Source organism: Dunckerocampus dactyliophorus, chromosome 2, assembly GCF_027744805.1.
Source record: "Dunckerocampus dactyliophorus isolate RoL2022-P2 chromosome 2, RoL_Ddac_1.1, whole genome shotgun sequence".
Lineage (NCBI taxonomy): Eukaryota > Metazoa > Chordata > Actinopteri > Syngnathiformes > Syngnathidae > Dunckerocampus > Dunckerocampus dactyliophorus.
Window position 1 is genome coordinate 6634937 of NC_072820.1, and position 72089 is coordinate 6707025.

Sequence of the window (72089 nt, forward strand, 5' to 3'; positions counted from 1 at the left end):
ATAAAGCAGTATCCAAAGTATAAAAATATATACAACCTGTGATAAAACCTCATTTTCGGGGGAATCCCCACTCTCTCATCCTGACACGCGTATACATTGACAGGTTTTCACGATGCAGGGGATTGGAACACCGCTATAAATTAAAACTTCAAGATTAAACACTCATAATACACAACATAATCGTCAAACTTACTTACTTATGCATATAACTCACACAGAGCAAGGAAGAACTTCATGAGTCTAAGTCGACTATCAATCTTGCCGTTAAATCATATAAAAATGTCATGTGATCAAGTTTCTACCATTCTGACCACATGCTCTGGTCGCGACTGCTGCTGAGCATACATTTTTACATAGAATGTCTGTTTTTGTTCGAAATAGCCTTTTTAGTATTCATAAAGTGTTGAAAGTGATGTGATGTGTGTGATTAACAGAAGACCGACACTTAACCACACACACGCTTCAGTGGCACAACCCAAAGGAGCTGAGGTGAGCTCTAGCTTAGAACGCTCGGAAGACGGCCAACATCGATGGACTTACTGGCTCATAATGGCTACTAAAAAACTAATCCAGAGTGTGGAAGTATTTTTGAAAAGGTTAAAGATGACTCCAGAAAGTGAAGTACAACCTGTGCTAGCATCTTCTTACATATTACACAACAACCAACATCATTGAGTACCATTTGAAGCGGGTACGGCTGTGTCCCGACAGTGAATTTTAAGGCAAGAAATTAAGCTGGTAAAAAGGCAAGTTGTTGTTTTTCAAGCCATATTGTTCCTCTTTTATGTGCACGTCTGTGATGTGTGCCGACAGTGACCATCTTCTGGTTTGGTTCATCTTGCTTTCTGTGTCATGAAATAAATGAAGGTACTGTTGTTGCATAGCTACGGTGTTTATTTGTTTACCTGAGTGTTTTAGCCTGGTTCTTTGACATGGAACAAGTCTCCAATGAAATCTGTTTATTTGTCAGGATCGTCATTAGCTCTGCTCTTAAAAACAAAAACAAATAGAACCAATCAGATTTGACTATGAAAATGCTTAGTTAAAGACAGCCCTAATACATGCATCGTATCTATCTTCTGTCACAGACGAACATTTTTTCACAAAAAATAGTCCCAGCTTGTGCTGAATCCGAAGCTCATTTTGTTCTACTTTAGTACAAATGACATATTATCAGTTCTTTTTCTATTGCACACATTAACATTTAACACACAATTAAATGTTAATTTGTACAAACACTGGCTGGAGTTTTATAAACACCTCGATGGTGAGAGGCTTGGAAATGCATGATGCTCTCAGCACAGCGTAGTCAAGTGTAGGGCTTGACATTGCAACCCTGATGGTGTCTTAAGTGGCAATTTACAAGGCTGACTTTGTTGTTCCCGTCTAAACACCGAAAGAGGGAAGTGCACATTTACTGTGACCAGGGGAGACAGACCAGTCCCCTAACTCCAATTCTCAACCTGAGTATATGTAGAGTAGTAGAAATATGCTTTTGGATTTTTCAAAAAAGATGGTGTGTGCATGGTATGCAGATGACTGTGCCTTCAGGTGTTTTTCGAGCTTCATATTTTAAAAGAAACATCTTATGTTCTTACTACACCATTGTCTTGTGCTTCACTGCAGATTCTCAGGCTTCATCATTTCATTCTCAAAGACTAGGTAGGACAGCTATAGTTTGACTAGATAGGACTCGACTAGAGCTGAGCTGTCCTACCTAGTCTTTGAGCGTGAACTGCTCTAGTCTGACGAGACAGGACTCGACTAAAGCTGAGCTGTGTTCTGTTCATGCTCGAAGACTAGGTAGGACAGCTATAGTCTGTCCTATAGTTGATTCAAAGCCCTGAGAATACAGTAACCTGGATGAGGGAGTATTCACAGGTGTGTTCACTGCAGATGTGCCTTGGCGCAATCGCCTTTCCCTTCCCAGTTCAGGTGTCTGAGCTTCAGTTAACGTATGCCATCAGTCCACAATACCACACATATGTTAATAAATGGCAGGAGTAACAATGGTATTCATTATTCAACTGATCTAGGGTGGGCTTGCCATGTGTGTGCTTGCACAAGGAAGGGAAACTGATGGCTCCCTGTGGGCTTCCAGGCCCCCGTGTTTTCTTTCCCGGGTCTAAATTCTATCTGTCAAAAAGGAGGCGAATTCGCTAATGATTATTAACTTACATGAAGTAAGCTAAGGTCTGTACACGCCTCAACCAGGAAGAACGGTGACCTTTTAAGGGGCAAAAACATTCAGTGACACGTTCGACTGAAAATCTTGACCCTAATATGAGTTAGTGAGTAATAGGATCAGCATTTCAACCGTCACATGGTCAACAGTCCAAAGCCTCAACACTGTGTATGATCCGTCTGCGGTCTGGGATTTTGCATTCTGTTTTATTAGTTTTACGAGATGTTTTGTACTGGTAGTATGACAGAACATGTGATATCCATGTCTGCGTGTGCCTCGCAGGTAATTCAGGGCTCAAATCTCAGTTCAGAGTTTTGTGCAGTTTCAATGTTCTCTCAGGGAGGAAATTGGTGAACACACAGAAATCCCAGAAAAGCACAGAGAGTCCAAAAACTGATTTTCCTCCTATCCCAACTGATTTCGGGCAAGAAATGATGGGATACAACCTGGTCTGGTCGCCAGTCAATCACAGGGCACATACAGTATATCCAAAAAAGATTTACTCATACTCATATTATTTATTCATACCTATGGACAATTATTCCAATTAACCGAACATGTTTTTGAGAAAAGCCACTCATGGAGAAAACATGCAAACTCCTTGCAGAGATACCCAGACTACACTAGCGCTGTCCTACCTAGTCAGACTAGTGTTTATCATTGAGCATGAACTGATGAAGCCTGCTCGGATGAGAGGCGAAACATCTTCCAAGGCGAGTCGAACAGTCCAGCTGTGATCGATTCAATGCCCTGAGAGTACCCAAATGATTCGAACCCTCGATCTCCTGACGATGCAACCAATCTGCTAACCACTAGGCCACCATGCGGAACAAAAACAATGGTAGGCTAAATGGAAACTCAAAATTGTCCATAGGGGTGTGAATGGTTGTTTGTCTAGCAATGTCAACCGTCAACTGGGATAGGCTCCGGCACACCTGCGACCCTGAAAAGAATATGCGGTACTAAATGAATGGATGAAGATTCAGTATTTTCCATGGAAATGCAGACTTTTGAAAGTGCTTATTAATCCAATAAGGGTTAGCCAGGATTGACTGTGCGGAATATGTTCACAGCCAGGATTCAAATACTTATTTTCTGGCTCTCATTTGGTTTGCAGATGTCTTGCCATTACATTGCTGGATTGGCGTCACATTTTTATGATCTATTGTGATTATTCCACTTCACATGAGATGTCTTTATTACTGCTGGCAGAACCTGTCATGATTATCAGTATGCTAACTGAATGGGGCTTTAATAGCATTTCAAATGAAACTGTCTAATGAGTGTGACCATTGTCCACCCACATCTCCCTTCGAGTTGAAAAATAGCACATTTTAAACGTCCCGTGTCCATGTGTTACTATAAAATAAGACAAACAAACGTCCTCCCTTTGGCCGGCCCTCTTAAAGCGAGCTGTCTGGGTGTCTCTGACATATCATCAGCTATTATTCCTGATGACTCCCATGGGCTCGTCCTCTCCATAAACTCTTTCCCTTCATTGAGCCCCCGCCTACCTTCACCAGCATGCTTGTTAAACAGACACTCACATTAGTCGAGCTCATGTTTCCTCAGAGACCCACACAGCTGCCAACCCAAAGCAGCCGCTTATCACTCACCCTCTGCCCCATGTTTGAGTATACAAGCGAGCGTGTGTGCATAGCTGCTCGCGCACATTTATAACGACTGCCCTCAAATAAACCCCAGAAAAGTATGCGCCAAAATTGCTACATTCTTCCTCCCAAGTGTATTGCATGTTTAAAACTGTAAAGAATTGCAGAATCCATTAGCTCATGTTGACACATGCAAATTGTGCGGGTGGGTATATGGTTTATTGGAGCACAGCATACAGAAAATGTAGACTCCAGCACCAAGGGAGGAAGGAAGTGCAAGGCACAATTCTCTTCATGTCCTATCACTTTGAATTCCGTGTCAGTTCTTGTGCCTGTTCCTCAAAGGAGTCAGGTCAAGCACATCAAGCACCGCATACAGAACCTGCAGGTTGTGCCGAGCTACAACATCAGCACCGGGAATCCCGAGCGGAAACAGGAAGGTGGTGTTTTCTTTCTTGCCGATAAAAAGCCCTTGCCTACAAGATGAGGCCAAAAAATGCGCCCCCCCGGTAATCAGCAGCAGTTGAGCCATTATGTGGCTATTAGTAAAGAAACAAACCTTTTTGTTCCGATTAAAGCTGCGGTGCTTTGCCTAATGATTTCATCTTTATGGTCTCGTTTCTGTCCAGTTGTAACAGCAAGTGTGCTTCCTGGTTGTTATTTAAAAGCAGCACTAATTGCTCTGCTGCTGTTATTGCCCATTTTAAGAGACTGTGTGCGTGTGTGTGCGTGTCTGTGTGAGAGTGTTTTTCCTACATTGTGGTGCCATAGCCATAGAATACGACAAAAGATAAAATGGGGCTCTACAAGGGTATAGTATAATGATAATGAAGTAGAATGTAAAAGTGCTCAAAAGTACAATGCTTGCAGAGACTTGTAAAGTGGTTTATGACCCATTGAGCTCCTTTACTTGAAAATAAAGATCTGTTAACTGGCAGTAATCAGATAATTGTAATAATCGAACCCGATGTGTTGAAATGCACTTCTGAAATACAACGTTGTTTCGAAAACAAAACCTTGTATACATGGTTTCAATCAATTATCACATTCCTTTTGAAGTACAGTACAGACTCACAACATGGCTTAGCTGTCCTAAAATGGACGCTAAAAGGCCTGCGAAGTCATTCTAAGCTGCTGCTGTCCTTCGTTTACGTTCCGCAAGAAGAAAACAAAAGTTGGTCTCCATCTGGCCCTAGTTCTTTTCCTAAAAAAAGGTGCTTGCTGGGTGTTGCTCATGGTGTGAACAATGTCAATTCAGTTTCAAACGAATGCGCTAGCATGATGCTAATTTACGTTGCAAATCCCATAGAGGCGCTAGCGATTAGCATTAGCGATTTCAAACACCTCCAAATATGACAAGTCACTAGATGTTTAAATACACGTTCTACTTAAACAGATGATGCATAATACTTTACATAATACAGAATACTTACAACATACTTTCAGGCAAACATTTCCAGAGACAGGCCTCGCACGTTCCACCTCCCAATGGCGGTCGCTACTTCCCGGAGGACAAACTGAACGTCAATGCATACAGTACTCATATAAGCAATGCGGCACACAAGGACCACATTTACGCCCTTTATTTAATTTATTTTCTTTAATTAACTCTTAATTCTGGATGCATAGATTCATACGCATTTTTCAGTAGCCACCATCCTATTTTAAGCCGCTTGTTTGTGTGAAAAACGTCACTTGTTTGACAGCGCCGATTGTGCCCTGACCTCCATTTTGAAAATGTGCTTTTTCCCATTTACTTGTCTGTTAATTTATTATTTCACGACTAATCGAAAAGTGTTGTTATTGGCTTAAGTTATTTTTTGTGTTACCTGGATTTTGGCTGCATTACTTTCTTGATAATTGTCTCCCTTTTTGTATATTTGTAATGTTCTCTAGACACGGTGGTGGAACATGGACTGTATGCAATGAACGGTACGCAGTCTGATTGATTGAAATGCTGCTGAATCGCCAAACAGAGTTATGAATGAATTATGTGTAATGATCTTTGGTGCCATCCTGAACTGAAATGTGAATTATTGAATAACTTGTTCGCCGGTAAACTTTTTGATAATGTGTATATGAAACATTAACGCATGTGTTCTGCATAAAGTGTTGTTAAAATATTTGATAAATATAAATATTTTTAATCATTTTCTCCATATAAAATATAATTATTGACTATAAAATGTGTTTTGTGTTAAAACATTTTTGGGTGTCTGCAACGGATTAATCGGATTTACATTATTTTCTATGGGAAAACTTGCCTTGGTTAGAGTTCGTTTTGGTTTGAGTCAGACCTTCTGGAATGGATTAATGACGCTAACCAAGGCACCCCTGTAAGCAATATTATGAAAAAAATGTCCCCTATGACAGAAATTCGGCGTCATAAAGTGTATTACAATATCCTTTTTATGTGATACCTTCAATCATTTCTAACTGATCGTCTCACGAGTGCTGATTTGAGTTTCCCCAACCATGACATCTCAATTCTTGAACACCTTAAACAACGCCTGAAGAGTCTGGCCCAGGTTTTCTGCAAAAATATGCCTTAAATGTTGCACAAAATTTGACATCTCACGCTGATAATCTCATAATTAATGTAAAACGGCATTAAAGGATTAACTCTATGTGTCTGTTTTGATTTTTCAGTGGCTTTTTGCAACGCTTTCTCCTGAAAGAAGGACAGTTCTCATAAAGGGGTGTCAACATTATGGCGATGACGGACACTGGACACAATGACTGTACAGACGACAATATTGGAGAACTGTCTCAGACCAACTTTATCAGCTCAATGTCAGATCAAGCAGACAAGCGGTATTGGTTCTTAACAGACATATTATTTTTGTATCATTTAGCCTTTGTCAGCGCTATCAGACTCGTAGCTGTACTACAGCAAGCCACGGCAGCCCAGAATCTTCCACTGGTCCAATTTTACAAATCCAGAATGCCCTGAGTTTGAATTTATAAATATTGCATACGTACAATGAGAATGTGCTGTCAGCCGCTCATTTTGGAGGCAGTGAGACGAAACATTTTTATTCGGTTTGTTCCGTATTGTCAGATTTCATAAGTATTTGGAATGAAACGACTTGTGACAAAACTAATGGACACCATGATGTTGCCTTCTGTTCAATATATTCATCTTCATACGGAGACAAATATCAGTGGCAAGCAGGAATAAAGAACTTTACTTGGAATCGCACTTAGGATTTCGCAGCTTCAGTTTATCACGGTTTTTCAAACATATATTGATTAATAAATGATGCTGTTTTGTGGTTGAATATGGCCTGTTATTAGTAAAAAAATAAAAAAGGATATTTAAGCCAATTGTACATATTTTTTGCATAAACTATGCATTTTCAAGCATAAAAAAATGGCTTGGAGCTAAAATACTAATATAAGGCATTGAAGAGGCATTGAAATTGTGGATGTAGGGATGCTGCGATCGATCGGCCACTAATTAGTATTTACTGTAAAAAAAAACACGGTCGCCATATCCGATCACAAAAAACGATCGCCGGGCATGTCTGCTGTGTCACGTCGGGTTGCCAACACCCGTATTGACCCGACCAGGGACACACTTTGTCCCGTATCGCCACGAGAGCCAACAGTACTCCGTAAAACCTCAATGGTTTGACAGCTGACTGACACAGACCACACCGACCGATGCCAGCGCGTTTGATCACTCCCTTAACAAACTAACTTTTCTCGCGTGTTCGTTGACATGCTTTGCCTAGCTGTCACTGGCGGCAGCTAACTAGCTAGAAAGCTGGAGTTATCCTCCGAGCTTCTCGTCTTCCGACTCCAAATGAGACTTTTTCTTTTTAAAACAAACAAGCAATTTCAGAGCTTGTTTTCGTTCCACGGGGAAGTGGATACCACCTTCATGGGGTATGTTTGAACTTTTTCAAGTGTCAACTGTCATTATGTTAATTATGTCTTGTCTTCAAAAAAACACTATCTTACACTAAAAACAGGAATTTAAATGTTTCCTGTCCTGAATAAAACACAAATATTGACGGCACTAACGGTGATGAAAGTTGAGCACTCCTGCAACCTGGACACTCAGTTTATCCTCTCTTAGGTTACGCAGATTTCTATTGAATAAAAATATTTATTCTATTATTTTCTGTTTGTTATCTTGGACTAAAAAATAAATGATTGAACAATAGATTTCCCATGTATTTATATTACTCCAAAACATGCATCAAATTAAATTCAGGTTTGTGTCAAATAGAACAAAAATTGTTTCACAAAAATAAAGGCAAAAAAACAACACCAAAATATCCACCCAAAAGTTTCTTTTTAAATAATCACACCCATTTGCCAGGGGCCCTTGGAATTTTTGAACGGCGGCCCTGGCCAATAGCACTCATCATAAATGAATTGAAAAATGTAGAGTTAATCCATGTGATCGGTATCGGCTGATCTCACTCATGAATTATTGGTATCTGAATCGGCAGCCCTGATTGGAGCATCCCTCGTGAATGTAGTATTCTACATTGGTCACTAGGTGTCAGTAATTGTTCGGTGACACAAGCAACAGACCATCGCCGGAGCAACAGGCTTTTATTGCAGGTGTGAATTGTCTCCCAACAGGCACGATAATAATTACGATAATGATGATGATAATAACACGGGCTACTTTTAGGGCTGTAACCCACGACAAGCTAAAACTCAACTCTCAACCCCCTACGTCACTTCCTGTCTTCCACACATACAAAACATACAAGCACCTTTTATTTAAGTCTTAAATGGCTTATTTTCTCTGATTCTGTCGACTATATTGGGAAATGTGAATGGAAAGGTGACTATATGGGTGTTATTTCATGTCTAGAAGGCTCCATCCATCCATCCATCCATCCATCCATCCATCCATCCATCCATCCATCCATCTGCACAGCAGTCTCAGAAGGGAAGTCTACGGAGGAAACTCATTTCAGCCGCTTGTATCCGCGATCTCATTCTTTCGGTCACGACCCAAAGCTCATGACCATAGGTGAGGGTGGGAACATAGACCGAGCGGTAAATTGGGAGCTTTGCCTTCCGGCTCAGCTCTCTCTTCACCACGACGGTCCGGTACAGCGACCGCATTACTGCAGACGCTGCGCCGATCCGCCTGTTAACCCAACGCTCCAACCTTCCCTCGCTCGTGAGCAAGACCCCGAGATACTTGAACTGCTCCACCTGGGGCAGGACCTCACTCCCAACATGGAGGGTGTAATCCACCCTTTTCCAACTAAGAACCATGGCCTTGGATTTGGAGGAGCTGAGTCCCAGAAGCTTCACACTCGGCTGCGAAGCGCCTCAGTAAACGCTGAAGGTCGCAGCTCGATGAGGCCATCAGGACCACATCGTCTGCGAATGGCAGAGACAAAATCCTAAGTCCCCCAAATTGGAACACCTCAACGCCTTAGCAACTCCTAGAAATTCAGTCCATAAAAATAATGAAGAGAGTTCTAATAATGTTCAAAAAGATCATAAACAGGTTTTCTATGCCACAACTACGGAATCCTACTTCGGGTCAATTCACTTATCACGGTCGGGTCAGGAAACGATTAATCACGATAAACGAGGGATTAGTGTACACCAGTGGTTCCTCCTACTCATGCACACTTAAAAAGCATAAACATTTTTATCGTAATTAACTTGAAATATTGAACATAGTTAATTGGTTGATTAATTTTATCCTAATTCCGGGTCAAAAATGTGTATTTTGCATGGTCACATTTTCATAAAGTTTGACATGAGCATTGATCAACAGATACGTAATCATCCTACATATCTTTTATTCCAGTCTGATGTTGGCATCCTTGGGTTGGATTTCAGCTTTACTTTTTTTGTCCACTCACGGTGGCTGTGATTGAAGTCTGCATATTCATTTAATACCAAGGAGAAAGTTTAACGATCACGATAAAGCAGTATCCAAAGTACAAAAATACATGCAACCAATGATAAAGCCTCATTTAATACCACCAGATAACAAATCCTGATAAGTGCTCTTCAAATAATGAATTAATCGATGAAGCCGGTGATGGTGAGATGACAAATTCCTAGACACAAACCTGGGGGCTCATCCCTGACGCTGCTACGCTTGTCTCAACAGAAGTAACTTTTTGCTTGGGTGGACACGTGTGCGTATGTGTCATTGATTGTCGGCATCAGGCTTGCACTGACCGGGTTGAGACGGTCTGTCAGTGTAAATTTAGCCTAAAGATGCGCTGCAAGGTGGTGGGCATGCTATTCATGACTGCACTTCCTTACGTACCATTTTGGATATTTCTGAGAAGAATTACAGAAGGTTGCTTTCAAATCATACGACCTCCAATGCCAGTATTTGGACTTGTGTTTATAGCCTGAGGAGAAAAACGTGTTTCTTCAGAGGGGTCAATAACTATCCATATGTCAGGTCAACCACATCTACTCTCTTAGGTGAGTACATTAATTCTTTGTGAAATATTTCCTCACGGTAAGTGCCACTCGCTAATCAGACGAGCACACTCAATATTTCATCCCCCAAAACACATACAAATCTCTTTGCATTCATTGTGAATAATGTCATCAGTGCTGTAATCTAAAGAGAGACTGGAGTCTGCTGAATCTTGATGAAGCTTTGTCTTTGCTCTTTGCTTCAGATGCGAATCAAAGCAGCGCCGTGCTGTATGCCCGCGGCTCCTTTTCTGACATCCCGTGGGGGATTTAAGCTGATTTTCCTTTTGGTTCCAGCCACTCATGTGATGGTCCAACTCCCTCCAGTGCTGAACGAGAGTAGTAACCTCGTCAGTGATACCTAGCTCACTGCTGTTTGATGCCGGTCATGTCTCAGTGCCTACCGAGCTCATCTATCACAGTAACTGTGAATGGCAGACAGGAACGGTATAAAATCAGAGGAGGGCCGCTTCCAACCCCCACCCTCCCGTTATATAGTTAGTAAACTGTGCCAAGGCTACTCCCTAAAAGGAGAATGGAGACCTTGTGTTCTGAGACTCCAGATGGGAGAGAAAAAAACAACACGGCACACATAACCGCAGCTCTCCAGTTATGTGTGCAGATGTCAGCAGTGCAAGACATCTCGTGATATGTTGACGCTCGGCAGAAGGTTGTGTTAAAAGTGGTCATAGCAAATGATTTTGTGTGAGAGATGGTGCCTTGATTGTTGCCAGAGAACAGTAATATGTTGTCATTCCCAACCGTGTTGAACATGAACATTCATTGGTTTTCATCATGGTGAGCTTGCACGAGCAAATGCACGTTGACCACTGCTGACGTGTATATGCCACAGGAAAAATAAATAAATTGTTCGGTGTTTTAAATAGTGTCAAATTACATTGATTTCTCTGGTTTCTCTATGCGAGTTGCCTTTTTGTAAAATCCATTTTTATGTGTTGGGCTTCTTGTGCTTGAGTTAATGTGGGTGGAAAACAACGGTCAGTCACACCCTGAAGTGGACATTGACTGTCTGTCATTGTGTTTGGGCTTGTTTAGCATCAGATGATTGGCTCCCATCGTAGTTGGGAGGGTAAGGTGAGTAGCGGCAAAGAGATGTGAAAATAGACAATGTGAGAGTTGTCAGTCAAATTAACGGGGAATTTACATCTCAAAAACGCCCCTACAAGTGATATGCCTTCTTTTTAAGGAGTTTGCGTACCACCGAAGCAGCAAAAGTTTAGCCTACCACATCAACACAAAATACCCAGTCACGAGTGCAGTGACAGCTAATGCTAGCAGCAAAGACATTAGCAATTTAGAGAGCCATAGCAAAGCACCTCGTGTATGAGCTAGTCCGTGACTGACAGGCTGACGAATGTTCTTGCCAAGTGGACAGCGTTGAACTACAGGCCCATAAACACAGCGGAACACAAGTGGTTAAAAGAGGTGTTCCAAACTGCGTCCAATGGCTCATCATGCAAGCTACCGTGCAGGACTACAGTGACAGCCAAAATCAGCAAGGTGTACGACGGCGATAAGAAAAACAAAGTTAAGATTTTGTTGGGATTTGCCCAACTGTGTTGCTATAATGGGAGATCACTGGACCTCAGCTGGTGTAAGTGTAAATGGATAGGACTGCGTCAGTTCAAGTCTATTGAAAACAATAAATTACTTGATAAAGCCACTTTTTTGTTATATAGCAAGATTTTGATCTGCCACGACGACTCGTTCACTTCAAAGAGCTCTTTCCGACCGACTCATCACTACTTTACAACTGTGGGGTAACCCCGCAGCAATAACTCCACTTAACCCTTGTGAAAAAATGGTCAAGGGTACATATCTAATACAGGAAGTACACAAACGTATCACTAACTGCTGTTAAACTGAGAAGGGGAAGGGTTAAATAAACTCTGCTTCTTACTTCAGACATGTTAAATTGTGAATTGTAAACATGTGATGTACTCCAATGTAATGGTTGGTAAATCGAGTCAAGTCAAATGTGGTCGAATGGCCTGCGTGAAATTGAGTAAGTGTAGTTGTCTGTAGCTGGTAAATGACTTTTAGAGGCACAGAATAGAAGATATTGTTAAACATCTTTAATCCATAAAACTACAGTGACATTAGCATCGATTTTAATTGCATACATTTTATGTACAACAAAGCCTTGAACAATGTATCACTCACTTGACAACAAATGGATCCAGCTAAAAGGATGCAAGCTTGTATGTGGCAAGAGAATACAAAACATCAAAAGGGAGCCATTAACTACATAATTTAGTTGCCTCGTACTCCATGTAGTTTGGTTGTCTGGCACTGAAAACTTGCAGGGCAGTGAGAATCCTGGTCACGTCTGCACTGGAGAGTTTAAGTCTGTGGCGGAGCAGACAGCCAAAAAGATCCACGTGGGGGGCGCCCGGAGGGGAGAGGCGGTTTACCCTGTAGCGCAACTCAACGAGCTGCAACAGAGCCGAGTCCTGTGATCCCTGAGTATACGGGTAGTCTATCTGCAGAATCAGGTCCTGGATTGCCTCTGGGTCAAAATGCACGCTGTATCCAAACAGTTGCATGCTGTTCACTTTCATGTAGCCAATATTGTTGGGTTGCTCTGTTTCCTCCAGAGGCTCATCGTCCACTGAAGTGTTCTTGCTTCCTATTGCCATTCCCTCCTTGATTCGGCTCCTCAGGTAGAAATGAACTGTCTCAAAAAAGCTCTTCCATCTGTTTCCAAGAGACAACGTCCAGTTATAGCAGTCCAAGGGAATGTCCAATTTGGTCCGCTCCCAGTCTGGATATCCATGCTGGCCTATAGGCATGGTCCAGCTCTCTGAATGGCTGCCCCCGAATGGGTTCACGAACAGAGAAAATGCCGGCTCAAGGGTGCTGTTCCTGGTGAGGCAAAACTGCAGGGCGAGTCCAAGGAGCATGTGAACTCGATTCGATTTCACCCGGTTGCTCTTCAAGGTCAGCAGCATTCGCTTCCTCCACGAAGGGTCAAACCAAGTATTAATCCTCACATCATTGCTCACAAACACCGCGTGCAGAGTGATGCGTGGGTCGCGTCGCTGAAGCAGGTAGCGCTGCTCCATGTCGTGCAAGTCTTGATCGCTCTCCAAGCCCAGGTAAGGGTCCGTAGGGTCGGGTACTGCATGTCTGCAGGTTCCCTGGTTGAGGGTGAAGCCCGAGTTGCAGCTGGAACATCGTGTGCGGTTCTCAGTAGAGCAGGATGCACAGCGAGGACCATCACCCAAAGAGCAGGGAATCAGGCCCTGGCAGGGCGGATGACTGTAGGGGCAGGAGCAGCTGCGACTCTCGTCATTGTACACACCAACCTGGTTGTTCTCACCGCAGTACAAGACCGAGAGCGTGTAGCTCAGCCAGAAGTGCAGAGACCTAGAACAAAAACACAGCTTGTATTAACATAATTTCCGGTGTATAAGCCCCTACTTTTTTCACACGTTTTGAAGCCTGTGGCATATACAGTGATTGTGCTAATTAATGGCTAAAAGAACTACAGTTCCCATGATGAGTGCAGCTACGGGATGTAGGGTGTTGGACAAGTGAAGTGGACGCTCACCAATGGGTCTTCGAAAGGCTGGACTACAGTGTGATGAAGAGCAGAGCTAAAGAACTAATTTGCATCAAGACGAAAGTGACACTGACAGCAACAACGAAACAGAGAGAGACTGACAAAGTGTGTGATGAAGGAATTATGAGGCTGTTAAATTCTGACACCAAAGAAGACGACTTTAGTGGTTTTAGTTCCCAGGAGGATGAAGACGATGATGAATGACTTTTATGGTAGGCTACTGTTTAACTGTTGTTTAGTAAAAAGCATTTATTCTATCAAATGTTTAAAAAATCTTTCTGTGTACTAAATATCCCATGTTATGACATGGACACCTGCGGGTTATAGACCGGTGTTGCCTATGTATGTGCAAATCGCTTATTCTCTTTAAATGTAGTGGGTGCGGCTAATATATGCACTCTCTAGTCCGGAAATTACGGTAAGTCTATCCATCCATCCTAGCAACACCTGGAATACCAAACCATTCCCAGGCCAGATGGGGGACAGAGTTCCTCAAGTGTGTCCTACATCTACCCTGGGAGCAGGTATTTATCGTTTAATTCATGGGCTAACCAAAAAGCTTTTTCCCTTTATATAGAATATAATAAAATGAGAACCCCATGATGTTTCTACGGCGATAGCAGGAGACGCGCTAAGTGGTTGCGTACACACAAAGAGAACAACCAGCAGCTCCTTTCTTTATTTGTGAGAAAGGTTTTCACTCACTTTCCAAAAACCTTTAAACCCTTCAAGTGAATTTTTAAAAATATCTATTTTAAAAACCACTTGTGAGTTATTTAAGCAACAGTGATCAGTCAAATATATACAACGGGAGAGAGCCGCTGATCCTTTGGTGCACACATTTGCTTTCTAATTCACAGGTGTGGGAGACAGGTGTGGAGGGCGTGGTCACGAGGTCATTGGTGGGTGCGTGTGGAAGTATTAAAGAGTGCACACCTGTCAGTGTGGAGGAGAAGAAGTAGAAAGGAAAGGCTAGGTAGTATTTTTGTTGACCGCCATATTTTTCCTTCACTTACATTTTCATATCCTCAGTTTGCCATATCCTGGTCTCACTAATGAACCAACTACACGAAACGCATTCTGGAGTTCAAGCGTATCACAAAGGTGAGGACCCATGCCCACACCTATCAAAAGGTAAAAGGAGGCCGCTATGACAGGTGTGTAGACTAACATCACTTTCCTTATTGGCTTTGCACTAAAAACCCCCAAAACGACCTGCACAATGCGGCACGATAGCGAGAAATCACTAATCACTAATATATATTTTCTCCACCAACCGACAGCAGCGACCCTCGGCTCACCTCTTTGTGCAGCGTTCCGCAGCCCAAACAAATTAACGGCGACTTTTGTAGCATACTCGATGAATTAAAATGAGATATTTTACGGTAATGACAATATTTCAGGTGTTTTTCTGCATTGTGCATTTTGCTCATGCTCAGACTGCTGTCCCCACTGTCTGGACGGGATGAGCGGAGGTTAATAGATGGCTGGAGGGAGAACAGTTCTGACATATTAATTTCTACATGTCTTAACCGCAGGGGTGCCCTTTACATTGAAAGGCGCACAACCGCTTGTCTCTGATGTTATATCTTGTAAAGGCACAAAATTACAGGGTGAAGGATGTGCCTTTCATTTCCACTTGAGCAGAATCGTATGTTTAGCGTAATACTTATGTTTTTAAATATTGTATTTGTAAGAAAGACATTATTTTTTCAAAGAAGCAACCTACATAAAAAACAACACAGAGACACAGCCTCACCAGTAATGTAATATAACACACATGCATCACATTAACAGTTCAATTACACATACTATCCAAATACGAAATACACAGGCCGTTAAATAAATAAAACACTCGTTTCACAGGGACACAAACAATAAAAGAAATTCATGTAACTAGTGATCCAAACCCGATAGTGTCTATTTTATTTCATAAGCACAGTAGGTGCGATAAAACACGTATAACTGGATTGCAGACTAAAGAGGCAGTGTCTGCATTTGACTAGAAAGCTGATGGATTGTCCCATTTCGTTCATTTCCCTCCCAGAAATAGCGAACAACACTGACTGAGAAAGACATCCACATGACTGCAGTCATGACTGTGGTGGCCCTTGATAGACTGCTAAAGTCGAGAGTCTCGGTGGGAGTTCTGCTGAAACAGCAGCTGCTACAGTAAAGACATACTGTAATAATAGACCTGAGTAACGGAAAGCAGCAAAATACCAGCGTGTTACTGACCACAGCTGAAATTCTTGATAAAGGGTAAACGGTAAATGCATCGCATTTACAGAGGACCTTTTTACTCTCAAGGTACTCTTAAGTGCTTTTACAATGCTGCCTCATTCACACCATACTGGTGGATGCTTGCCCGGGAGAAAGGAAAGTGTCTAATTTACGCACTTGTGGCACAGTACCAAATAAGTGAATCCTTCAATGTGTATGTGTTTGAAAAAATAAAATGATTGCCTGTCATGTGATTTGCCAATGATTGTTTGTCTACGCCTGTTACGCCTGTTGCCCATTACGTCGATCAAAATTAGTGTTGGGCATCGTTTGAATTTTGAATGATTCTGGTTCCAATTCCGATTCCTAGTGATTCTCGATTCCAATACTTCTAAGAGTAAGGGTCATACAAGTTTGCAGGGTTTAAATGAGGGTGCTAACCAGAATTTTTTGGGGGTGAAATGTCTGAACTTCTTCCTGAACCGTTTCATGATGTGAACATTTTATCAACTTGACTATGAATTTCTCACAGGTACAAACGATGTTTACTTTTGTTAAGCTCATGCAAAACATTTCCACATATGCTGTTGTTTATGTGTTAGTGAGTTGGCGATGCTGCAGCCACCAAACATGCACGAACCTGAGTGCAAAAAAAATCAAACAACTTGTAAAAGATTTGTCTATGAAAAGGACAGGGCTAATGTTACCACTTAGCGCAAGTATACCGTGTTTGCAGCCTCAGTGTTGGTGTAAGCTATTTTTGATGACACCCTGATTTTGTCATGGATGTATGGATGTAGCCCACAGAGCTCTTATTTTCGAGAGACTCGAAAGTAAGTATAAGTCGAGACTCTCGACTTACATCATTGTGTTGCAAATGTTGTACTGAGCCGACTGCTCTTTTTTTTAAGGTAAGCAAAACTTTTTAGCCTCTCCATCTTTCTTGGTGTATTAGTAACGTATAAACGTCACTTTGAAGATGTCACATAACATCAGTCAGCTGGCAACAAGCTCCCCTCCTGATTTGCTGTTGCTCCTCCGCGGCAAAGATTAAGTGGTGAACAGACGACTCAATGGCTACGTTCACACTGCAGGTCAATTCCAATTTTTTTGCTCATATGTGACATGTATCTGATTTTTTTCATGTCGGTGTGAACAGTACAACTCAGATTTTTTCAAATGCGACTTAGGCCTTGTTCGTATAAATCCGGTCTGAACGTTCAGGTTGCATATACAGTATCCGACATACACGTCATCGAAAGGCGTGGTTTACCGTGCAAGACTTGGATAAATGTAGGCCAAAGTTCTTCTTGTCATCTGAAAACAGCTCACGGCAATGTCCCACCACTCCTATTAGCCACACGCTCCTCTGAGTTCTCCACGAACTGCCATAGCCAAAATGTGTGCCCTCTTTCCTCTTAAACTTTATGCTGAGTCATTTTGTTAAGAAAACATCGACTCCCGTTGCACAAAATCCTTGAAAGTGCCATGAACGCGTTAAGGAGGGCACACAATGGCAGCAAAAAACAAGGTACCATTGTATGTGTCCTGTGATTGGCTGCTGATCGGTCTATGAGCAGCCCCTCAAGTCCCAGCCCAAAGTCAGCCGGGATAGGCTCGAGCTCCCCGGGATGTTGACGTGTTAAAAAATGGGTGGATGGGTGGATGATATGAGAATTTAGACATAGGGACTTCTATTCAGGTATGTGGTTAAGATTGCAGCGCAAATCTTTCTGTCCACAGATCTGTATGCTTTTTAAAAGCCACGTACTTGTGTAGCCTTTGTCAAAACACAGAAGAAGCAATTCTCCTCTTCTCATTTCTCAAGTGTGTCACAACAGGAACAATCTTTCTCCCAGGAGCAGCTTAGTTATATAGGATGCTGAGTAAACATTGCACTCACCTCGGCCTCTGCAGGACTATTTTGGGCTTTTTTCTGCACCTTTTGCTGAGGCTGAAGAGCTTGTTGACGGTGCGGTGAGTTTTGGTGAAGAGCTGCTGGCTTCTGGTCTCCAGCTGCCTGTAGCGCTGAAGCAGGCTGGCATCTGTCCTCCATAAGTGTTCCACAACAGATGTGTTTACTGCGTAATATGTTGGCAGCTTCCCAACAAAGCTCTGGAACTCCTCTGAAAGGAAAGAAGAGCATAAAGGTGCAAACGCTGCTGGTGGCTATTATCCAGAGGATAACGATCTAAAAAAGAAAAACTGTACACTCCTCATTGTTTGTCCCAGAAAAGCAAACAGCTCAAGAGGAATAATAACAGAAATATGCCAAGAGAGCATTTTTTTTACATTGCTGATTTTATCTGCACGTCAGAGAATAAAACCCTTTCATATTTTATTTCTGTCTCCGACTTTCAAGAGCGTGAAACAAAGACAAGATGGCGCAATGAGAACAATCATTGCAAAAATACAGTAAATTCTTTCTGAAAAGTTACTAGGCATTTTTTTTACATGTTAGAAAACTTCTCTAACTGTGACTCATCTTTACTGCTGTTAATACTACACGGTAGTTGCAGACAGGGACACATCACTACGCTTTCCAGTACTCGCTCCATACTGTATAGATTTTTAAACTTTGGAAACTACCCTCATCTAAAATAAAAAAAAATAATGGTGCATATCGAACCAGAGCTGCAACAATATTGTACAGCTGTGCGGTTACAATCGAATATTATTGTCACACTGTGTTTAAGAATGTTATTGAGTGTTTCCATTATTTTGAATAGTGCTACAATTGTCCGTAACAAAAGGCAAGATAATATGTTCACAAAGTTCACTGGGGCAGCACTCATGCAGCCCCAGACCATGACGCTCCCACCACCACGCTTGACTGTCGACAAGACACAATTATCTTGGTACCAGTGACATGTGGTGAGGTCTGTATACAAAGTAAATGCACCCTATCCTTCTCTAGGAAAAGCTCTGATACTTTGTTGTAAAAGTCTGATCACCTGCTGGTGAGCTTGGGTATATAATCCTCCATCTTGGTGGTCAAATTCATTCAATTAAGCATAAATATATGTTGCATTGGACTTGCTGCTCTCCAGCTTGCACTGCTGCTGTCAAAAGCAAACCAAAAAAAACATTGGCTTTTTCTCTCTATGGAAAGACGGCAGTTACAAGCACATTCCAGCTCATGCACACCCCCAACCAGATCACGATGGGGCGAGACGAGTGCCTCTTGTATGGCATTTCTGTGTATTTGATTGTCCGACTAGAAAGAATAATGACGTCAAGCTTTCATTACACAGGCTGTAGAAAGTCATGGTGTATAAGAAATGTTTCTGCAACATTATGTTATTGGCGACATGCTGACAAGCAGAAAGTGGCAGGCTCCATGATGCAACTTAGTGTATTCAGGCAGGGCTTGAGGCAGCCTCATCTTAGGTTTCTGCCCTGTATTTGATCAGGAAATGTGCACATTTTTAATTTTTAATTAAGAAAATATAAAAAATGATTTGAATCATACAGATCATACAAGATCAATATTATGATCTTTTTACATATTTCATCATGATAAGTGAGGCCTCACCCGACTTCCCTTACTGCAGTCCTTACAAGTCACAAGCACTGTTAAGTGTTAAGTGTTTGCCAAGTAAAATTCCCTGACCTTGTAGTTTGCGTATGCAAATAAAATGATCCTTGGTAGCACATTGTTGACACATCTGGGTGTTAATCACTGCCACACTCCAGAAGTCTGGAGCTCACAGAAATGCAAGCCACACCCTCGTTGTTTGTTCCTAAACCTGATTGGACGTCAGTAGATGCATTCAGTGAGGCAGATTCTGTGGGAAAATGTTGCGTCTTGCTTGAAATGACGTAATATCGGTCTTGTTGGTTGAATACTTTTAATGTGGACACATTTTACTCAACATATTCACTGAAAAGCTCAAGTATTTTCAAGTAATCAGACTAAAGTCCGAATCAAGTCCAGAATCATTGAGCAGCTCGAGTTCACGTCGAGTCCAAAGTCATCAAAATTGTGACTCGAGTCTGACTCAAGTCCAAGTCGCGTGACTCAACTCCACACCCCTGCTGACTTCTCTAATACAGTGGTTCTCAACTGGGGGTGGGGACCCAAAAGTGGGTTGCTGAGCAGTTTTCAGGGGATCTCGGGTCTTTGCCTGGGAAATGACCCAATGTCTGTGAATGCACCTCACGTTCTTGCCTGCGCTATTTGCTTGTGACGCCGCCGTGAGGTACAAGCCATGTTTCTGGGCGACTATGTCACGCTTGAATGGGAGAAGAGGAAATAAATGAAGTGGAGATTTAACATGCTGTCTGTCGGACACACAGTTGCAGATATTTGCTGGAGAAGAGCGTGCCATAAAGAGACACCGTCTCAGGGCTGCAGCTAACATTGTGTTGAAATCAGGCACTTAAAATGCAACATATCTGAGACGTTTGAGTAAAAAAATTCCTAATGTATAACCGAGTTCATTTCATTTCCAATAGTAGGGACAACCTAAGGGATAACCCGAGAGAAGATGTACTGTAAAAAAACAAACAAACAAAAACAAACACATACTTTTGTGAGATACTGCATGTACCATAGAAGTTGTTCAATAAAACAATACTGTTCCAATAATACGGTCAGCTCAAGTGAAACTGCTGTCTTTTGAATGACATTGCATCTATCAGACAGAAAATATCATAACTTATTCAACTTTGAAGAAAGCTGTCATGTTCCAATTTAGAGCACTGTTACAAACACAACATTTAAATGGAGCCAAATGAAACTGTGACCCATGTTCTGGGGGGCAAACGGACAACAATGAATCCGATAAATCCCCGTTCCCCCTGATGGGATACAATAACAACACCAGTAATCTAAAACTCTGTTTACTACTATTTTTATTGCATCACTTTTTTGTATAAATCCAACCAAATCCTGTTAAATTCTCTTCCATCACACTCAGGGGATGAGATAACCTTGGCTTTCAGGTTATTCCTTAATATTCATGCCTCACAGCAGATTAGATGAGATTTTCTGCAGACCTCTGGGTAAATTGCCCTGTAAACGTCAGTTGAGGCTGCTAATCCAATCAGGGACAGAAAATGTGTTTATGGTAATGATAGTTTTGTTTCAAAATAATGCAATATTACATTATTAGGTCCTTGGACGCAAGCCATGCTTTGTTTGATTGGTGGTCCATGTATTTGTGCACAAGCCAATTTGCGAGATGTAAAAGCTGTGCAGAATTACAAGAGGTGCACAGAATGAGGACAACCAGGCTTCTTAGTCTAAGTCACACAATCAATTAGCGAGCTCGATACTGTTACAGGTACATTAACAACCCCTGGTGATAAGCACAGTCATGCTCTAAGTGCAGGGGTAAGGTCATTGCTTTATTAAAGATTTACTGATTGATAGTTTATTAACTAAATGTCTTGTTTAGTGATTCACTGCAGCACTTTAGTGAGAGGAAATGGACTTTAAATGGTCATATTTTCAACACGGTCCAGACAGGGCCGAGCGAGAAAGCGGCACACTGAGATCTGACACTTTGAGTGACAGTACTTTTGATTAAGCCTGGCAACATTTGACAGCCAAGCAGCGGTTTAGAACAGGAACAAGACGTGTTTTTTCTGTTCATGTTAGTGCTCAAACCCTACAGTATAAGCCTGTGCTTTCCACTGAAAAACAACTGAAAGTTCAGAACCATTTCTTTTCACTGCATGTTTTTGATTGCACTATTCAAGTTGACATTTTCAAATTATTTCTAAGGGCAACAATAAATCATGACCCTTGACTCACCAGACTCCTCGAACTCCTCGTTGATCCGCCTCCAGGCTTCTCTGATGCGCAATAGGTTGTTTTCCAGAGTGTCCAGGTCAGCGTGAGGACAGTTACACCGCGGAAAGTCCGCACTACACTCACACCAGCATTCACTGTTTTGGCACATAAAATGACCCTCGGATTTACAGCCAATGTAGTTGAGAGCCGCCTGAATGAAGCGGCTCTGCAAGTAACCAGGGAGGACGACCTGCAGCCCTGCGGAGCGTGAAAGACAGGACGTAGATGCAGTTATTATACTGTATTGGTCCATGAAATACGAGTGGAAAAGACTGCTTTTTCTTATCATTACAATAAACAAATCCCACCAGAAATGTGAGGAACTAATTGTGTAGTTACAGCCAAGCCTGATGTATTTTATTCCTCTGCACTCTCAATTTTATGTCCAAAATCTGCTGCACTGGGTGACATGTTGCATCATTAGAGGTACCACTGTAGTTTATTTTGAGTCGATCCCACATACACCATCCTGCTGCCAGAAATGCTCACTAAAAGGGACCGAATGTGCTGCTGAAAATGGTCTCCCACAAAAGCCTCCTGTATGTTGAGTAATGTTACAACCTACAGCTGTTTTAGTGAAAGCATTTGGCTTTTTAAAAGGGGAACCATAGATTAAGGGCCCATTTAAAAAAATCAATGGGCTTTCAGCTGAGTTCCAAAGGTTATATACACTTGCATACATTTGACTTTTAAAGCAGCAATATTCCCTCATACAGTGGCTGGGGCGTTTATTTACTCAACTACAGCAGGCCAGACGTCTATTAGGGGTAATTCTAAGCGGGGAGAGGAGGAACCCTAAATTATTCATACATTTACACTTATTTTTGAATGGTTAACTGTTAAATGCTAATGTTTTACTTATTTATTTATTTATTTTTTACAATAATTTATTTCATTTAAAAAACTGGAGTTTTTAATTTTAAGAAAATGCAGAGAGCCTAGGCAGGCAGGATAAAGGCAGAATGTGCAAAACTAGTCTGAAGGCGCTAAGCTCTCTGGAACATCAATGCACATAACACTGCAGAGCATGTACAATGTAAGTATGTGAAAAGACGTGTCTACATTGGTAAAAATCCGATGGTAAGCACTCGATGGGTGCTGCTGTTTTGGTTAGCCACACCGTTTTAATGGGCTCAGCAGCGCTTTAATTTCCCTGTGAGAAAGGTGGTTATGAATTAGGAATAGGAACTGAGGCTATTTGATTAATTTAAATGTCTATTGGACAGGACGCTACTATTTTTGAAAATTAACTGGACCAAAAATTAGCAGCCCCCAAAATAATTTGGATGTACAGTAGTGTGTAAGAGACCAATAATGCCAATGATAATCATGCTCACCGCCAATATGTGTCATATTTGTCTAGTATCTGGGCATTACAGTACTGTGACATGATGTGTTTTAGCTATATTGTTATCCATTCATTTTTCTCTTTGGTATTACAGCTTAGTAAGAGCATCCCTGAAGATCCCTACCAACTCCCTCAATGCTGAAAGGGGCTGAGCAAACCTTTATTTGGTGAACAAAATTTGCAGGGGGCCAGACTCTGTATATATAGTATATATAATTTAATGCCTATAATTGCCACAGTCCACTTGGAATAATTTGTCTTATTTTAGCTGTAAGCCCCTCTTTTCAGGAGCACTTTGCTTTGCATTTCTGTACACTAAAAATGTTATAATGACATACCACCTAACAAAACGGAATTGAACTTTACATGTTTTTACTGAAAAAGACACCCAGAGTGTACATGAATAAAAGATGTGGGGTTTACAACCATGAACTATAAAACACTGAATATCAAGAGTAGGTGAGCGTTCCTCCCTTGATTAATTCCCAGATGACCTCCTCATGTTTTGCTCCACATGTTTTGCACTCAAGCAAAAAACACAGCAAAAAAGCGACACGCGGAAAACAAAAAAACACCCATAAAATATAAAAAAACATTATTCCGCAGAACTGTGTAGTAGAACACTTGCTTCTCTATCCCTCTCTGTCACAGGGGCTCGAGCTGCTCGGTACACAGACCCGCACCCACTCTGCTTTCTATCAAAGCCTCGTCTTCCTGGAGCTACTGTGACGTAGTATCTATGGTTACCGTAATGACCCATATATCACTAGAAGGCGCAGACTCTCTGCCTTCAGAAACCATTGGAATGATATTGACAATTCTAGACTTCATGTAATTGCAAATCCTATTGCCGGCTAGCGTTTCGATGTTACAGGCTTGAAAAAAATAATAATTTGAATATTTTTGGTGGACCGGATTAAAAAGCTTAACGGGTAGTATGGTTCGCCTGTGTCTAGTCTAGCCTAGTCACAGAATATCACAGAAAAATGATCATTTTCTTACCTTGTAGCTGAACCTTGTTCTCTGGGCTGTGAACCAGAACAGAGCTGACTGTGTCCAGATTGTCATAGTTGCTGCAACCAAGTGGCCCAGTTCTGGTTTCAGTTACCTGCAAAGAAAATATGACATTTTTGACCTTTCGTTGTGTCTTTTCTGGGTCATTTTACTGTGCACATTTTGAAGAGGCGTATACAGTAATCTCTCCTTTATCGTGGTTAATTGGTTTCAGGATTCCTTATTTATAAAACAAATATTTTTGTTTGTAGAGCATAGAAAACCTTTTTACAACCTTGTAAATTGAACATTTAAACATTATTAGAGCCCTTTACACAAAAAACAACACCCCTATAGTCACCTTCCCACTCGCAATACCCAATACAGCAGACAAAATAAGAGTAAATAAGCCACTTAAGACATAAATAAAACTCATTCTCATGTGTGTTACTATAAATGTATTCCCTAGGCGAAAAAGTAGCCCGTGTTTTTATTAGGGATTTTTATTAGACATTAGCGTGCCTGTTGTGAGATAATTCAAAGCTTGTTGCTCCGGCGATGAAGTCTGATCCTTGAGTGTCTCACCGAACATTAGGTAACACTACTGACACATACCGACCAGTGTGGAATACCACATTTAATAAGTCTTTGAATGTGTATTTTGAATGCCTTGTATTTGTATTTTAGTTTATTTAGCCATTTTTATGCTTGAAAATGCTTCATTTAGACAAGAAATACATAATATTTGCTTAAAAACAAGGTATGCATATTTGTTTACTACCAATAGGCCGTATTCAACCACGAAACAGCATTTATTAGTTAATATACAGTATATTTGAAACAACATAATAGAGCAAAGCCATGAAATTCGAACCACAATGTGGCGAGGGACGACTGTTTGGTTAGATGCGCTGCACAGTACGATTCCGTTCAGCTCAACTTTATTTGTCGCGGTTTGGGCCCATATTTCCACGTCAAAATAGCGACCCGCTGAACAAGACTAAGTCAACAACAATGGAAGAGAATCAATCAATGGTCTCTGAGGGTACTCTGAGCCTACTTCTCGGCATAATATTGCAGGCACAGCAGTAGGGTAAGCAAACGTCAGTATGTTTATCTTATTTCTGCTGTGCATTTTTAAACGTTACAATGCTAATAATTGTTCAACTAATGAGCAAACTGCCCGGGTTTACATCACCATGATGGTATTGGCTGGCTTGGAAACAAACTAGAAATACGACCTGGTAGTACCCGCCAAAGCAAACGCATCAGCAGCGAGTAGCTAAGTGCAGTGCAAGAGGACACGCACACACCCGTTTAGTCAGGAGATGTTATTAAACACTTTGGCATCCAAATGTTGATTTGCTTTGCTTGTGTGTCAAAATGACCTAAACAGACCCATGAAAGGCATTTTCTACCTCAAATCACCTTTATATGCAGTGAGTCACTGTGAAGCAACCCTTAAAAGGTCTTCAATTTGTAGACTTCTCCTTAGACGGAGCCATTAGAGGGAGGAAATCAACTCTGCTCTGACCACCTAACGTCAGGCTGATTCGCTGCTAACTTCATTCCTCCAGTAATTGATCCCAGTGTTGCATTTTGAAAACGCCAAAACACATTTTGTCATGGGTTTATGTTCCACATCCTTCCCTAACACTGGTTGTGATTCTAATGAAAGGATATCTATAGCATGAGCTGCTTTTACATCCCTCATAAACAGTGATCGTGCCCCTCCTTTCTATTTCCTCCTCTGATCTTCAATCTGCTGCAAAGGAAAGGAAGTCAGCATGGCTGGAAATTAATGGGACGGAATCTCTAATCTATCACGCTGATGCATAATCATAAGAACATGTTTGTGGGTGGGGGCGGGGGCACTTGTCTTCATCAGCAGCAACTCACTTTGGCATGTACGTTATACCCTCGAGCTGATGTATGCATACTTTAATAGCTACTTCAGATGTTAAACGGATGATTAGTGTTTCATTGTGAGGTCGCAAAACTGCTGCTCTTGTCTACTCCTCTCGAGCTTTCCTTCACTGGTGGCATATGTATTCATTTAGAATTCTGCAGTGAAGTCTTGTTTTCACATATATGCATTCAACATTTCCTGTAAGTGATGAAGGGCACACTATTTCTTTTGCCCATCATACTTGTCTAATACAGTGGATCCCAGCGAAACGGATGCCAGCTGGTGCAGCTGTGTGGATGCATGTTGTTAAACCTCACTCCCGCGCCGGACATCGAGTTGACATTCCGGGCTTTTAGCTCGATGGCTCACGCTTTCGACTCTCATTCTGCGGACCCTGGCTCGGAACATGGGGCTGGCTGGACGATTCAGCATTCACGCCCTGCAAGTTAGCTGATTTTTGATCATTTCCCTTTTTTTTTTCTTGCTTTTCTTCTGCAGAAAACACATCGCATTACTATTAGTTGGGAATTAAAAAATACATGTACCACTGTATCAGCAGCCACAATTTTTATTTTTATGTCTTTCACTTCCAATTTTTCTTAGTGAAGTGCTGAGATTTCACAATTTGTTCAGCGCTCCTTGGACACAGGATAGTTATGGGCTGGCTACACCGTGACTCCAGTTCCATCTGTTCAACTGTCTTTCATTATCATTCATTAGGGCATTTTATACTTTAAATGTGTTTAATAAGTGTGTGAGGCATATTTGCAATTTTTGCCCATCATCCACAATCCTTATGTGAGACATAAACACGTCTTTCCCTTTTCTGTGCATTCAAAAGATATAAAAACAACTAAAGAGGCAGCTCATTAGTGCACCTAATGCGACACACCTATTCCTTTCCTAGAAAGCCCGCGATGAAAAGGCCTCCAAAAACAGCATTACCGGAACTTCCTTCCTGGGCGCATTGACTTCACATAGCACCATAGAAATGAACGCTCCAAACTCAAAAACAAAAACAGCAGCAGTGGCGGCAGCTCCAATATGTAGCATTACCTTTCGGTAGTTGCCTGATGTATTGTGAGCACGTCGCTGACGCGCTGTGAGCAAGTGTGTGGCGAAGCTAGTTGCTAGCCGGCTAGTAGCTAGCCGGTGTGGTGTGGCAAGGTATCACTACACCAGTAAAGTAGTTCTTTGGCGTAACAATGTTCATAACAATAATAAAAAATAATGTAGCTTGGTTAATATGCACATCACATTATGTAAATGGGGCATTGTTGGCAGTTTTTGCAGGTTTTTTCACAATAGGCGGAATAGGTGCGTCCCATCACGTGTAGACTTAACTATCTCTTTTTTTTCTGTTTTTGTATCTTTGGAAGCAGAGAAAAGAGAAAAACACGTGTTCATGTCTCACATAAGGATTGTGGATGATGGGCAAAATTCTGAAAAAAAGTGCAGTTTTCCTTTAAACCGAGATTGTGTTGAGGTGCTGGAGCTGAATCTAATCAAATAATTACAACAGTCACTTTTAATGCAAATGTTGATCCAGAATCGGAGGAGAACATCAACGTCAAGCCAGCTGGAGGATTTGGAGGGGGAGGGTAAAAAATTGTCATTTTTTTGGGAGTATCACAGTTTTTTGCCATTAGCTGGTGCGGACAGTGGCAATGTATTGTAGTTTTAATCATACCTAATGTAATATTTAAAGGAGTTCTATCTAACTGGTAAGGTGATTTGTTATTTCTTACCTGAAGCCAACCAAAGTGGCTAAAATTACAGCTTTATGTGTGATTTCACCAAGTGATTTATTTATGTACTCATCAGTTTTATGTAGTTTGCAGTGGTGCGATACCGCACTGCATCATACCAGTCAATTGGATGTGTCTAATACTGCATTAAAAGTAAGTTTGCCAAGCGTCACGTCCAGAAATACCTCTCTGACATTGTCAGTCAAAACCGAGCTTTATTTTAAAAGTATGCAGATGATTTGTATTAAATGTGGTGGACAGGGCCAAGGATGGAACCATTCAATTTAAGAGTAGATGTGGGAGCTAGTTCTAAGGAGTACTAGGACCACACTGACAAAAAAAAGGTAAAAATTGGGAGAAAAAAAGACACAGTTAAGTGAATAAATGTCATGTAGCAATGTTACAAGACTGAAGTTAGAATATTATTAATAAATATTTTTAAAAATCACATTTTATCAAGAAAAAAGGCATCATATCACTGGAATAAAGTGGATGTCATAAATTCTACGGAAACACAAAAGCCTAAGGCCATTGGTTTCTCTCTCTTGAGGGATCTGCCATCTATTAACCAGGTAATATAATTGAATATTTCTTCACAATTTTGAGGAATTTTATGTCATGTTTTTAGAATTATTTTCTGTCAAGCACTTAGAATTACCTTGTGTTTGCATTGTGCTCTATAAATAAACTTTGCCTTGCCTTGCCTTTAAAACTGAACAGGCTATTTTAGTTTGCGTGGTTCTTTCTCAGAAACAAACACCAACATTTACACACTCACATGAAAAAGAAATAAACAGATAAAACTCCTCATACTGATGATGACTTAAGCCTGAATTATGCTTCAGCCTCGTCACAGAATATCCACTGTTTATTCAGACCGCGCATGCACGCATAATAAACGTTGTTGTGATGTTCGGAGTGTCCTTGAATACGTCTCGCTGTCGTCGAGTGACAATGGGGAAGAGACATGTTTGTGAGTTGGAGATACATGTATGGTGTTGGAATTGCACTGCTGTTGATGTGTTCGGTCAGAATAAAGTTATAAAAGAGCATCAGTCTCTGTGGGGAAGCTACGCTCTGCCTCTGTCTGCCGTCATAACAGAGAGGCCTTAATTCCGCTAAAAATATGACCATAATTAATTAAATAAATGATTTACCGCCGTTGATGTGCTATTTTTGACAGCCCTAGTAAAAATCCAACTTTATTCTTGTAATATTACAACTTTTCTCTCATAATTACTAGTTTATTCTCAGAATTCTCTGACTTTATTATCATAGGATTTCTTTGTTCGATGTGGTCAGTGGGTGTAAAGATTTTGTATGTATTTGTGAGTTGGAACAAAGTGGAAGAGTTGGATTCATACATGTACTGTAGCTATTATGCTGGACACTAGCCCAGTTGCCTTCGGGCAGTGCGGATGAGATATCTAACCTCCCACCAGACTTCCTGTCTTTTCCATGTGTCTACACACCCGTATGGCGGTCGAAGCGATCTGGAGGTGGTGGAGCCTGCGTAGGGTGCTCTCTCTGTCGGTGAAGTAGGAGGCCGCCAGCTGGTGGAGCGCCTCCAGTGTAATCGGTTCGGTCGCGTTCTTGCTTTTACCGCCCTCAGCACTCACAGCCGAAGATTCCTGACCGAGCTTCCTTTTGTCCACAAAAATGGTTAAGGACTCCTCCCCTGGGGACGGTCACACACAGCGAGTGGGAGCTTCATTAGCTCTGACAGAGCAACGCTAATCACCTTTCATTAGCATCTCTGCATATTAGATTGAAAAGTAGTAATTAAGTGCTGTGGAGGAACTGATGGTTTGGATGAATGGAGGAAAATTCACAGATTAGGAACAGATAATGCATCCATCATCATTAATCAAGATCATTTCATTATTTATCATTATTATATCACATCTCTTGGTAGCTACCTGTGGTACCCGAAATCAAAAGTGATGCAACCCAGATTTTAACGGTATCTTCTGAGCCAGTGCAACTGACTTGAAACAGCCTATCTAAAAACAATCACAACTTTAATGATAAATAATGGTTATGCGCATACTGCCGGCATCATCTTCTGTTGATGGGACGGGTAGACACACGCACAAGTTCACATAAATTACTCCGTGTGTTATGTATGAACACCCAAACAATCTTAAATTGCTTTTGTTGTGCAAACAACTATTAATCAGTGGCGTGCGGTTAGGTTCATGGCATTTGTGGCACTGAGACCTTTTTTTATGTTAATACAGGTTTGTTCATGAAGAGAAAAATTCATTTTCATTATTTTTTTAAATACTGTATTTCTTAGTCCCATCTGTTTCATTTATTTTTTTTTAGAAACCGAAAAACATTATTTGCATATAAAGTAGATGCACCCTATCCTTCTCCAGGAAAAGCTCTGTTACATTGTGGTGAAAGTCTCATTGCCTTCTGTTTTGTATGAAAGGCCAGTCTGGAGGAGTTTTTCAGCTTGGATGTAGCGTGGTGTTAAAAAGTGTTTGCCCCCTTCCTGATTTCTTTTTTTTTTTTTGCATGTTTGTCACTTAAATGTTTCACATCATCAAATTTAAATATTAGTCAGTGACAACACAACGGAACAATTTTTAAATGAAACTTTTTATTATTAAGGGAGAAAAAAAATCCAAACGTACATGGCCCTGTGTGGAAAAGTGATTGCCTTTTGTTTTTCTTCAGCCATTCAGAGGTGGACTCGCTGGTGTGTTTTGGATCATTGTCCTGCTGCAGAAGCCACGTTGGTTTCAGCTTGAGGTCACCAACAGATGGCCGGTCATTCTGCTTCAGGATTTGAAGAATTCAAGGTTCCATTTATCACAGCAAGTCTTCCAGGCCCTGAAGCAGCAAAACAGCCCCAGACCATCATACTACCACCACCATATTTTACTGTTGGTATGATGTTCTTTTTCTGAAATGTGGCCAGATGAAATGGGACACACACCTTCCAAAATGTTCACCTTTTGTCTTATCAGAGTATTTTCCCAAAAGCCTTGGGGATCATCAAGATGTTTTCTGGCAAAATTGAGACGAGCCTTAATATTAATGTTTTTGTTCAACAGTGGTTTTCGCCTAGGAACTTTTTTGCCCAGCGTCTTTCTTATGATGGAGTCATGAACACTGACCTTAACTGAGGCAAGTGAGGCCTGCAGTTCTTTGGATGTTGTTGTGGGGTCTTTTGTGACCTCTTGGATGAGTCGACGCTGCACTCCTGGGGTAATTTTGGTTGGCCAGTCACTCCTGGGAAGGTTCACCACTGTTGCATGTTTTTGCCATTTGTGGATAATGGCTCTCACTGAGGTTTGCTGGAGTCCCAAAACTTTAGATATGGCTTTATAACCTTGTCCAGACTGACAGAGCTCAATTAATCTCAGTTATGTAGATTTGGATTTGTTTTCTCATTTAATAATAACATTTTTCATTTAAAAACTGCATTTTGTGTTCAGTTGTGTTGTCATTGACTAATACTTAAATTAGTTTGATGATCTGAAACATTTAAGTGTGACAAACATGCAAAAAAATAAGAAATCAGGAAGGGGGCGCACACTTTTTCACACCTCTGTACAGTATAATTCTCCATCTCGGCAGTCAAATTCATTCATTCGTTAATCAGAGCATAAAAATATCTAAATATCAAGCTCCAGCTATTTGTGTATTTGTGTAAGAAAACACTGGTGCTGGCTTTTCCTCTCTATAGAAAGACGGCATTGCCACGTCCCCCGTGTGGGAATATTAAAATTGAGCAAGGTGGGAACACCAAAACGAATGAGCCAGTATGCCGAATGTATTCAAAAGTGGGAGCAATATAAAAGGCAACAAAACTAAGTTGCCCACCTCAAACATATCCACAGAGTCTTCGTCACGACAGTCAGCATTCACTGAGACGTTTGGTCGACTAACGCCGCAAAATGGTGTGCGTTCACAGAAAGCCATCGCAAAAGAAATGCTGCTCTTTAATACAGCTGACAAGCCAGCATTTCAAGAAATGCTGAAAATGTTTGACGAACAGTACGAATTGCCTGTGACAAAATACAAGTGCCAGTTCCACAACTTTACAGCATGAAACATGACATAATAAAGGAAATATTGCATTATTATGATATATCATCATTATTGATTAATATATGTTGTCAAGTGGTGGATTTGGTCCAAAAAATGTGGACAATAATATTGTTCAATGACAATTTGTGGGACAATAAACTTCCAAAACACACCTGCATTGTTTTGTGATGCGGTTAAATAAAAAAGTTTGTTTGTCCAGTCATATTTTGTCATTGTACTGGACCCAATCTTGTCTCGTGACACCCCTACCATTCACCAATAATTTTAACTCACAATTTGGCCAGGGTATAATAACTGAACATGCTTAGGAGATTCAATGTAGTATTTGTATTTCCTCAAATAGATCTACAGTATAGATATTTGAACACAGATATTAGACTTCAGAAAAATGGTCAGGTATTATGTTTACTCAAGATTTTGGGCTAGCTATTACATTTATTGGAATGAGATGAACAAATGAACTTCTATACAGTAAATGCCTGTGCAGTCTTGGATTGCTACTTACAGCACGTTGCCAATAGCAGTTCTACTCAGCTGGCATTTCCATCAATTCTCTATAATTTGTTTGCAGCATAGACATTCAAAAATATACACAATTTATTCAAGTGCACTTTATGAAAAAGCTTCAGTAAGAGAAAATAACAATGATGAATGTCAATCGTTTTCCCCCCCCCATGTGGACAAATTTTTCTATATGTTTAATCAGATTTGATGTTTTTCAGAGCCAAAAAAACAACAGTGATCCTCGGGGATGATTACATTCTTTGTTGCTAGATAAAAAGGACACAGTAAAAAGTGGTGTTCCATATACTGACGAATGGCTGATACTGGTTTTGTGTGTGTTACTGTACCTCCCAGAGTGGCAGCGAGGAGGAGGTGGGTGCCATATTTTTTTATCAGACTTTCAGTAATGGTCTGCAGGGTCGGACGCCTTCCCAGCTGGCGGATGGTGTGCATGAATTCCGGGTCGAGGGGCAAAGCTAGGCCGCCACTGCCACCGAGACTGTCTCGTTTCTCCACCGCCAGGCTGTTGACCTTCCATCGACCGAACTCCCTGAACACACACACACAGACACACATTTCCTGACTTGGATGCAGCCTTTAGCGGCATTTGTCACTTCCCAGTCACTAGATGAGGTCAATATGCAATGTTACAGAGGGTACAGCGAGTTATGGTGTTCTGTTACACTGGTACTTCTATTTTCCACATCCACATATCACGTTTCTAATTCAATTTGAACAAATCATCACCTCTGCCATAGGCAGCTAATTGTTACCTCTGCCATACGCAGCAAATTAAAAGTGAGAGAAATTGTTTAACCCCTGTTTGTTGGTTTGTTCATTAGCAGAAATTGCACTACCATTTTTCATGAAGTTTGTGGATAGTTGGCACACATCTTGTCTTTGAAGTTAGTTAAAAAGTTCACCCTGACGTAAGACAACACTGCATATAAGACGGCCCTTCTTTCAATGACCTGTTTTTGGAATAATATTTTTTTAAGACAAAATCCATCCATCCATCCATCCATCCATTTTCTATGGCACTTGTCCTCACTAGGGTCACGGGTGTATGCTGCAGCATATCCTAGCTGACTTGTGGGCTGCAGGCAGGTTACATCCTGGACTGGTCGAAGATCTTTTTAATCTTTAAAAAAAACAAAAAAAAAACATGTACATACATGGTTGTCTTTGCTAACTAGAGTCTAAAGTGATGAGTAAAGTGTATAAAGTCTATAAAATGATGTTGAATTGATCCATTCATTCATCATTTATATGTATTTTGCATTGTTTTCTGCATGTAAAACTATTGGGGTTTTTTTCTATAAAATGTGTTTTTGGTTTTTTTGGGTGTCTGGAAATGGATTTACATTCATTCTTATGGGAAAAATGTTGCAGTTTTTGTACGATTTCGGTTTTCGATTGACCCTGTAGAACGGCTTAATATTGAAAACCGAGGTATATACAGTATTATCACATGCACATACAGTTTGTCACACTTCAATGTTTCAGATCATCAGACATATTTAAATATTAGTCAATGACAACACAACTGAATACAAAATGCAGTTTTCAAATGAGACTTTTTATAATTGAAGGAAAAAAAAAATCCAAACATGCAGGGCCTTGTGTGGAAAAAGTGATTGTCCCCCTGTTATAACATAACTTAACTGATATTAATTGAGATCTATCAGTCTGGAAAAGCTTATAAAGCCATTTCTAAGGCTTTGGGACTCCAGCAAACCACAGTGAGAGACATTATCCACAAATGGTGAAAACATGGAACAGTGGTGAACCTTTCCAGGAGTGGCAAGCCAACCAAAATTACCGCAAGAGTGCAGCGACGACTCATCCAAGAAGTCACAAAAGACCCCACAACCAGGCCTCACTTGCCTTAGTTAAGGTCAGTGTTCATGACTCCATCATAAGAAAGACACTGGGCAAAAACGACCTGCATGGCAGAGTTCCAAGGTGAAAACCACTGCTGAACAAAAAGAACATTAAGGCCCGTCTCAATTTTGGCAGAAAACATCTTGATGATCCCCAAGACGTTTGGGAAAATACTCTGTTTTCTGATGAGACAAAAGTTGAACTTTTTGGAAGGTGCTAGTCCCATTATATCTGTTGTAAAAGTAACACCGCATTTCAGAAAAAGAACATCATACCAACAGTAAAATATGGTGGTGGTAGTGTGATGGTCTGGGGCTGTTTTGCTGCTTCAGGACCTGGAAGACATGTTGTGATAAATGGAACCACGGATTCTGTTGTCTACCAAATAATCCTGAAGGAGAATGTCCGGCCATCTCTTTGTGACCTCAAGCTGAAACCATCTTGGGTTCTGCAGCAGGACAAATTTCCAAAAAACACCAGCAAGTCCACCTCTGAATGGCTGAAGAAAAAGTCCTGACCTGAATCCTATTGAGATGCTCTGGCATGACCTTAAATGCTGGTTCAAAAGATGAGTGGGCCAAAATTCCTCCACAGCACTGTAAGAGACTCCAACGCTTGATTGCAGTTGTTGCCCAATCATTTATTAGGTTTAGGGGCCAATCACTTTTTCACACAGGGTCATGTAGGTTTGCAATTTTTTCTCCTTTAATACTAAAAAGTTTCATTTAAAAAGTGCATTTTGTGTTCAGTTGTGTTGCCATTGACTTATATTTAAATTTGTTTGACGATCTGAAACATTTAAGTGTGACAATCATGCAAAAAATACTAAATCAGGAAGAGGGCAAACAGTTTTTCCACACTACTGTATGTACATTTACATCATTGTATGTATTTAACAGGATACAGCTACAGTATGTACAACTATTTTAAAAAATTAAATGCATGAAATAAGAAATCACAACTTTCCAAGAAACTATTTTTCACAGGATATGACAACTTTAGAGCCATGGCACGTCTAGATTCAAGCAGTGCTCATAAGAAGTCAAAAATAATGTGTTATTATATCTCATCAAGCTGAACCAAAGGTCCAAATCAGATGAAACAAAAGTAACAATAAGTAAGACTAACATACAAGAACAAAAAGCACATTTCCTGCTGATCAAACCTAATGAGATGAATCCACCCTGCAAAGTAATAAAAACTTTAATTTACCCCAAACTGATAGTGGATGAGGAAGGGAAGGCGGCAGTAATGGACACAATCTATGACAATCTCTGCCTCCCTATGAGTAACAGGGCTCATAAATTCTTGCTTCTTACTTCTGCTGACAGCAAAAGCAGCATTGGAAAGTGGATGCAAACAACTTAAACATATCTCATGTCTCAATTCTTTCTTTTTGTTCTGCTTGTATAAAAGTAGCGCCAGAACAAATTGCATAATTAAATCTGTTTGGATGCTATTTTACTGTTGTACACTTTTATGTATATTGCTCTTTCTTCCTTTAGTAATTGATTTTTCCAGCCACAACGCAGCAATATATGACTTCCTGCAGTGAAATATTGTCGAAATAAAGCTTCAGAGGATGTAGTAACACTCTGTTTAAGCGCTGATTGTATACACACAGACAGCTCTTAAGTCATCAACACAAGACTGGTAATCTGTGGGAATTGTTTGTTCCAACTTTAAAGGTTCTGTTTACTTTAATGCGTACCACCGTATCACTGGATTTACACTGTTTACATTTATTGAGGGAAATGCTATTGACAAACAGCTGGACTTGCAAAGGCTATTGCTTCTCTTTAGCCGTTCTTCCTGGTTCTTTGGACCGCACTGCTACTGGTGAAGTAGTCAGTGATCGCACAATTTAAAAGGTTTTCAAATTGCATTAAAAAATAAGAGGAATATATATGGTTACAGCGCTGTACTCTATCACCAATGAGGAAGATCGAAGAAGAGCCCAGAATGAAAGTACAGCGTTCCCTCGCTGCATCAAGGTTCACCATCGGTGCTCTGCTGTATGTGTCTGTTATTGTATTTACGACTGCTACCAGTATAGGGTGTTACTAATGTGAGACATGAAGACGTGTCCAGTTCGTCTCCGTAAATATAGAGCCACAAAAAGCCTTAATTGGATAAGGGAGAACCCGCCTATTGTGTTCTACGTTCTGATGGGCTGTAGACCATTGTCAGTCAATCTCCTTCGTGCAGGACTGCCCGTTTCCTATCATACATGCTGAATAAAGGCAGAAGTTGTAGGGGGGCTGGAATACTGTAAATGAATCTTTGGTTCATGGAGGACGAGGAGGAGGAATATGTTTTAACAAGGATACAAAAACGCTATAGCCTAACGACACCAGGACAAGCCACGATCAGACGAGTGAATACGTGTGAGTCAAGTAATTTCTTGTGTCCAGTCTCATAAGTTGATCATTTATATCCAAACGAAATTTGAACTTTGGGAGTTTAAACAAAAGAGAAATGTGATAAAATGTTAATGCCTGTTGGAGAAAAGTGTATGGTGAGGGGGTTTACAGCCTTAAAACTAATATAATAATTGTACAAAAATATAGCCGGCTACTTCACGGATTTCACTTATTGCAGGTTATTTTGGGAACATATCCCCCGCGATAAACGAGGGAACTCTGTACAGTAATCCTTTGTTTATTGCGGTTAATTGTATTTCCGCAAAATAGGATTCTTTCTTTATAAACGGAAAATGTTCATAGTTACGTCATAGAAAATCTGTTTACAATCTTCTAAATATGATTTTTAACATTATTGGAGCCCTCTAGACATTAAATAACACCCATATAGCCACCTTTACATTTATATTACCCAATACAGTAGATATAATCAGAGAAAATAAAACATTTAAGACATAAATAAAAAAGTAAGTGTGTTCCGGAAGTGTGGAGGAATGGAAGCGACGACGGGGTTTCAGAGGTGAGTTTTAGCTTGTCGTGGGTTACGGTCCCAACATTAGCCCGTGTTATTATTATGATTATTATTATCATGATTATTATCTTATTATTATTGTGCCTGTTGTGAGATAATTTAAACCTGCAATAAAAGCCTATTGTTCTGGCGATCAAGTCTGGTTCTTTGCTCACTGAACAATTACTGCCACCTAGTGACCAAAATAGAATACTGCATTCACAATTTGAATGTGTCTTCTTAATGCCTTGTATTTGTATTTTAGTTCATTTAGCAATTTTTATGCATAAAACTGCTAAATTTAGGCAAAGAAATATATATATTTTTTTCATAAATATGTATTTTGTAAAACTAAAAAGATGCATTCAAACACAAAACAGCATGATTTATTAATGAATATGTTTGGAAAATGTAGCGTGAAGCCGCAAAATTCGAACCGCGATGTTTTGAGGGACGACTGTACACAGAGTCTATATAACAGTCACCACGCGCCCCCCCCCCCCCCCCCCCCCCCCAGAAAGTGAAAGTTAACTTTGTGTAGAAGTGAGAGCTTGCGTGACATCTATTATGTGTCTTCCATTAGTAGTTTTCCATTAGTGGCATGTAGAATGTCTTTTGAGTCTGTAATCATCACTGAACAAATTTAATCTAGGTCACAAAATCATCTTTGAATTGAGCTCTTTGATAATCAGTGTAATAGAGGAAATATTTAATTCACACATGTATGGTTATTTCTTTTGATTTGTGTAGCTTCAAAGTAATGTAGAGGGAAAATGAATAGAATGAAATATTGAATAAAAAACCTGCATTACTGTACGTCAAGCAAAACGAACGCTAAATAAATTAAGTCATTTAAGAATCTTCTAAGGCACCATTCAATCAATAAATTAAAGGTTGTTTTTTTTTTTACCGAATCCTTTAAACTCCTTTGAACAAAATGATTGATTTTCTTGGGTTTTATCTCTTCAAGTCAAGCATGGATTGAGGAGACACAGGTAAATTAGCATGCAGTCATCATTCAGCATCAAAAACTAGACCCTGCTTCGAGTTTCCAGCTGAACGCTGATTACTAAGTACCACTGTGATTGTGGGAGTGTGGCATCCGAACTAAACAAAGTCAAATTGATAGTGTGTCTTCTCTCTTAACAGAAAATCCTGCTTAGACTGAAGCTTTTTTAATGGCCTTGCAGACCACTTGGGGAGGCTTTGCAGAAAATTGATCCGCTGTATCAGTCGGTCCAAATAGACCCACACTATGATGATCATGAGATCACCATTTGTTTGCCTAAAGATATAAAAGCTACTTCAAACAAGATAAAGAGCACCAGTCCAATTAGTAAAAGCATCATCAAAAGAAAACTCAGAGGATGGTAATGTCTTGAAAAAATGTCATTGGAAGGGAAACAAGGCCGATCAATTGGTGTGAGCCGAAATGAGATCACTGGAAAAAGACCCATTTACTGCTGAATCCAGGTTTGGCATTTATGGAAGTCGCAAAAATGATGTACACAAGCACCGTTCAGTTCCTGCACAGAATGAACAAAAACCCAATTAAAGACAAGTACTGCACAGGCAGCTGCACCCCATTTACTTCTTCGATAAGCATCTTTGAGCACGTACCTCCAAGGCTCGCTAGATCTACAGCAAGGCCAAATGTGAAGAGCGTAGAGTACCTCTAGTCAAGACCGTCTAACTATACCTTAGAATATTGGCAAACCACACAAATAAAGCAGCTCATCATTAATGTTTTGACCATGTGTTCATGGATACAAAGTGAAGAATACAGATATTAAAGGTCAACTTTTCCATTAAACAACCAGTCGTAAGCCCCTTTTAGACAAGAACGTGTATAATTAAAAACTAAATGTTAAGATTACAACGTCGTCATTTTACAAACTGAATAACATATAAATGCTTCATTTGGTGTGTCCAAAGTGCGGCCCAAATTTATTGGCCCGTGGCACATTCTAGAAATATAATTTAACAACATCAATGGAAAAATCTGCAGTAAAAAGCAGTAAAAAAGAATAAAGTCAAAATATTAAGAGAAAAAAATTGTAATCTATCAAGAAAAAGTCAGAATTTTATAACAATAACGTATTATGAGGAAAACCTTTAGCTGTTAAAAAAAAAGTTGTAATATTATGTCAAACAAAAGAAACAACAAATAAAGTTGTAATTTTTGGAAAATTAAGTTGCGGAAAAAGTTATAATATTACGAGAATAGAGTCAAAATATTATGGGAATAAAGTCATAATTATGAGAACATGAAACTTTATAGCTGTACAGCTGTAATTTTGCCAGAATAAAGTCAAAATATTAAGAGAAAGAAGTTGTATTTTAACAATAAAAATGTCTCAATTTGACAAAAATAAAATTGTAATATTATGTGGAAAAAGTACGTCATTTTAGTTACAAAGGGTTGAAATATAGAAAATATATGTTTTTCAAAGGACATAATATTATGAGAAACAAACAAAACAAAATAAAGTTGTAATTTTTTTGGAGAAAAAGTTCTAATATGTTAATAAAGTCAAAATATGATTTGAATAAAGTCATAATATTACAAAAAGAGAATTGACAAAGATTTAAGAAGAAAGCTGAAATATTTAGAAAATAAAAAAACAGTACATACTAATACTAACAATACACTTTTCCACCTGCTGTATCACACACCTGAGATGCATTTTTTAAATACAACTTCTTGGCATATCAATATGTGTTGCTTTACAAAATGTCAAAGTGGCCCTTGCATCCATTCATTTTTCAGTATGTGGCCCCTACTGGAAAAAGTTTGGACACCCCTGAATTAACGCCTCTATGCAATTCTCCTGTTGTCGCTGGGTGCGTTGTCTAAACAGGCAAAGAAATGCCACAGTCTCTCTCAAACAAAAAAAAAATTGCATTACAGCTGTGGCTATAGACAACCTCCTGTAGTTCTTTTTTAAAAAGTCAACTCCACAAGATGGCAGTGACTGTATTTGAAGTATTAAATGTTGTATTTTTACCCTTTATTACGTTGAATCTTGTGGTACAGCGGAACCTCGGTTAGGGTACTCCCTGGTTGAAGGTTGAAAATTGACTCCAACATTTTGCCTTGTTTGGGTACATTTTTCTGTTAGCATATATACAATATACCGAGCATCCTGTCTCGTTATTAATGCACTCATTGAGTCCTGCTGTGTTCTTCATGTATTTTTATCACAAAACATCCTTGCTAGCAGCCTATTAGCATGCTAATACATGAAAACAGGAACCGGAAGTCAGCTCCGTCGCCCGGCGATAATGTCATCAGAGGCTGACTCTGTAGTTCTTTGGTAACTAACATTTACGCCACAAGACTCTTTTTTTCTTTTGACCAGGGCTGCAAAATAACCCACAATGGAGCCAAAGAACGTCGCAAGTGCCAGCATTTTGATAAAGCAGGTGAGAAACACTGTTGAATTCAAGAAATAACAAAATAATAACTAATCGCAAAGGTGGTGTCCGAGGGGATCTCGCTGCCATGTTGCCCGTCTTTGTCAACAATCACGTCTTCAGTGAAGGTAAAAGTGACGTAAAATGTTAATTTATCGCTTTCATTCATCATTTATATGCATTTCGAAATGTTTTCTGCCTGTAAAACTATACAAAAGTTTTTTGTGTGAACATATTTGGGTGTCGGGAATGGGTTCATTGGATTTACATTCAATTATGGCCTGCTTCCACTAAACGCCTTGTCTTGTTTGCGGTTTAGATAAATAAAAGTCCTGGCTATAATTGCAACATTTAAACTGTTCAAAATGGCTCTCTAAATGGAAGTATTGGAAAATGATTGTTCATCCATCCATCTTCTTCCACTTATCAGAGTGTCGAGTCACGGAGGCAGCAGCCTCAGCAGGGGAGTCTCCCTGGGACCTACCGGTCGGACATGCCCTGAACACCTCCACAGAGAGGCGTCCAGGAGGCATCCTGACCAGATGCCCGAGCCACCTCATCTGGCTCCTTGCAATGTGGAGGAGCAGTGGTTCTACTCCAAGTTTCTCGTGGATGACAGTGCTTCTCACCTTATTTCCAAGGGAGATTTCAGCCCCCCTACTGAGGAAACTCAGTTCAGCCGCTTGTACCTGCGATCTTGTTCTTTCGGTCACTACTAAAAAAGCTCATGACCATATGTGACGGAAGGAACACAGATCGACTAGTAAACTGAGAGCTTTGCCTTTCAGCTCAGCTCCCTCTTCACCACAACGGACCGATGCAGTGTCCGCATCACGTAGACAATAAACGATAAAAACCTGAAAAATGGATGACGTGATTGGCCAGACACAGGGCTGTTGTTGCATTTGTGCTGCTCAAGCTTGCAAAGTGTACATGTACCGTGACCTGCATAGACACACTACTTAGTTGAGTATTAAAAATACACTTTTAGATAAGGAAGCGACGACAAGTAAAGAACGTGGTAGTCATCTGGCATGCAAATCACGGTGTTTTCAGTTGTTTGTGCAGTTCCTACGTGCAGCTTTTTTAAAAAAGCACAGAAACAATAACACCAGGTTTCACTAGAGCTATAGAGTTATTGAACAAGCCTTATTGGACTTCACTGTAGTGATACTCCATGGGATGCAAGCAACCCAGTGCACAGTCTTTCTGCTGTCTGTGCTGTTTTCACTACACCTTTGTCACATGTGTACATATTGTAGCGTGTGTGGAACTGATGGTAATGCCGCAACCACCCAAGTCTCACCAATCATGAGGTCCTTGGATACAAATGTCAGGGAGTGAAATCACGTAATGTCTTCCAGTCCCACAGTGCCGCTTGCTGCTTGCTCTGTGCACCTCCCTCGCCTTCCTTCTGGGAGGCAATCACTGCCACGAGAGAAGCCGCTCAGCAGAGAAATAATTGGGGAACCGGGACAATGTGGAGTGTGTCATTACGGCCAATCATCATACCAAGTGGACAGACTGAGTGTCCGCCTCTGATGGACAGATGGGCGTCACAGATCCAGCCCGTGGTTTTAGCCGACAGCTACTCCATCAGCAGGCACATATGGCAAGCACAGGAATGTCTGCTGTAGGAATGTACTCCATCCTGAATATGACATATCATTACATGCATTGTGAGCAATCAATTGCGATGAAACCAACACAGTGAAGAGAGGAAAAGTGAAATCCAAGGAGCAAGTCGACAACATAATCATATGCTACTGCATGACTGGCAGCCACAACATGTAGGGCTTAGTAAATTGTCTATCACAGAGGTCGGCAAGGTAGCAGAGCAATATTAGCCCCGAGGTAGTTTCAAAAAGGGATTACTGTAGGAATCCATTTTTGTCCCTCGGGGTATAAAATAGTCGATGATACAAACTCTGTGGTACCTTTTTCAGGGTCAAAAGCTACAAGTAAGTTACTCAGCTTTAAAAGTCAAACGTGAAACAAAGCAGTACTACAGTATCATAGATTAATAACAGAATTTGGAAAGATGTGTTTCCTCCAGTGTGGAACTGACAAATGCAAAATTATCGCAGCCACATTGAGCCGTTATTTTGATATATCTATTCTTGTCCACATTGTTTTTCTCGTCCCTCGCCACAATCCCTCTGTCCCTCTCCTCTGTATCTGCATCACAACCCAGTCCAGAATTGGTTGTGCTCAAGATTTCTTCATTAGAAGAGAGTTTTCCTTGCTGAGTCCTTGCTCGTGTTGGTTCTCCTTAATGTGAGGAGAGTGGCCCTGGACCTTCTTAGGTTGGTATCCTTACAGGTACAGTAATCTCTTGTTTATTGCCGTTAATGGTTTCAGACCCGATGGTGATAACTGAATTTCTGCGAAGCAGGTTTCCTTATTAATAAATAGAATGTTTTGTACTTAGAGCATAGAAAACCTGTTTACGACCTTCTAAATACGGTTTTTAACATTATTAGAACCCTCTAGACATGAAATAACACCCCTATAGTCACCTTTATGCTCATATTACCGATACTAGGTAATATAGTATAGTAATTATAGACATAATAAGACATAAATGTTAAGACATAAATAGGACTCATGCTTGTGTATGTTGCAGTGAATGTGTTCCGTACATGTGGAGTACAGGAACTGATGTCGGGGGTTCAGAGTTGAGTTTTAGTTTGGTGTGGATTACAGCCGCAACAATAGCCCTATTAATAACATGTTAATACGGTGATTATTAAGTTATTATTATTGTGCTTGTTGTGAGATAATTCAAACCTGCAATAAAGGTCTGTTGATGCGGTGAGCTCATCTGATGTTTGTGTGCCTCACCAAACATCACAGGAACATTACTGACACCTAGTGACCAGTGTAGAATAGTACATAGCATCACGTATTTGAATGCATCTTCTGAATGCCTTATATTTGTATTTTAGTTCATTTAGCCATTTTTACCCTTGAAAATGCTTAATTTAGGCCAAAAAAGGTAAGATTTAACTAAATATGCACATTCTCTGTCGAATAATATGCCACATTCAACCATGAAACAGCATGATTTATGTATTAATATTTGAAAAACCATGATAGAGTTAAGCCACGAAATTCGAACTGAAGTTTTCTTTTGACTTTTACAGTTGGGCAACATGCATGTACCTACAGTAGCCTTTAGATTTATTTCTGTTTCAAGTCAATTCCAGTCTCAATGCTATTTAGGGAAGATATTTTGAAAAGATCTAGAGAAGCGAGATTCAAGAGTCATTTTGGTAATGCTAAATTTGGACTCATCAAAAAGGAATGAACCCTCAAAAAGCAGGAGGCTCAGTAAGGACAAAGAATGATGGAAGAGAGGAAACTTCTTAAGCATTGCTGTGGAATACTTGGAGTTAGGAATTGAACTGACATCTATTTCTGAATGCAGGTCCATGAATTGTGTTTGCAGTGACTGCAGCATGAAGAATGAGGGGGGAAAAGGTGAATTTCCCACGATTAGGTTTATTCCTGTTCTTTTCAGGCGGAATATGTAAAGACAGGCTGGCTGAATTTCACATTTCTGAGTCTTGGCAGGTGTGATACCTGGGAGGGCAATCCTGAGAGTGGGCAGGTTTTCAGCACATCTCGACAGCAGCTGCCTTCGCTGATTAATTCCACTCTACTTTTTAGTGCCATGTTAGGTGAAATGAGAAATCACATGCACACACACTGCCCTCCCCCAAAATGTATACATTGCATATCCTCCACACTCCACATAGACAACATACAGCATACACAAACCTTTCTCACCTGTAGATCTTGTATCTGGTGCTAAAGCCCTGCTGGTTTCTCTCTGCAGCCTCTGTGAACTCCAAGGACTGATGGAAGGGTCCTTTATCCGAAAGAAGCCAGGCGAGCGAGCCGCCGAGGGCGCCGTCACCCGGTCCAGCGACTCCAACGGCTGCGTCTCCGGCGGCGGCGGCCCTTGACGTCCTGCAGCAGCAGAGCCAGAGGCCAAGAGCCGCACTTATCCATAGCAGAGACAGCCGCTTATGACTGATTCTCTGAGAGCTCATGCTTCACCCAACGACACCTCATTCTCTCTGGACTGCAAGGATGGAAAAACTAGTTAACTGGGAATTGTGCATATTAAAATGAGTTAAATGAACAAAATTACAAATGATAAAAATGACAAAAATGTAATTCAAAATAAGACAAATACATAAATAAAGATCCATTCAAGTGTTGCATTGTACTCACCTGACTTTGCAATTATGACCAAATGATGCCCTCTTGGAAATAATTAGTCTTCCAGTCTTGCAAGACTTGTGAATGAAAGCTTCCTGTTCACTGACCGAACAAACAAATCGAAATTTCTTTCTTTCAACTTGATCTCCACTCTAGCTCAACTTTCTCACAGGGATGCGGACCCCCAGCATCCGTGCATTCCTCCACTTGTCAAGCACACAGTTCATTCCGGAGGTCCAAACAGCAAATGTCTTCATCCCCACACACAAGTCTCATATTGTATGACTGCTGTTGTTAAAGCTGTTGTCTTTTTTTCCCCTTCCTATTTTCATGCAAAACGCTGCGTGCACCCTGCCGCACCAGCTGTTCTCCTCCTCCTCTTCCTCCCTCTGCTGTGTGAGCTGCTTGGTGAATGAGCGGCTGCTTCAACACAGAGAGCTTTTTCTCCCTGCACCCCCCACGCCCCCACTCCTTCCAACACTGCCTCTCCCTTCCTTAAGCCAGAGAGGGAGAGGGTGATGTGTACAGTCTGAGTGGATTGCAGTTCTAGGGACAGCATGGTGATAAGCATCAGGATTGCTTCTATCAGTCAATACCACCTTCACATGATTCATCCTCATTATTTGGTATTACAGGGTGTTCCACGGGCACATAAATGTACGAAAATCAGTCTGATAATAGGGTAATTATCGTCCCTATTTTTTTCATTTTATTGTCCTGTGCCACAGCTTTACAGCCGGGGGCTTGCATGACTAAAGACGCTTCATGTGAGGATGACATGCACATTGCTGGATTTACTGGTGAGAGTAATTACAGGTCATTATCAGGGAACAGGTTTCTCGACGCGGTCAAGTTCACCAGCACGCTCGGTTTGGCACCTCCAAGCGCAATAATTTAGAAAGAAATTATGTGTCCATCGTCAAAGAAAAAGGCAAGTTTCTGTCATAAACGGCGACCTTTTCAAAAGCTAATATTAAACTTTCTTTAAAAAGTGTAACTGCTAAAAGCGGCTCTTATTTTCTTTATCTTCCTGAAGTCGGTGATGAGTCAGGCAGATGTAGGAGCAGGTGCTCATGCAAATATTTTTCACCTTCCTTGCAGCAACATCGCTTGACAAATCTTTCAAGCATGTGAGCTTAGAGATGTTGTCGTAAAAGTTAGCTGCCATACGCTCGCAAGTTATGATAGATGTGCCTGAACGTACACAATGAGGACCAAAGTATTACACCGTCAGGACCTTTTGTGGCGCCCCGTTTTCAACGTATACAGTGGAACCTCGGTTAGCGTGTTTTTCAGTTAATGTAAAAAATTTAAAAATTACAAACTTTTGCCTCGGTTTGCGTACATTTCAGAGGTAGCGTACAATATGGCACTACACTGCATAGTCCAACTGTGTTCTTAATGTATTTCTTTAACCACAAAACGTCCTGTTAGCATCTTCAGCTTGCTAACAAATGGCAACTGGGACCGTAAGTCGGCTACGTCGCCCGTCTATAATGTCAACAAAAATGTTAACACAAAAGACGTTTTTATCGTTTTACATGCATAAACCAACTGTAAATACACATATATGACGAATGAAAGTGATAAAGGGACATTTAAGCTTACTTTTACCTTCAATGAAGATACAGTTGTTGACCTGAGTGTTCTCAAAGAAAGAATGTGGCAGCGAGACACCACAAGGACATCATCTTCCTGTTTTGTCACGAGTTATATCTTGAATTCAATTGTGTTTTTTACCTTCTTTATCAAAATGATGGCACTGGATCCATTTTGGGTTACTGAGGTGAGAAACACTATTGAATTCAAGAAATAACTCGGCAAACCAAGAAGGTGATGTCTATGTGGGGTCTCGCTGCCATATCATGTCTTTGGGAACAGTCACGTCAAGAATCACATCTTCAATGAAGGTAAAAGTAACCTTAAATATTAATTTATCCCCCTCATTCATCATTTAGAAGGATTTAAATGCATTTCAAATTGTTTTCTGCATTTAAAGCTACATTTAAAGCTTCTTAAAGCTGATTGGCATTAACATTTTTGGCTGTCTGGAACAGATTCAAGAAATAATCCGGATTTTTTGACATAAAGTTGTATGGCATCCCCATCAGCAGTGTAGCCCATCAATAGTGACTTTCCCCACACTGGGTCCCGTGAGTCCTATTCTGGTTGGATTTTGTTGATGAGAAACGTAGTTCCGGTTAGTTGCTTGGGCTCCTCAAGTAAAGAATTTGGCTCCTCAAAACAATATGCGTTCGAAAGAGTAATACATTTGAATGCCAAAAATGCCTGCTCTGAAAGAATCAGGCCTCACAAATCGCTCGGCTTTCATTTGTCTGACGTCGTATTACTGCATGCTAGCCGCTGTCCATTGTTGTGTATATGATGAAGATGTATCCGCCGCGAGCATCGCAGCCATCTTGTTTACGGGGATGAAGACACAAGTGTCGCATCTCGATCACATACATAACAGTGGGCAGCCAATAGCGCGCATTAATACGACGTCAGAGAAAGTAAAGCAGTGAGGTCTGATTTTTTGGGGAGGCATGTTAATGTATTACTCTTTCGAACGCATATTATTTTGAAAAGCCAAACTCTTTACTTAAGTAACCCCAATAACTAACCGGAACTACGTTTCCCATCAACGAAATCCTACCAGAATAGGACTCACGGGACCAAGTGTGGGGAAAGTCACTATTGATGGGCTACACTGCTGATGGGGATGTCATACAACTTCATGTAAAAAAATCCAAACTATCCTTTTAATTGGATTTACATTATTTCCTATGGGAAAAGTCAGTTTGGTTGGCGCCCGTAAAGTCAACAATTCTGGAATGAATAAAGACGCTAACCACCGTTCAACTGTATATGAATAATTTTGGAGGTAGTCTCCCATTTGCACCTAGAACTACTTCCTCTCTAGGATTTTCTCTAGGATTTTGGAGTGCACTGTGACATAGTAGGACTCTTGGTTTGGGTCGGGTTGAGACTTCTTTGCGGTTCCTTTCTCCCACCACCACCGCCATACCCAGTGTTATTATGAAAGTTGGGTAAAACGGAGCTTTCTGGTTTGTGTCATAAGAAATGTGTGACATTACCACGTGTTTATGAACCCTATATAAAAGGAACCGATTGAAACAGGCTCAAAATAGTATTTTTTCCAACCAAACCGGCTAGGTGTTACCAATAGTGTTATAAAAGAACGGATTGGACACATAAATTCATATATTTTTCACAATTACAAATTAAACTTCATAAAATGGGAGTAAATGATCTTGACCAACAATTTGTAGTCATGCTGTTGTTATGATTGGCTATACGTTCAATGATAGCTAACGTTAGTAGCTAAAATGAGCTAAATTGCTATCATTAGCGGACAACAAACATATCTAGTGTTACGTCGGTGTAGTTTGGGTGAATAAAAAAACCATTCATGTTTCCTGCGTCTGTTTCCTGTGTGTGTTGCTATTAAAGATAATGTACATCTCACAATATTGATGAACAAAGGCGTTATAATGCACAAAGAAGTCAGCTGTAGTAGCTTTTTCAGGCTTCTGATTGGCCAAAATGCGCATGAATGACAGTTTTTGTAAACTCCACTCGTCTGGATGATTTTTTTTTTGTGGGGGAAACGTGCGTTTTTGAAAATATCCGTTTTTGTGTGGCCCTGGCCTAATGAAGCCGTCTGCGTGATGAGAATACTAATGCTAAAAGACACAAAAGAGAGACGCAAAAAATGCTGCCTTGACACTACTTTAACTGTGCGTAACAATGTCATGGCCGACCACATTTCTCACACGCCGAAAATTCATCCGCCACATTCAACTACAATGTAAACATCAGTCTGTTACACAGAGTCTCTCCTTCACACACTTAATGTTTACATCAATCTGTCAATACACACACATTATGTAAAAATCTGTGTACATTTACTTATACACACATGGTTAACCATCAGTCTCTCCTTTCACGTACACGTATAATGTAAAGATCAGTCTGTCCATTCACACACATTCACATACATGTGGTAATCATTAGTTAGGCCATTCGCATGCTTCTGTAATGTCAACAATGTCAGTCTGTCCGTCACACACGCTTGCAATGTAAACATCAGTTTGTCCGTTCACAAACACACATAATGTTAACAGCAATATGCCAAATCATACACATGATGTAAAAATCTGTGTGTGTGTACGCATATACACATATGGTAGTCATTAGTCTCTCCTTTCATGTACATAGTATATAACAGAAACATCAGTCTGTCCATTCACATCCACTGTACATATGGTAATCTTCAGCTGGACCATCCCCATGCTTCTGTCAGGTCAACAATGCCAGCCTGTCCATTCTAATACACATGCAATGCAGACATCAGTTTTTCAATTCACACACAATGTAAAAATCCATGTGTATATACACATATGCATATAATGTACTGTAGGTCAGGCTCTCTGTTTGCACAAATAATGTAGAAATCCATGTGTACACTCACATACGCAGGGTAATGACCAGTTTGTCTATTCACCTACATCTACAGAATTATGTAAACATCCGTCAGTCTATTCACATGCACCAATGATCCAAACATCAGTCCGAGGGGGAGATAAATTACAGCGGTCCCTATCTCAGAGGCCATATAGCTTGTTATGACCCTGTTTGTGTGTGTGTGACTAGACTGACGTGTACAGCAGATGAATCTCTAATTAGTCTCTTGTGTTTGGTTTCTAGAACACTAGATAAGGTGATTTTGAGAGCAGTTGTCCAACATCAGCTCGATTTATATTTGATGTTTGCCAGCAGAATCCTTTGTCTGGTTCTTGTCATTATGCATGTCTTTCACACTGAAAAATGGTGTTAAATGGGCTGCAAGAAGCGCTTCTGTTATCCATGACAAGGTTCAATCAATAGTCTGCTTCAATCGATCCGCTATTGTGTTAATGTTATTTGGCAGGAACCCCTCAGGAAGACAGAGAAGGTTTTTTTTTTTTTGCCCTCATCACCGATTAGGGCAGTCAATTCAATATGAAGAGGTCACATCTTCCAAGTCTAAATTGCAATAATTCCCGTCTCACTTAGCTCACAAACAATATGCAGGAAGTGAAAGCGGGAAATTTTTTTCCCCCCATTTTTAGATTAACAAGATTTGCTTCCCCTGGTATCTAGTTCTGGCAGTCAGGACAACTGTAATGATAGGAAAGCCTGCATTTGCTTGTGCAACAAAAGGAACGCATTGAATATTCCAACTTGTAAATTGTGTAGAGAAAAGATAGAAGAAATGAACGAGGATAAATGAGCTTCTCCCTCTGGGCAGCAGACTGTTATAGTCTCTTGGAATCTGGGTCTTTGTTGTCTGCGAGTGCTGTAATTGAAAAGTTCCAGCCCCCCAGTTTCTTTCTTCTCTCCCCACTATTTTGCTTCTTTCATGCTCTCTATATCCTGATTTCCTTGTCTGACATCCCCAGTTTCCTCTCCACCATCCAACACCCCCCTCCCCTTCTGCTCTCGTCTGCACTGTGTTCTCACAGCATCTCGCCTTTTCCTCTCTATTTGAATTCTCTGTCATCTCTCATTTGACTCATTCTTCCTGCCCCCCTTCCCTCGTGCACTTCCTCTTCTCGCCTCGGATGCCTGCTGAGCTTTACGATAGATGTACTCAAGTTTGATCACTTATGCCCCAAACATGTGCTGAATCAACCTTAGCCGGCAGATGAGAAATGGTGCAAGAAGCCGAGACTAGTCCAGGAAGATGATGTGAGAAGATCCGACATGGCAGCTGTGTTAATGCGCCTAAACATGAAAGCTGGCCAGCTCGCTAACATGCAATGTGCCAAAGTAATCACAAGTCAGGAATGACATGTGACTTCATCCCATGTTATAAAGAAAGGGCAGTTCGTGGGGATGTGGTGACAGATTCAAGTGCACCATATTTGATGTAAACAACGTTGACACAAAGCACAAGTCTGTTTACGTGGCTGTGACTTGTGGCGCTTGGCATCATTTCAAAAGCTCCGCAGTCTAGCATACTTATTTGTGTTGTTTTAATGGTTCTGCGAGTGATTTACTGTGTAATTGCTTCCTTTATTTCATGTGCACTCTAGTGCTGTGGTTTCATTGTTCTCAAAAAGTCTGTACAACATGAAAATGTGGTGTAACTTGACAGGTTGTGAATGTGAGAGGTATTGGCTTCTGTAATTCCATTTAACACTGGAGTAAAGATAATGATTGGATGAACTGTTGAAGAAAGCATTGAAGAAAAGATGTTTTGGAAAGTAAATTGCAAATGTCCCTTTGCCTTCATGTGCTGTGACGCATTAGCAGTCGTTTCAGCACATTAAACATGCACTTAGATATAGTGAAATTAATTCACTCGAGTTTGATTTGTTTTCTACAATGCGGCATTTTTCAGTTAGTAAGCTGCTGAACAATGTTTTCAGTTCTGCTCTTGTGAAAAAAGCAACTAATGAAAGTGCAAATAGATGAAACAGGAAAAGTAGTGCCATTTTTCAGCATGTCTGGGGGTTATGGAGAAAAAAATTATTTCTTTTTTTTGTCCTGTCCAACCATTGGGGCAGATAGTAATCGTGATCTTGATGCCCTTGCATGCTAAACAGATTTGCTCTGCCAGGGAAAAGTGTGAGAGACTCTACTCCTGTTCCATCGATTTTGTTTGACTTTATTTGATGTTTACTGTGATGCAAATTTGGAGCAGGAGGGGACAGAGAAGAAGAGAAAAGAAAACAGAGGGGGAGTGCGGGGACAATACAGAGAGCGATAACACCAGCAACAACATTTGCAACAACAATAACAAAGCAACAGAAACACACAACAGGACGACATCAGCAAATGTCTATAACGGTCACAAAGACCATAATGGAAATAAAATAATATCAACAGCCACAGTGATAATAATGTATCGAAACAGTCATACCTATTAGTGGTAACAGTGGTAATGACTATTAACTCAGTGAGTTATATGGGGAAGTATGTATGTACTGTGAGTGTGTATATGTATGTGTGTACAGGTGCATGTCTGCATGTATATATACGTGCATAAGTGTGTATGTGTAATTGTCACAGAGAATGTGTGAAAGGTGAGGGATTGCCTCCCACCGCCAAGTATGCCCCACCCCACACAGCCAGTGCGAGCCCCGATCACCAGAGAGGCACCACCAAGACCGGTCCCCCAAAACCCACCCGACAGAGCCACCCCGGGTAGACCTGATCAGAAACAGGGCGCCAGCAGGCCGGAGGACAACCAGCCTCGGACATCGGCGAGAGACCACACCCCAAAAGGGCAGACGGACACCGGGGGCTACACATCAGCCACCCCCCCCAGAGCAGCCCTCGCCAACAGAAAAGAAGCCCGCCCACGACCACGTGCGCCAGTCACCCACACCCGGCCCCCAACACAGGACCCCAATTAAAAAAATAAGCAAATAAAAATAAGTAAATAAATAAGTAAAAATAAATAAATAAAGCGCGCGCACACACACCAACCCCGTGGTCGTTCCCCCAACACCTGGAAACCGCGTTGTGACACCCCACGCAGGGCGCAGAGGGGTAGGGGACCCTGGCGTCCCAGGCCCACAACCCAGATCCCGGGCCGCAGAGAAGGCGGGCCGCTAGGGAGCATGAAAACATGTGGCCAGCCCCCTTCCCCCATCACAACGGCCGGACGACCCCAGCAAGGCAGGCAAAGGAGCAGGCAAGAGGGAAAGCCAGCAAATGAGCAAGCGGGCTGACAAACGGACGAGGAACAAGGAAACCCACCACACCGCACCGGGCGGCAAATCCACTCAGAGGGCCTGCGAGCCACAGGGAGGCGGGCGAGAGGAGAGAGACCAGTAGCCGACCAGCCACCGGGCCCCACTAGCCACCAGACAGTCGAATTGGTAGACAGTAGAATTCATGGTTCTATTTATCACAGAAAGTCTGAAGCAGCAAAACAGCCCCAGGCCATCACACTACCACCACCATATTTTACTGTAGGTCTAATGTTCTTCTTCTGAAATGCGCTGTTACTTTTACGCCAGATGTAATGGGACACACACCTTCCAAAAGGTTCAACTTTTGTCTCGTCAGACCACAGAGTATTTTCCCAAAGGTCTTGGGGGATCATCAAGATGTTTTCTGGCAAAATTGAGACAAGCCTTAATGTTCTTTTTGTTCAGCAGTGGTTTTTATCTTGGAACTCTGCCATGAAGGCCGTTTTTGCCCAGTGTCTTTCTTATGATGGGGTCATGAACACTGACCTTAACTGACGCAAGCGAGGTCTGCAGTTCTTTGGATGTTGTTGCGGGGTCTTTTGTGACCTCTTGGATGAGTCGTCACTGCGCTCTTGGGGGGGGGGGGGGGATCACTTTTTTACACAAGGCCATGTAGGCTTGGATTTTTTTTCTCCCTTGATAATAAAATGTTTCATTTAAAAAATGCATTTTGCGTTCAGTTGTGTTGTCATTTACTAATATTTAAATTTGTTTGATGCTCTGAAATATTCAAGTGTGACAAACACACACAAAAAAGAAATCAGGAGGGGGCAAACACTTTTTCACACCACTGAATGTCCACCACATCGTCCATCAAGTTTCAAAGCTGATTGACTGCCATGTCATGCCACTAAGATTTTTACTTCAAACCAAAAAACAAGACTATCAGAGTCATTAACAACTAAATAGAAAAGAAATAACAATTTCATAAATACAGTATTAAATAAGAATAATGACTTTGACTTGGCCAATAGAGATTCAGGAAGCCTCCAGTTAGGATATCAATGAATCATACAGTATATAATAATGATACATTTAAAAGCGTAATACATAACATTGTGTAACTAACAACCTATTATTTCTCAAATATATATTTATGTATAAAAAAGAACCATGCTACGCCAAAGGTAATAAAGTAGTTAATATTATTATGGTTTAAAATACAAGGTTACAAGGATGCATTTGGCGACAGATGGCTTTTCTTCTCTTTCCAGCAACACAAGGTGGACACCTACTCAACACCGGAGAAAAACTTTTTTAAGTGTGCAGCAGTAGGGGCTGCATGACTTCCAGTCAAATGTCTGAAGGGGTACGCGGCTGTAAAAAGTTTGGGAACCACCGGTCTAACAATTACAAAGAGCATAATCCGACATGAACAAGCATTATTTAGCATGCTAGCTTAGCGCTATTCGCTCGTACAGTCTTTGGTCCCTTCTGAGCGGTAACATGGACCAGACGACGCAACAGTATGCATATTAAGGGTTGCCTTGAATATACAACTAAGATGGAAGTTCTGAATAACTCTGTAAATCTGTAAATACCAATTTCTCCGGTGGGGAGTCGTTCTATGTCGACTGCCTTTAGTACACTGCTCAAAAAAATTAAAGGAACACTTCGAAAACACATCAGATCATAACTGGGGGAAAAATTATCTTGAATATCTTTTCTGATAATAAGTGGGTGATGTATTAGTAACAAAATGATGTCACAAAATGATGCTCCTAATGAGACTACGGATGGTGTCTGGGGGATCTCCTCCCAGATCTGGACCAGGGCATCACTGCGGTACCTGGACGCATGGAGGAGATTCCAGGAGACAGGTAGTTACTCCAGGAGAGCTGGACAGGGCCGTGGAAGGTCCTTCAACCCTCAGCAGGATCGGTATCTGCTCCTTTGTGCAAGGAGGAACAGGATGAGTACTGCCAGAGCCCTACAAAATGACCTCCAGCAGACCACTGGTGTGAATGTTTCTGACCAAACAATCAGAAACAGGCTCCATGAGGGTGGCCTGAGGCCCCGACGTCCTGTAGTGGGCCCTGTGCTCACTGCCCAGCACCGTAGAGCTCGATTGGCATTTGCCATAGACCACCAGAATTGGCAACTACACCACTGGTGCCCTGTGCTCTTCACTGATGAGAGCAAGTTCAACCTCAGCACATGTGACAGACGTGAAAGGGTCTGGAGATGCCGTGGAGAACATTATGCTGCCTGCAACATCATTCAGCATGACCGGTTTGGTGGTGGGTCAGTGATGGTCTGGGGAGGCATATCCCTGGAAGGACGCACAGACCTCTACAGGTTAGATAACGGCACCCTGACTGCTATTAGGTATCGGGATGAAATCCTTGGACACATTGTCAGAACCTACGCTGGTGCAGTGGGACCTGGGTTCCTCCTGGTCCACGACAATGCCCGACTTCATGTGAATAGTGTATGCAGGTAGTTCCTGGAGGATGAAGGAATTGATACCATTGACTGGCCCCCACGTTCACCTGAACTAAACCCAATAGAACACCTCTGGGACATTATGTTTAGGTCCATCCGGCGCCGCCAGGTTGCTCCTCAGACTGTCCAGGAGCTAATGGATGCCCTGGTCCAGATCTGGGAGGAGATCCCCCAGGACACCATCCGTAGTCTCATTAGGAGCATGCCCCGACGTTGTCAGGCATGCGTACAAGCACGTGGGGGCCACACAAACTACTGAGAATCATTTTGAGTTGCTACAATGACATTTTGGCAAAATGGACCGGTGTGCTGCATCATTTTTTCACTTTCATTTTTGGGGTGTCTTTGATTTCCCCCCTCTATAGGGTGATCATTTTCATTTCTATCAAATTATGTGGCATCATTTTGTTACTAATACATCACCCACTTATTATCAGGAAAGATATTCAAGATCATTTTCCACCCAGTTTAGATCTGATGTGTTTTCGAAGTGTTCCTTTCATTTTTTTGAGCAGTATATTTTCACTCACTTGATGGCGGAAGTTGTCAGCCCACTCGAGACTGACCAATAAAAAGGCTTGTGACATCGTCCAGAGGAGGCCCCGCCCAGAACAGGGACTGACAGCTGCAAATTCTGAAATGACATGTATCCAAAGGTTGAGAGCCGCATCCAAAACTTTGAGCGTTGCAAACAGCACTTCCTGATTTGCAAATAAAAACTCATTTTTGCAAGCAAAAAATAGTTTTTTGGTTGCAAATATTTTTTGGGTTTCAAATCGTTTTTTTTTTTTTTTTGGTTGCAAATTTTTTTTTTGCTTGCAAATCCATTATTTTTGTTTGCAACTTAGTTTTTTGCTTGCAAATTGTTTTTTTTTATGTTTAATTGGATAAAAACACATTAAATTTTCTCCATATGGGGTCAGCGTGGTTGAGCGAATCGCAGCACTCTTCAGTTATTCAGGTCAGGAAACACATATGTCCGAGGCTTTGTCAAATCTTTGGCTTCTGTGGCCCAGCTGCTATTTTTGCTCCATCCCTGTACATGCCCTTTCATTCTTGAGTCACACTGGGGCATTGCCGGGGCCGACCTAGAATACTAAAAGGCTGTCACAAAAGCAGGACATGAACATCTGTGCAAAGAGAAGGTAATTTTCGGGAAGGCTGTGAGAAACACAAAACTGTTAAATTGTCTCCAGATAGCAGCATTAATGGATGCGCATAAAGATGATTGGTATTCAGTGACAGTGCCCACAAATGCATGCAAAAAAATACATACTAATACAAAGTGCACACGGTCAATATATACTATATTCTTCATATAGTGGTGTTACTTATTACATTCTGCAGAAATATTTGTCATGATGTTTGTCTGCTCTAAACCAGGTAGCCTGCCTCAGATATGTAAATCAGTTGCTATGTTAATTTGCATATTTTGCCCAATACACATTAAGAGAGGAGGTTTAACTCAAGTAGGTGTTCTAAATAGACACACACCTCATCTAGAGGCAGTACAAGAGTTACATTTTTCGTCAACCAACTCAAAACAGGAACACAACATATGTACAGAAATGTAAAGGATCAAATATATGAGGAAATGTTTTTGTATACATTTTTTTATTATCTTTATTTCTTTTTCATTGGTTCATATAGTGGTTAACCTTATTCAGACAGTTACTCTGCCTAATAGATTTTGGCAGAATCCAGTGGCAACTCATACAAACTTGCCATTCTTTCTTCATGGACTGTACCGGTATTTTATATTTAATACAGATCTGTGTGTAAATAAACGTGTTATACAAGATTATATGTTGCGGTTGGGAATTGATAATATTTGTACGATTCTGACTCCATATTCTATTTTATATTTATTACAGATCTGTGTGAAAATAAATGTGTTGATATGTAAAAGATGATATGTAGAGACGGGAATTGATAAGATTTTTACGATTCCGACTCCAGTCAGTTCTCATTCAGATTCTCATTTAGAAAAATGGAGAAATAGGCAGGTTGATAAGCATCAGATTTGTTTAGTTTATTTAGAAGTAACATGACGTTACAAACCCAACAGTAAGATCTCAAGAGGCCCGCAGCTTAGGGTTCCTCGATAGAAACCAGGGAAAATATAAAATAATAATAATAATAATGAAATAAATATTCTTCTGTAGAAATAAAAAAAAAACGACAACATAAATTATTCTGTGGCAATTACACGAGAATGTCCAGTAACGTTCTTTTTTTGTTCTGATTGAAATTGAAATTCTACTTTTTAAAAAGATACTCTGCATGAGCTGGGCCCTACGTCAAGCCAAGGTCAATGGAACTGTGCATTGTGCGATTCTGAAACCATCAACTATGAACAATCAACGATTCTTTTGTAGAAAAAGAAGCATATCTTTTTGACTTATGGTGTCTCCGGCTGTGGAGAACACCCTCGCATTCATTCAAATTTATTTCATGCCATGTGTGCAAATGTTTCTGCATGTTGGTAGTATTTCCACCCTTGGATAAAAATATCCACTCTGCAAGTATTGCAAGCTGCCCTGTTGCCATCCTTTCTCGTGAAACGTAACCAAACTTTCGAGTGTTTGTGCAGCTTGGGCGCATTGTTTCCTGCTGGCTGCCCTTGTCAATGACGTCGCCACACACGTTGCTACGGTGATGTCATTCGCGGCCATTGGAATTGTATGGAAAACTGACAAATGAATCCAAGGAATTTAAACACTGGGAACAGGTTCTCAACAACAACCAGTCTTCGGTTGCCATCCCTAATTATGTGACACATATTCTTATCTTTCTAACATCATGCCATCAGCCACAGGTTTGCCATAGTGGTGGACTCATACGCGTCAATATTTGCATTTGAAAATAAGGGAAATGAGGGAAATTTTCCAGAAAACATGGGACAATAAGGGAAAATTACCCCTATGTCCTCGCTGATTACTGTGATAATAGAATTGGAAGAGTGTATACTATATACTATAGTGTATACTATACTTGTCTAAGACAAGTTAGAGCTAGGGTTCTAAATCTCTTTAGATTTTTGTTCTGCTGATGTGTTGAAAATCTTTTTTTACAGTGACTAGCTAGCGCTACCACGCTGCTACTATTTACTTGCATTCTCGTCTTCAGTCATGGTACGCTACGGAGCATGCACAGCAGTCGTTTTGCCAACAGCCCAGGATCTTGCGTTGTTTAAGAGACGCAATGTCAACAAATACCCGGTGCATGACTATAATCGATTAATCTAAGGCTTGATGGCAGATTCTTATCGATCCAGGAGGCTCCTACCGACGCAGCCATATCGCTCACTTGACCGGACATACAGTCGCATCGGTTTATCGCTCACAACCCTAGTTACAGCCATTAGCGCAATAAAGAGTTGAGATATGGTTTAAATTTTGAAGTTTTAAATTGTGGTTCCTGGTTTGTTTAGACAAAAATCTTTTTTTGAAGAAAGTTAAAATCCAGGAAATTTACGTTAAACTATTTAAACGGAAACGACAAAAAGGGTAGACTCCCGCACAAATCTATTAATCGAGATCCCATTTCAACCCGACCCATCCACGACTGCTTCCACCCTACAACTCACACATTTGAACCATGAGTACAACAAACCCGACCCGACCCAAACAAATAAGATCCCTGGGGCCCGTTGTGCAAAAGTAGGATTCAGACATCCAGGATAAATGACTGAGCTGCGCTCAACCAACCCAAAACATGAGCGTCTGGGCTTAACCGGTTGCACAAAGCCCAAACGAGGATTAGTAGACACGGATTCATCAAGCCAGGTGAAACCAATCCCCAATCAGTGTGCGTATGTGGCTTCTTTAAATAGACCCCGCTATGGATCACAGAGTCACCGATTCACCATGGTAACGAGAGCGGCGTACTTTCTCCTGACGGAAGCGGAAATCCTCAAAGACGCTTACGAGGAAGCAAAAGAGCAGATTAAAAAGAAAGGCGACACCGCCACAGTCCTAAAATAAAGAGAGAAAGCGTGGCCGAGTATTGCAGAGGTGATCTGCAATACTTTGTGCACAAATACACACTCACTGCTTTGCTGAAAACATTATAATTCAAATTCAAATAGTTAATTAATATTATGTTTGTTGCTTGTTTAACAAATCAGGAACAGCAGTGTACAGTAATATCTATGAACTCTTTATTGTCTTATTAGCACATCACCATTCCTTGCTCGTAGCTTCAACAGCGTCTACACTTCCGGTTTCCCCTCAAGCGTGGGTAATGTAGTACACATCCACGTTAACCAACACAATTAACGTCTCCAAAAACATAGTTGCACTGATTGATTATGAATCTCTTTAGATTGTAGGTGAAATTGACTGCAGATGTGAGTGAAATTGTGTAAATGTAACACTATCAGACTGCATAACTCTTTTATGTTGTAGATGTATATTTGTGTTTATTTGGGATGTGTATTTTATATATAATATGTGGGAGACTGCAAATTAGCTAATAAATTATCTAATTGCAACATCATCTAAAATCATGCATCTACAATGACTGAAACGAATGATCACAAGTGATGAAATAACGACAGTGGGTGTAGTTAAATGTGATAACAATGTGTAGTGGGATTGACATATGAACATATGAATGATTCAAAGAAGTCAGAAAATATGTCAGATGCTGCTTTAATTTCAGTAGTCTTCAAACCCACTAACAGTCAGTGTTGCTGCAGAATTGTGTGTCCTCGCACAGTTGGAGTGCTGAAGATCCATCAGAGCTGTAGCAGGGTTCAAATATTAATATCGTTGTCATTCCTAATTGTTTTTATTGTCATATTAATATTAATTGTGATCTCTTCTGGGCGTCACCTGCTGGTATTGGTCCTGATGCAAGACTGTTTATTTGCGCTCCCGTGAGTAATATCATCAATCGCTTTTTGAAGTTGTTTTTTGTCCATCTGGTGAATTGAGAGTCAAATATTCAGTCTGAGTGAGTTCTGCGTTTGGTCCCTATCAACTACAGAGAGTAATAACTTGTAGTTAAGCAGCCGAAGGCTTCACTGTGTTTACTGGATGATTGCTGACGGTTTGTGCTTGCTGTTCGCCACTGAGAAGCTTGTGTACAGAGGCTTTCATAGAGAATTCTCTCTGAAAAGAGCAGCCTGCTGCATCTGCGAATGATACTTTGATAGGAATGAGACTGACCAAAAAAAAAAGTATAACCTTTAATGTGTCTTAATTGGATAATTGCGATAATAACTGCAGATGCATGATCATAGATCATATTGTAACCTACCCGACAACCTCCAGTTGTTGCAGTAATACTATTATGCAGAATATACCACACAGAATGGTGCCACGTAGAAACAGTCCTCACTGGGGATGATTCCCTTTTGTAAAGGCAGAATTTTAATACAGATTCAATCATATTCATGTAATAATATGTGTTTATCTACTTTATTATGTGCACACTGAAGTAAGATGTGACATTACATCTCTGGCAATGTGCAGTTGTAATTATCTGATTAAAAATACAGAAAATGGAATATGCTTCTGCAATGACTAATTACAAATGAATCTAATCACAGACTGTGAAGTCTTCATATTTGCACCTCACAGGCTTGGTTGGGTTAAAGAGAAATATTCTCTGATGGAGGGTTGCACGTGATTAAGTCTAAGTAAACGCTCTCATCCGCGTGTGTGCGCAGCGAGCAAACGTCTTTCTTTGTCACATCGCAGCTGGTAAAGAACCAGCAAGTATATATGTATAAGCCGACAGATGAAGACAGCCTGTGACATATATTACAATTCCTGCTTCTCTACAAACACTGCGTCCCGTATCTAATTGTGTCCTTGCTTTGTGGGCAGATTGTTGTCAGTCCGCCATTCTTTTCTTCTGATGTCTGTAATCTTTTTTCTTTTTTTTTCAAACTTTTTTTGTTTGTTGTTTTCACATTACCTTTCAGTCTTGGCGCTGAAACCTCTTTTTTTTAATGGACACAATTCAAATGAAACTGTTTAATCAATGACATTGAATTTATGAAAACAGAAATACTATTTTTGGCCCATGTTGAGATTTCATGTATTGTTACAAAAATATGAACGTGATCCAAATAAAATTCTATGTTCCACAGACAAAAATCTTGTATAGACAAACTTTGCTTTTTGAATCGCCTCTTAACCCATGAATCTAGAGGCGTATTGAATCAGATTTACATCCCTAATGCATATGTTTTGACGAATAATAGGCAGTATTCACCCATGAAACAGCATGATTTATTGTATAATATATTTTTGAAAAACTGAAGCCAAACCGTGAAGTGGCGAGAGACGACTGTGCATACAGTATAAATGATGAATGAAAGGGATAAATGAACATTTGAGGTTACTTTTACCTTCAATGAAGATTCACCAAGATCAACACTTATTTCTTGAATGTAATAGTTTCTCACATCAAGCCTCTTCTTTTCTTTTCATCATGGCTGTAAAATAACCCAAAATGGAGCCAAAGAAAGGCACACCCCACTACTTTAAAAGCACTTTGACAAAAGAATGAGGTTTTACAGTGTCGTACTTAGGGTGTAGGGTCTAATTTAGGGTGTTTAAGGAATTACTGGAAACTGTGCTATTTGCTGTCTGTCTGTCTATGAATTTACTGAACATTATTTTTCACATTCATGTCAAGATAAGATTGCCAGAACCACAATATTAAATCTTTGTTCAGTAGAAGGTATAATTGCTACCACTATCAGATGATGAGACTTGCCAGGCATAAAGACCAGAAACTGGAAGAACATGATTAGATGACAAATACAGTAGGGTAGTGGATGAGTGCACGTGTCTACCTTTCACGCATCTCGAGCGAGTTTGGTGCATCAACATCCATCCTGTGGAAATCTTCAGTGCTGGCCCGAACCCCCGGATAAAAGCAGGGGTTGCATCAGGAATGGTATCCAGAGCAACAAGGGAGCCACGGAAATCATGCGGGTGTGAAACGTGATTTGCTGTGCTACACACAAATCCAAGGAGTCTCTGTAATGCATCACACAGCATTATTGGTTTTCATTTATGTTATTTTTGAGTTTCATCATAAATTCCCAATCGTTGTCCATTTTGGTAACAACTTTATTCATATTGTTCATGTGCTTTACCACATTTGTGACTCCAACCAAATCATGTCATTTTCAGTTTATGAACAGAATCAGATTACAAGTGTGGACACAACCTTTATATCATGTTTGTTATCTTCCATTCCCTGCTTGAAGCTCACCAGCACAAGTACAGGGGAGGCAAGGGAGACAGTCATGACGTAAATAAAAAATAACAACCGATTAATATATTAACATATAATATTAATATTTGTCTATTGAACTGTATCGTAATTATATTTTCTGTATGATTCCAATTGTTGTTAATAGTTTAAAAATCACATATTTTGCACATTTCCTGATCAAGTGCAGGGCAAAAACCTAACATGAGGCTGCCACAAGCAAATTCTTGCTAATCGAACAATAAAATACAGAGAAACGTCATATGAGGAGGCGCTGCAGGACTTACCTCATCCCGAAAGGTTGGGCGTGCGTCAGCTGGTGGGTGCTTGTCACTGCCGTCCTTACATAGAGAAGAAAAGCTAGTGTTTTTTGACAGAAGCAGCACTAGTTGGAGAGCAGCAAGTCAGATGAAAGATTATTATGCTCTGCTGAAGGAATGAATGAACTTGACAGCCAGGATGGGTGATTACATACTCAAGCTCATCAGAAAGTGGTCTGACTTTTACAACAAAGTATCAAAACCTTTCCTGGAGAAGGATAGGATGCATGTACAGTACTTCATATACAAAAAAGGTAAGACCACACATGTTTTTCAGTTCATTAATAAAATATGTAAATGGCATTAAGAAGTGCATCCCTCATTTATCGTGGTTCATTGGTTCCAGACCCGACCGCGATATGTGAATTTCCGCAAAGTAGGATTCAATATTAATAAATGTAATATTTTCAGAGTTAGAGCATAGAAAACCCATTTATGACTTTAAAAATACATTTTAACCATTATTAGAGGCTTTTAGACATGAAATAACACCCCTATAGTCACCTTTACACTCCTATTATTCTTTGTTTACACCACATTGCTAAAGCGCAGGCTACAGAATCACTGCAGGAACACAAGACAGCCACAGCTTTATTTATTCTAAATTTAAGAAAGGGTTTCAAACAGAGTGGGGAAGAAGGACAAAGTAAGAAGCCAAAAACTTACCACTTCCTCACAGAACGGGAGGAGAAGTATTTTTCACTATTTCATGTCGGACAGGCCAAGAAAAGGACTACATGCAGTGTTAAGGTAATGTAACTAAATGCCATGTCAATGTTTTGTCATTACTGATGCCTAGTGACCAGAATACTACATATGATTTGTCTTTCAATATTTTGGACTAATAATAGTCCATTGTCAACCATGAAACAATGATCATTTATTAATTAATTCATTTTTGAAAAAACACGATAGAGTGAGGGAACGATGCTCGAACCACAATGTAGCGAGGGATAACTGTATTTGAAAACAAAAATTGAATAATGATCTGTTTATTAATGTTAAATGATTTACTTAATGAGCAACCTGTATTGCTTAATCAGCCATGAACAGGAGGTCACTGCAGGTCACTGCTCGGCAGTAAAAACCGCAGATCATAATGGGTTTTGGAGACATCAGAAATTTACAATGATTGTTCATCTGCTGGGACTGAGCCTCTTCTCAGAATGTAAGATACTTAACAAATTGTCGCAGCATGTCAGGCTTATTTGGATTTAAAATTTCAGCTCTACATTCCCAGGTTACGCAACTGATGGGATCATTTGATCAGTTTGGCATGGACTTTTGGGCTCTTAAGGAAAAATGCTGTTCATTCTGGTATTTCTTTCTGTTAATGGCACTATGCGGTTGAAGTAGCTGGTGGTCTAACTATGTCTCTAATTGCCCCGTATGGTTTACAGTTAAGGACATTCACAGTTGGAAGAGTTAGGTGTCAGATATCTAAAAAGCATCAGGTCTCAGGAAAGCATCTGGGAAGCCATCAGTTTCCAGGAAAAAGTTGTGATGTTTATAGAATTGCACTGGATTTGGTGTGATTGTAGGGGAAATGTATACTGGGAAAACATCTATCTATGTAACTATACCATTGACCATCAGATTAGGAAGAATCGGAAAAATCAGCTTTTGACCAAACTCCTTCAAACATAACTACTGAGGCCTGTTATCCCCTTTTAATAGCAATTAACACATTAAGGCAGCAATTTAGCTCAATCAGCTAGCTAAATTTAGTTCAATCAGCTAGCTAAATGTAGCTTTGTGCGAGCTCCATCAGCCCACTTTAACAAGCTATAAGTGCAAATGTAATGTAAATGGTAACTCACACGCAATGTTGTCCATACTGTATGTCAATGAATTTATATATAAAACAAAACAAACGGGTGGACTCACCACAGCAGCTTTTGGAGGAAGTTTTGTCTGAGGCTGTTATGTCAGAGGGAGTTTTGACAGGCTTTCGTCTGATGATCAATGGTATAATTCCATAGACTTGACACATACGTATATTCGCATGTATTGTCTAAAGTCTGTTGGTGTAATTCCACAAACATTACAACATTTTTCCTGACACCTGCTGATGTCTGATACTTGACGCTGCTTTGACAGATGTTTTCCTGATACGTGATGCTTTTCATCTGATATCTGACACCTGACTCTGACAACTGAGAATAGCCTAAAATGTACATTATACTGCTGCTACAGTGAATGCATTCTTCAGCAATATGCTATTGACTTCTATTTCAAACACAGTACGTGAGATATTATCATTATGACACTTTTAGATTCAGTGTAATCGCTCAGTGCATTGTCAGTGTAGTAGCTTCTCATGGAAAGGCGTTCTTGACACAAACACACACACTCACATAGCACAATCAGAGTTGCGCAACACTTAGATATGACTCATGGAAAAATATTGGGAGACACAATAGATGCAAAGCTTAACGCTCATTTCTACACAAACTTAACTTTTACTTTCCGGAGGGGTGCGGCAACTGCTATATCGACTATGTGTACTTTTATTCTGGTCTCCTGATTGGTCAATAAACCCCAGTGCTGTAACCAAATATATTGCTCTTATTTTTTTTATATCATTTGAAAATCTTTACAATTGTGTGACCATTGACTACTTCTCGAATAGCAATGCGGCCCCAACAACCGAGAAGAAAAGCTAAGGGAAAGAAACTGCTTTTTACAAGTCAAACTATGGCTTTCCAACACCTGAGTTTTTGTATGATTTGGTAATGGTAATGGTAATGGTTTAATTCATCTTGAACATGCACACAAATTACAATGGAGCACAACACATAACACAATTCACAATTCCGCAAAGCTTATTTAATCCTACCCCTCATCCGTTTCACATCAGTCACAATACATTTGTTCACTGTACAACCGACTTAATGGTGGTAATAAATTGATAATAGCTGATGAAATAGTTGACAGATACACGGTTTGATAATGAGTGAGTTTTCAAAGAACATTTCTGCGAAAACGTTGCCCCAGTTTTCATGCACTGTCTCGGTTATCATACAATATTGTGCATAACAAACCCTTTGCTGTGTACAGTGTCTGCGGTGTCAAACATCGATTTAATGTTTTTATGACGTGTGACTGCTGAATAATCCGGAAGCAGGCCAAAATTTAAAGCCAAATGCCATCGCAAAGTACGACGATGGCGTCCCCTTCCCTCATCCCTCATCCCTCTCCACTCCAGAGGGTTCATTTGTCCATTTCATTCATCATTTACATTTATTTTGCATTGTAAAACTATAAATATTGTCTATAAAATGTATTTTTTATATTTTATATTCATATTTTTTGATGCCCGGAACGGATTCATTGGATTCACATTATATCCTATGGGACAAATTGCTTCGTTTTTTTGTGCTTTTCCGTTTTTGGCTGATGTTTTGAAAATAATTAATAAAAAAAAAGTACAAATGTGTGTGAAGGAGTTATGGATATGAGATGGTTTGATTTGTTGCTCAAGTAACCCTCATACATCGTGTTAATCTACGCTGTCAGCCTTTCTAAACAACCAAAGGACACTAAAAATAGTTTTTTGACTCAATCTAAGCCTCTTACTTGAATTTTAAGTCTTCCCCTGTTTCATGTGCTTGGTGCCTGCTTTCTGTCTGTAGTTATCTGTTAATCTGTGCCCCAGCGTCTTCTTTCTTTTTTAAAATCTGTCTGAAACCTGGCTGAGAGGGAATGTTGTAAACACTCACTGTTTTTCTTCCCAGCAGAGAGTTAAGAACCTGAGAGCATCAGTGCAGGGTAACAATGCATTTTCTTTCACTCAGTGCAGCTCTTGTCTGCAGCACAACACTCATTATGTGGAAATCCTGCCCTTCTCCGACACACTGCTACCTGTTGTCCTCATTAACCTGTAGCCTGTCATGCTGCACACACAGTGTACACACCGCCCACCTGTACTGTATCATATCATTTTAAGTCCACTGGAGACAGTGAGCATGAGATTATGCTGTCCAGAGGATGAGACGTGTCCAACCCCGTGCTTGGAAAATAGATCAGGAAATTGCATGTGTGTGTGTGTGTGTGTGTGTAGAAATTTACAAAAAAATGTTGGTCCTCATACAACATGAAAACCAATATGAGTTAGGGTTTTGTGTGTGTGGGGGGGGGGGCACTTCTGTTTTTCTTGTGCCAAATTGAGCTTTGGACTATTTTGGGAAGTGAGGTCATTTCAGCCGGTCATTGTTGTACAATGATGAGTCAGCAGTGGAGGATTGGGATTTCGGATTAGGGGTTCGTTTTTCCCGGGCTGAGCGTTCAAGCCAAGTCTAAATTTAAAGAGAAGTCAATTTTAAGTTGACAGCCAACTCCACAAGCCCTAATGCTGCTGAGCGAGCCGGTCTTCTGGGTGAAAATTTAAAAAAAAAAGGCTAAACAGCTTAAACAAAGATGTTCATGCCCAATTCGCCAACATATGTACAGTATATGTCACACAGTGACCTTTTTATTCTGTTGATTAGTAGCTGAGCATCCAGAAGGCGCGGGTGTCACATGCCCATGCCCAAAGAGTGGTGAAAAACGAACGAGAAGGAGGAGGAAGAAAATTGGCTTGAAATTGCTTTTCCTGAGAAAGTGATAAGAAACGAATGAGACGTTATATTCTGTCAGCATTTAAGTAAACTGTGAGAATGTAGTGGATGGAATAGCTACCGGGCATAGTGTTTAATTAATTTGACAAGACATGAGAACGTATTAATTCCTCAGTAATACCTGCGCTCTGAAACATGCAAAATCTATCAATAATTATTATAGATATATTAAAAAGCACCCAAGATGGAACCTCGAACATCGCATACAATCTGGCCGCTCATATGTCGGAACAATTTGGATTGTCTATTTCTATATAAATTGGACTGATGCTTGGAAAGGCATAGGTTTTGAGCTGGAAGGATACAAAATGAACTAGAGGGGAATAACAACCCTTCTGAATCAAAATAAGCACGAGATAATAGTTGACTTCATAGATATGATGCATAGTTTGAGTCTACATCCTAAAATCACCAGACGAAGCAGAATAACAGATCACTGTGCCGCGCTAATTGATAATATCTTCACTAATGATTTTGATAACAACACAACTAGTTTAGTGGTCTGCTAATTGATGATATCAGCGGCCATCTACCAGTGTTTATAATTTACAATGAAAAAAGGCGGGAGACAAAAAGATATTTGAAAGACTGCGAACAGAGGAAAGTATGAACGCTTTTAAGAGAGATCTGGAAGGATGGGAATGTGTCTGTTGTACAAAAGACGTGGATGAAGCATATGAACACTTTCTAAATATTTATATGAAGCTCTATGATATGCACTGTCCATTGACAGAGTTGTCTAATAAGCACAAAGGGTCTGCAAAATACTTACTACAAAAAACGGAACAAGCAGAAAGTACAAAGTATAAAAACAAGTTAAATATTTTAAGAGTGTGTTAGAGAGAATATTATAGTAATCTATTAGACAAGAATAAAAACAACATTAGAGTAAATTGGTGAATCCTAAACAGTACCATCCAAATGCCACAAGTTTCTAAAATGACTGAAAAACTATTCAACAGATTAGATTATTTTTTAAAATAATAATGAATTAATCACCGACAGCCAGTATGGATACAGAACTCACATATGGAAACACTGTCGTCCCTCGCCTCTTTGCGACTTCACTCTGTCATGGATTTTCATGACAGAGTATAATATTGTAATATTTCATTAATATATCATGCTGATTTGTGGTGTAATATGGCCCCTAGCCCAGTGGTCGGCAACCTGGGGCTCCGGAGCCGCATGCGGCTCTTCAGCCCCCTTCTTGCGGCTCCCACCTAGAGGTCTGATTTTTTTTTTTTAAAAAACGAAACAGAGGAAACAGTTTGAAATATCTGACTCACCGCAAGTTCGTGAATGCATCTACACTGCGTTCTGACTGCTCATTGGATGAGCAAGCGAAGTGGGTGGAGGGACAGTGTGATAATGACATGAAAAAGAGTGTGCTACCCCCGCGGTAAGATATCCATAATCATTCATTTGTCCCAAAAAGAAAAATGTCGGAAGAAAATAGAGAGTTTCATTCTGAATGGATAGACTGTATTCCTTTGCCTTCACTGCCAATGGCACTGGCTTACCCACCCGTGTGCTTCATATGCAGTGACAGATTAGCAAACAACAGAAAATGTAACGATGAAAGATATTTTCAAAACAAGCACTCAGCTTTTTTCTGAAAAGTACCCATTAGCCATTTTGGAACTAGTACGGGAGGTTGAGCACAGCAAACATACTTTCAACAAGTGTATGAAGGCTCCAAAGTGAACTACAGCTGCTAGTGTTGTAGCTGACTCGCTGCACTGGAGAGCGTAAGGAGGAGGAAGCCGTTAACAGATGGACAATACATGAAAGAGTCGTTCATAAAAATATCACAGCATCTATTCTCCGAATTAAAAACAATACACAAGAACAGCTAAACCGGCATAGACCAGCATGGTCCACCAGCTAACCCAGCATCAAAACAGCATAGACCAGCATAATTTCCATGCTGGTCTAAGCTGTTTTTTTCAGCAGGGTACAACAGAGTGACGTTTGAAAAAGTTAGTACGTACCCCATGAACGTGATATCCTCTTCCCCGTGGAACAAAAACGAGCTCCGAACTAACCGCATTGCTTGTTTGTTTCAAAAACAACATGTCACTGTGGTAAAAAGTCACATTTGTAGTCCGAAGACCAGATGCTAGGCGGATAACTCTTGCTAGCTAGCTAGCTAGCTGCCGCCAGTGACAGCTAGGCAAAGCGTGTAAACAAAAATGCAAGAAAGTGACCAAACGCGCTGGCATCGATTGGGATATCTGTGTAAAGCTGTCAAACTGAAGCCAGTGAGGTTTTAAAGACTAGTTTTGATTCTCACGGAAATACGGGACAAAGTGGAACGCTGGTCGGCTCAATACGGGTGCTGGCAACCCTACAGTATGTGACACAGAAGACATGTCAGGTTTGCCGCTGCACGCCGACCGTTTTTTGTGATCGGCTTTCACAGCCATTTGTCAACATTTGCATGTTTTTTACGGGAATCGGCCCATACTGATTGGTGGCCGATCGATCGGGCATCCCTCGCTTTTATGTCCTTCACATGTTGTGTTTACAGTGTGAGTGACTTATGTGTTCATTGAGGTATGAGTTCTGACTCACTAAAATTCAACAACGCGTTTGTAACTTTTTTCTTCTTTTGTGACCCTTTTTTTGAAGCTGCTTGTTTGCTTGGAATGGATGCGGTAAACATTTGATGCTCATGCAACATCACTCATGACGGCTGAAATCAGAAGGTTTTTGCAACCTTTTTCCCTGAAAAGTGTGGTTGACTTCCAAATCGTTCAACCTCGGTAGCATTAGACTTTTCTAGAGTTTCCATTGTATTTAGTGAGTGTAGCAACACGCTAAACGTACGTCGGAATCAAGGAAAAGCCCATATGAATACTGTGTCGTGTTTGTCGGTTTATTGAGCAAATTGCAAAGATTTTATTTTTAAAGGACAACCCCCAGAACCTGAAGTGAACTGTAGAGTTGTTTTGTGTGAGAGCCCGCAGGAGCACCACACGCTTCTGGGTTAATGAATCATGATGGTGCCAGCAGCGGAGTTCGGATCCACTTGAGCTGGACGGTGTCTGCTCTGTAGCCTGCATTTTAATGGGGAGACTCACAGTTGGAAAACATTTGATTTTTTTTTTTTTTTTTTTTTTACCACATATGTGGAGCAAATTCTAAAAAAGAATGTATACCTGTCTCTGTTTTGTTTTAAGTTTGGCTAGAATATCTGGAGTGATTGGTGTTTCATGAGTCTTATGAACATCATTAGTTTTCACAGGAGAGCTCCAATTTTGTATTAATAACTTTGTGTTTCTGTTGTTAATAGAGCTCAGATCATTGATTTTCCCAAGGGCAAACACGTACAGCTCCTATACACTTTCAAGCAACTACTGCAGCCTCGCCTTACTTTGATTTAGATAGCCTTTGAAATGGAATCTTCCAGGTGCAGTGTCAGACTAAATGAAGATCACTTTGATTTTTTGCTGTTAGTTATTACTGATAATGCTTTAGCCTGTTGAAAGAGTGACCAGCATACAGATGACAGTTTTTTGTAGATTTCTTTCAGAAGATGCCTTTTGACCAACTAATCTTAATTCTTTGTAATCTACACTCAACTCTAAAAACTGCAATAACATTTACCCACCGGGCAGTACTGTATGTGCAACAGTAAAGAAGTAAAGCGGTGTAATTGACAGGTATGCACACTGCGAATGGCATTATAGTTGCATGAACAGTGACTGTGAAGTCAGCCAATGACTGCTATGGATCAATGGATGAATGCATGCGGACTGAGGCAACCTTTGTGCCTGTAGTGCTTTTGCAAGAAAACAGTTTTCTCAAAAAACAGCATGTTACCAGCAACCAGTCTACAACATGTGCTTTTAGATTGTTTGTTTTTTTGCATATTTTATGGTATGTTCAAGGCACAGTTTCCAACATTATTGCTGAAATGTATTTTCAATATGTCACAAAAGCATAAAATATGACATATTTTCACGTTAAGTATTGAGAAGAGAAGTTAACCACTGTATTATACAACTTAATACTCTGGGACGCCAGATGAGCTCCCTGGAGGTGTCATGGGCCTATCATCAAAACACCAATGAAGGAGGGTACCCACCTGTCGACCCTAAAGAAGTTTTAAACCCTTGATTCTTGATGCGGACCTCGGTAGAAAAACTTAAAATCATTGGGGTTATCTTGTAGAAATGGCTTGTAAAATAGTGAAATGTTTCCTGAATGAGGGGAAAAAAGATCACCATTTGAAAACAGAATAACACATTAGCCACATTTATTTTTCTGAGCAAAGACTGGGATCTCTGGTGATTTGGTAATGTGTACCCTACTGAGTGAATAAATGCATAATTTTAGATGGAAGCAAACGGATTCCAGATTTTAAAGATTGAGTCAATGATGCGCCCAATGTAATGATAAAATATATCATCAAATGCGAGGGTTGTCAATTTGTGGGGCACATCTGGCTCGCCAGAACATTCCATCCGGCCATGAGAATAAAATGACTGAATTCAGGATAGAGTCCTGGGCTATTAAAAATGTCAAAACAAAAATGTTGTTGTACGCTTGTATGGTTTTCTGAACAGTGTAATGACAATTAAGGTTATCTAAAAACAAACTTTTGTAAAATCATGGCCAGTGGTACTAAATCTATTGTGGATGGGTCATTTTACTGTGAAAACCACAGACATCAACTCCACATTAGCGCTGATTTCCTTTGACTTGACCCGTCTTTGGTATATTTCCCTTACGGCTTCATGTGTTTGTAATTGGTTTTGTCTTTTCTTAAAAGGAAACTGCACTTTTTGTGGGGAATGTTGCCATTCATCCACAATCCGCATGTG

At 40.5% G+C, this 72089-nt stretch overlaps 1 protein-coding gene across 3 annotated transcripts; it reads right to left on the reverse strand.

The window, feature by feature from the left end:
- Positions 1-12296: 12296 nt before the first annotated feature.
- LOC129176630 (BMP/retinoic acid-inducible neural-specific protein 3-like) lies at positions 12297-45277 on the reverse strand. Of its 3 annotated transcripts, XM_054766867.1 has the most exons (8): positions 44878-45277; positions 44428-44725; positions 32748-32950; positions 29304-29509; positions 24184-24289; positions 21795-22031; positions 17937-18159; positions 12297-13614 (listed from the first exon to the last, which is right to left on the reverse strand). In XM_054766867.1, exons 2-8 carry the CDS (start codon positions 44691-44693, stop codon positions 12486-12488), a joined length of 2370 nt encoding a protein of 789 aa, XP_054622842.1. In that variant the 5' UTR covers positions 44694-44725; positions 44878-45277; the 3' UTR covers positions 12297-12485. The 3 variants fall into 3 exon arrangements, with proteins under 3 accessions (XP_054622842.1, XP_054622843.1, XP_054622844.1); XM_054766868.1 differs by lacking the exon at positions 44878-45277 and having other exon boundaries at positions 44419-44542; XM_054766869.1 differs by lacking the exons at positions 44428-44725; positions 44878-45277 and adding an exon at positions 33452-33534.
- Positions 45278-72089: the final 26812 nt, after the last annotated feature.

Coding starts and splice junctions, on each gene's coding strand:
- LOC129176630 (XM_054766867.1), bottom strand. CDS start 44,693: ATGAGCTCTCAGAGAATCAGTCATAAGCGGCTGTCTCTGCTATGGATA. Junction 32,951..44,427: donor ACCAGATACAAGATCTACAG/GTGAGAAAGGTT, acceptor GTGTGTGTTCAG/GGAGTTCGGTCGATGGAAGG. Junction 24,290..29,303: donor TCGCTTCGACCGCCATACGG/GTGTGTAGACAC, acceptor TTTTCTTTGCAG/GTAACTGAAACCAGAACTGG.